At 49.9% G+C, this 70562-nt stretch overlaps 1 protein-coding gene across 3 annotated transcripts; it reads left to right on the top strand.

Moving 5' to 3' along the window:
- Positions 1–16793: 16793 nt before the first annotated feature.
- On the top strand, positions 16794–64728 carry B3GNT2 (UDP-GlcNAc:betaGal beta-1,3-N-acetylglucosaminyltransferase 2). 3 transcript variants are annotated; one of them, XM_070069073.1, is made up of 2 exons: positions 16794–17663; positions 62205–64728. In XM_070069073.1, exon 2 carries the CDS (start codon positions 62214–62216, stop codon positions 63405–63407), a length of 1194 nt encoding a protein of 397 aa, XP_069925174.1. In that variant the 5' UTR covers positions 16794–17663; positions 62205–62213; the 3' UTR covers positions 63408–64728. The 3 variants fall into 3 exon arrangements, with proteins under 3 accessions (XP_069925174.1, XP_002709896.1, XP_051694130.1); XM_002709850.5 differs by lacking the exon at positions 16794–17663 and adding an exon at positions 34249–34388; XM_051838170.2 differs by lacking the exon at positions 16794–17663 and adding an exon at positions 46980–47107.
- The last annotated feature ends 5834 nt before the right edge of the window (positions 64729–70562 follow it).

Here is a 70562-nt window from a genome sequence, read left to right as displayed (position 1 = left end):
TGTTATACATGTCCAAAATGATGTCTGCCCTCTCTTGGCTAGTTATAGGATGCCGGTGCTGGGTGGTCAGGAAGAGAGAAATGTGCCCCCTTTTTGTCCCCTCTAGGTTGCCAGGTACAGTGTCCCCTACAGGGCTCCCAGCCAGGCCTGCACCAGGCTCTTCCTATAGCTTTATCACCAATGGCCTAGGCTACTGCAGTCTGGTCTTGCCTCAATCCACAGCTGGCGCTGAGGCTCTTGGCTGCTGGGGTCCTGAGCTGTGCGAGCCCATACCCTCCATGTAGATTCACAGTGTCCCCCCAGTTTGCATGGGATTTCCTCTGGAGTTTTCTCCCTAACCCTTTCCTGAGATTGCACTTTATCCACTTTTATTTTAACTATCCTCCACTAGACTAGAGCAGTAAGCTCCCTCCCTATTCTACCACCTTGAAAAACTCTCTCTGGCCGGCGCCGTGGCTCAATAGGCTAATCCTCCACCTTGAGACGCTGGCACACCGGGTTCTAGTCCCGGTCGGGGCGCTGGATTCTGTCCCGGTTGCCCCTCTTCCAGGCCAGCTCTCTGCTATGGCCCGGGAGGGCAGTGGAGGATGGCCCAAGTGCTTGGGCCCTGCACTCGCATGGGAGACCAGGATAAGCACCTGGCTCCTGGCTTCGGATCAGCGCGATGAGCAGGCTGCAGCGCGCTGGCCGTGGCGGCCATTGGAGGGTGAACCAACGGTAAAGGAAGACCTTTCTCTCTCTCTCTCTCTCTCTCTCTCACTGTCCATTCTGCCTGTCCCCCCCCCCCCAAAAAAAAAAAACCCTCTCTCTCTGGAAACTTATTTTTTGAAAAGCTTTTATAGTCTCTGGGAGTTATCCTAAGAGCATACAGCAAATGAAGAAACATTCATTCAAGTAAATCTACAACTGAAAAACAAACTCCTTTACAGTTTTCCCCAGCTTCATATTCTAGAAGTCACGCCTCAGGCATTGTACTCCATGCAAGCACAGCTCAGAAGACAGGGGCTCTCTACCCCAGAGCTCACAGGCTATAGTCACAGTTTGTGCCCAGGATGGAAGGCTGCCATGTTTCTCACCCACCCCCAACCCCTTGTTCTAGAGACGCTGTGACAGGACAGTGCCTCAGAAAGAACCAGGTCTCCCTTCCCGCTCTGCCTCTTGTGCAGCAGGAAGCCGGATCTCTCAGACATCCTTGGAGGGAATGTGAAGTGGCACACCCACGCCGGAAATCAGTTTGGCAAGCTCTTTAAAAACTAAATATACAACTTCCATACAACCCAGCAATTTCAATACCAGGCATTTATCCCAGAGAAATGAAGACATATGTTCAAACCAAACCTGTACACGTATGTTTACAGAAACGTTACTTGTAATAGCCTGAAACAGGAAACAACCCAGATGTCCCTCGACAGGTAAATGACTAAACAAACTGGTGTAGCCCTAGGATGGACTGCTACTCAGCAATAAAAAGAAATAAACTACCACTGAACAGCCTGGGTGAATCGCCAGAGAATGGAGGGGAAAAAACCAAAGTGCCATACTGTATTATTTCACTTCTATATCGTTCTTGAAATAACAAAAGTATAGAAATGAAGAACAGCTTAGTTGTTGCCAGGAGTAAGGAGAGGGAGTGGAAGGGAGCGGATATGGCTGTAAAAGGGCAGCGTGAAGGATGCCTGTGGTGGTGAAACTCCTTTGTCTTGACTGCATCAGTCCATGTTTTGGGTATGACACTGGAGTACAGTTTTACAAGATGTTACTGTGGACAAAGCCAAGTAGAGGATCCTCAAATCCTCTCTGTATTATTTCTTGGAGCTGTATGTGAATCTGTTATTACCTTAAAATTAATAGCTTAATTTCTTAAGAAAGGATTTGCAGAGATTTTTTTCCAAAGGAGATACACAGATGGCCCATAGTATATGAAAAATGCTAAACATCATTAGTCATTAGGGAAATGCAAATCAAAGCCATGATGAGATATGATGCTTGTAATAAAAAAGCCAGATAATAGGCAACATTGAGCAGGATGCAGAGAAATTGGAACCCTTGTACACACTGATGATGGGAATATAAATGGTGTGACTGCTTTCGTAAGCAGTTTGCTCAGAATCATAAGAATCATCAACAATTACCATGTGACCCTACAGTTCCTACATATACCCAAGAGAAATGAAAACACACATCCAACCAAAGCTATTTTTCAGCAATAAAGGAATAAAATACTGGTATGGCGCAATATGGATGAATACCAGAAACATTCTGAGTAGTAGGAGAAAGCCCAGGCATTGGGCATAGTGGATAGGATGCAGCTTGGGACACACCCATCCCATATTGGAGTGTCTGGGTTTGAATCCCAGCTCCATTCCTGATTCCAAGTTCCTGCTAATGTGCATCCTGGGAGAAAGCAGATGATGGCTCAAGTACATGGGTCCCTGCCACCCATGTGGGAGTCTCAAATTGAATTCCAGGCTCCTGGCTTCAGTTTGCCCCAGCCTTGGCTGTTTTGAACATTTGAATGGTCAACCTTTGGGTGGGAGTTCTCTTTCTTGTGTGAATATCTGTATTTCAAATAAAGAAAGAAAGAGGGGTAATGTTTCACTTTAAAAAATACATTGGTCATAACACATATTGTATAATTGCATTTATATGTCCAGATTGGCAAATTGAAGAAACAAAATAGATTAGCAGTTGCTTGGGGGAGATTTGTGTGACTGCTAATGGGTCTGAAAATTCTTTTGGGGGGAATAAATGTCTAAAATTAGATTGTGGTGATGTTTGCACAACACTGTGAATTTACTAAAAAACATTGACTGTAAATAAAATGTTAGAATTGATTTTATTTTTAAGTGTTTATTTATTTTCATCTACTTGAAAGGCAAGCAAGAGAGACAAAGATAGCAATCATCTATCAACTAGTTCACTCCCCCAAATGTCTGCAACAACCAGGGCTGGGCCAGGCCAAAAACCAGGAGCCTGGGCCACCATCCAGGTCTCCCCCCATGGGTAGCAGGAACCCAAACGCTCAGGCCCTCCCCTGCTGCCTCCCAGAACACAGGAAACTGGATCAGAAGCAGAGTAGCGAGGACTCCAGCCAGCAGTGATACAGGATACAGGTGGCCAGAGTGGCAGCCTATACTGATGTGCCAAAACACTGACCCCTAAAATTGACTAAAAAAGAATGAATAACTTTAAATTAAATTTATCTTTTGATAGGTGAATAATTTGGTATGTGAGTTAGATCTCAATAAAGCTGTTTTTTTAAAGGAGGTGGAGAAGCAAGCTTAAATCCAAGCTATGTCTTTTTCTTTGTTTAAAATGTTTCATTTTGAAACAATTTCAAGGTTATAGGAAGTTGCATCAGTTATTAACATTTTGGCTGTTGAGGACAAATTCTATCAGCTTTTGGCTGATATATTCATTGACCTTTTTTGTGGGCCTGGATTTCAGTTATGTAGCTTATTCTACCTCACTGATTCTCAGGCTATCTGGCACTGCTGGGAGACATTCTGGGTTGGGGGTTGTTGCTCCTGGAGCCAGGGGTGCAGCTAAACATCCCTGCAAGAAAATATATGCACCAAAAAGCAAATAGTACTAAGGTTGAGAGCCCAGCTCTACTCATTGTATTTATTAAAACAAGAAATATCATAGTCTGATGTAATAGAGGATTTTACTCTCAGGAGTTTGAAGCATGGGAAGTGTGTATCTCATATATTTTTATTATTATTATTATTTGGTCTTCCTGTTGGTTCTTCCATCCTAAACATTTGTCCGTTGCTGGACTTAAAGTACTGTAACAGGGGCAGGTATTGTGGCACAACGTGTTAAGGCACTGCTTGGGATGCCTGCATCGCATATCAAAGTGCCTGGGATTGAGTCCTGCCTCCACTTCGACTCCAGCTTCCTGCTAATATGCACTCTGGGAGGCAGCAGGCAATGGCTCAGATGTTTGGGTCCCTGCTGCTCCATGCGATTCCTGGATGGAGTTCCAGGATCCTGGCTGCAGCATGGCCCAGCCTTGGCTGTTGTGGGTATCTGGGGGGTGAGCCAATGGATAAAAAATCAATCTCTCTCTCTCTTCTCCCCCCCTCTCTTCTTCTCCCTCTTCCTTCCTCTCGTCACTCTGCCTTTCAAATAAATAAAAATAAACTTTTTTAAAAAGTGCTTTAATAATCTGTGTACCACCCTAAACTAGTGATCACATACGTATTTGGAAAAGATAAAGCAGCAGCTGGGAAGTCAGGTGGCAGCATGAACATTGCCCAGGACATCGGTGAGGACTTGAGTTGGGGAGATCTGGTCCCAGTTTGAGGCAGCCTTGTCTTGGCACTGGGCTACAATCACAGGATTTAAAGTGTCCAAAGGGTCATTTCGTATGTGACTTTTTTGTACTGGATTTCCTTTGAAACTGGTAGCCTGTGGTCATTTCTCGAGGCTGAACAGCAGAAAGGGTTACTGTGTGCTAGGATATGTCTACTCATAACTAGTCGAGGCATTTCAAAGCTGCTTCAGCCAGAGTCTGCCCCTGCTAGTTCTATGTGATGGGCGTGGGCCAGGTTTCTATAGCCCTTAAGGAAGATTCCCATGGTGGTGGTGGGGGCTCTTGATTCTTCTGAAAGGCCTTAGCAGAGTGAGTCAAAACTCCCACCCACTGTTAGGTGTATGTGGCATGATGGCCCTTAAGTAGGCCAGGAGTGTGGGGCTCTTCGGCCCCTGATTCCTGTATTTCTACATAGTCCCTAAAGAATACGCTTAGCTTCTAATATCCAAATGCAGCAGCACTCTTTTAGAAAGCCATCATTTGTCTTTTCCCATATGATGTCTTCAAAATTCAATTTATGCTCCCATATTTTCCATTTTGCTATCTTGTTTCTCAATTACTGAGCTCTTAGTGGCTAATCACTTACATCTTAAAAAGGACTTTGCAGTCCTTCTTTGGCAGTATGCTGGTCAGGGAAGGCTCTCAACTCTCAGTAAATATTTGAGTCTCCACCGTGACCCAGGCATCATGTGAGGACACAGCAGTGGACAAGAGAGAAGACTCCTGCCCTCCGAGGTTAACATACTTTTTTTTGTCAGAAAGACTTTCTTTTCTTTTCTTTTTTTTTTTTTTTTTTAGATTTTATTTATTTGAAAGACAGAGTTACAGAGAGGTAGAGCCAGAGAGAGAGAGAGAGGTCTTCCATCCACTGGTTCACCCCCCAGATGACCGCAACAGCCAGGGCTACGCCAATCCGAAGCCAAGAGCCAGGAGCTTCTTCCAGGTCTCCTACATGGGTGCAGGGGCCAAAGATTTGGGCCAGCTTCTACTGCTTTCCCAAGCCATAACAGAAAGCTGGATTGGAAGAGGAGCAGACAGGACTCAAACAGGCACCCATATGGGATGCTGGTGCTTCAGGCCAGGACTTTAACCCACTGGCCACAGTGCATGCCCCTGATGTTACATACTTTTAAAAATTATTTATTTATTTCAAAGGCAGATGAGAGAGAGAGAGAGAGAGATCTTCTATCCACTGGTTCACTCCCCAAATGGCCACAACAGCCAGAACTGGACCATTCAAAGCCAGGAGCCGCAAAAACTTCTTCTGGGTCTCCCACATGGGTGCAGGGGCCCAAGGACTTGGGCCATCCTCTACTGCTTTCCAAGGCCAGCAGGGAGCTGGATCAGAAGTATGGCAGCCAGGACTCGAACCAGTGCCCATATGGAATGCCAGCACTGCAGGCAGTGGCTTTACCTACTATGCTACAGTGCTGGTCCCACCATATATATATATATATATATATTTCTTTTTAAAGATCTATTTATTTATTTATTTGAAAGAGTCACAAAGAGAGAGGAAGAGACAGAGTTCTTCCATCTGCTGGCTCACTCTCATAATGGCTGCAACTGCTAAGGCTGGGCTGGGCCAGGCCAAAGCTAGCAGCCCAGAACTCCATCCTGGTTTCCTACATGAGTGGCAGTGGCCCAAACTCGGGCCATCTTTCACTACCTTCCCAGGCACATTAGCAGGGAGCTGGATCGGAAGTGGTGCAGCCAGGTCATGAACTGATGTCCATATGGGATGTTTGGTGTTGTAGGTGATGGCTTTACTCACTATGCCATGGTGCCAGCCCTGGTAGCGTTCATTAACAGGAGCATCTCAATATGTGTTTATTCATCAGGTGATCTGGCTGTCTTATTTAGTTTGGGCTGCTGTAACAAAATACCACAGATTAAGTGGTTTAAACACTTACTTCTCACGTTCAGATCCTAGGAAGTCCTAGACCAAAGTGCTGGCTGATTTGGTTCCAGGTAAAGACCCTCTCCCTAGCTCCCAGACAGTGGCCTTCTCCCTGTGTCAGATGGCAGAGAGAGAGAGAGAGAGAGAGAGAGAGAGAGAGAGAGAGAGCTCTTGTCTTAGTCCTACCCTGAGGCCCTTACCTTGTAGACTGCTGAAGAACCCCATCTGCAGCCATCCTCACATTGAGGGTTAATACTCCAACATACAGATTTCGAGTGAGGGTTGAGGGACACAGCTCAGTTTAGGGCACCGACCTGGTCAGATCTCTGCAAGTTTTCAACAGGAGGCTTTGGAGATGAATCTTGTGTGTCCAAAGAAGCCATCTGTGTTGTTTTCTAGAAGGGATAATGGTCATCAGCTGGAGTCTTGGTCCACTGGGAAGTCCTTTTTAAGATGTTTATGTAAGTGATAAGCCACAAAGAGGTCAGTAATTGAGAAACAAAATAGTGAAATGGAAAATATGGAAGTATAAATTGAACTTTGAAGGCATTGTATGGGAAAAGACAAATGATGGCGTTCTATGATTATTGTTGCATTTGAATATTAGAAGCTAAGAATATTCATTCAAGCAAAGTATTATTGTGGATGTTAAATGTAATTGTGGCCATATCTATTTTTCTGCTTCTTTCAATTCATTTTTGTTTTGTTTTAATCCTCCCCTTTTTTATTTGAAAGTCAGACTTACAGAGAGATAAGGGGGAGGTGTGAGAGAGGGAGAGAGCGAACAAGAGTGAGCTTCTATCTATTGGTTCACTCTCCAAATGGCCACAACAACCAGGGCTGGGCCAGACTGAAGCCAGGAGCCAGGAACCCAGCGCCCCCTCCAGGTCTCCGAATTGGGCAGCACTTAGGCCATCTGCTGCTGTTCCCAGGCCATCAGCAGGGAGCTGAATCTGAAGTGTAGCAGCCGGGCCACAAATCAGGGCCTTTATGGGATGCCGGGGTCATAGGCTGTGGCTTTACCTACTGCACCACAATGCCTGCCCCTGTTTTCCATTTTGTTATCCTATTTTATAGCAGAAAACAGTTTAGTGTTAAATTTCTTCAAAGAAATTGGAGTACAGCATAGTATAGATAAATATGTTTTCAAAACTCAGTCTGGAATGTGGACAATGGATGTCTCCTGGAGTGGAGGGCAGGAAGAGCAGGTGTGGAGGAGGGAATGCTGGGAAGAACAGAAAGTTCCCAGAGAGCATTACTGCTGTCTAAGGTCCTGAGCACAGTGTTCTGTGTCATTCCAGACAAAACCGACCTTTGTCTCAAGAGTTGTTTTTTTAAAAGCCAAGTATTTTTGATACATGCAGGCCCTCTGCTCTTTAGATAGCTGAGGTCCATTAATTGTAAGTAATGTGGTTTTACCCACAACTGTCAGTAAATGGAACTTACTGTCCAGGGCTTCATTCAGCAGACAGGAGTTGAGGAAAATGAGTTAGAGTTGGATGTGGGTGGTGACCTGGGAGTCTTCTCGGCAGGATCCAGTGGGGAGGGATGCAGTGTTCTCAGGTTGAAAATCCATCCCATTTGGCCATAGGTGAGCAGGAGCTTTTGTTAGCTTTGTCCTCTTTCTTTGCAAAACACAGAAAGAAGCTGAACCCCTTTTTGAAGATCAGAAAAGCATCTTCTTTGAATGCCATTTCTCTCCCCTAGATCTTCAAGGTGCTGATGTTGAGGCTGGGCTGGACCCAGACCGTGATTCCTGCTTTCCTCCTTCTGTAGAGTTGTTTTCCCCCCTGAGCCAGGTGGTCCACAGAGAGGCTGTGCTGGACGCAGGTTCCTCTCCGGTGCAAGGTTCATCATCCAACACACATCACTGCTGCTGAGTTCTGTGAGCCCATGGGGCTGGGAGAGCTGACTTCAGAGAAAGTAGCTTCCTTTTGCGCTCTAGTCTTGCCTCTCTGTTTCTTCACATGCAGAAGCTGGCTCTTTGCCACACGCAGAAAGAACCTAACTCTTAGCCAGGCATAGAGGAAATGCAAACTAGTTAGTATTGGCTCAGTTGCTTTAAGATCTGTGCTCAGCTTTATTAAAAAAAAAAAGTATGCACACATCTACCAGAACGACTACAACACAGTTAGTGATAATACCAAATTCTAGCAAGGATACAGAAACATAATCACTCATACACTGCTGGTAAGCATGGAAAGCAGCTCACATTTCCTTACAAACCTAAACATATACTGAGCATATGACCCAGCAATTAGTACTCCTGAGAAATAAAACCCTATGCTCACACAAAAACCTGTTCATAAATGTTTTTAGGAACTTTTTTTCATAATAGCCAAGATGTGGAAATAATTCAAATGTCCTTCAACAGGTGAATAGTAAAACAAACCAGCACTTATATATCATAGGATACTATACTGCAATAAAAAGGATTGAATTACTGATACATGAAACAATTGAGATGGATTCAAGGAGTCGAAGAAAGCCTATCCAAAATGATACATACCATATGATTCAGTTATATTCTTGAAACAGAATTACAGCAGTGGAGAAGAGTTGGTGGTTGCCAAGGATTAGGGATGCGGAGTGAGGAGATGGGTATGGCTGTAAAAGGCAACCAGAGATCCTTGTGGTTATGAAACGGTTAGGTTTCTTGACTGTGGTGGTGGATGTACAAATTGGTACATCCATACAATGGAATGTTATAAAGCAATAACATGAAATGAGCTGTTCAAGATGGAGCTGACTCTTCAATGCAAACACTAAGTGAAAGAAGCCAGTCTGAAGAAAGCAGCACACTGGATGAGTCCAGTTATATCACATTCTGGAAAAGACGCAACTGTAAAACTGGTGAAAGCTCAGTGGCTGCCAGCAGTGTAGGGCAGGGAATGCTTGCCTGGGCGAAGCACAGGGGATATTGTTTAGGGTGCTAAAGCTACTCTGCGTGATACTGAATGGTGAATACAAGGCAGTAAACATTGTTCAAAATCCACAGAACTTAGTATTGTATTGCAAAGAGTAAATTTTAATGTATCCAAATTTGGAGACTGGTGTTGTGGGACAGTGTGTTAAGCCACCACCTGGGAAGATATGGGCACCAATTTGAGTCCTGGCTGCCTTTATTTATTTATTTTTTCTAGTTTGGTTACGGATTTTATTTGACACACCAATATTTTTTAAAAATTTATTTTACTTTAAAAATATTTATTTGTTTATTTGAAAGGCAGGGTTACAGAGGTAGAGGCAGAGAGAGAGAGAGAGAGAGAGAGAGAGAGAGCAAGCGATCTTCCATCCACTGGTTCTCTCCCCAAATGATCACAATGGCTGGAGCTGAACTGATCCAAAGCCAGAAGCCTGGAGCTTCTTCCATGTTTCCCACATGGATGCTGGGCCCAAGGACTTGGACTACCCTCCACTGCTTTCCCAGGTCATAGCAGAGAGCTGGATCAGAAGTGGAGCAGCTGGGACTCGAACCAGTGCCCATATGGGATGCTGGCACTGCAGGTGGCAGCTTTTCTCACTACGCTACAGCAATGGCCCCAAGATTTATTTATTTATTTGAAAGTCAGAGTTAGAGAGAGAGATGAGAGATCTTCCATCTGAGCGAATCACAAGTAGAGCAGCTGGGACTTGAACCAGTGCCTATATGGGGATGCCGGCATCTCAGTGACTTTACCTGCTACACCACAACATCAGCCGCTGGCTGCTCCACTTCCAATCCAGCTCCCTGCCAATGCATCTGGGAAAGCAGCAGCAGATGGACCAAGTGCTTGACCTCTGCACCCACATGGGAAATCCAGATGGAGTTCTGGGCTCCTGGCTTTGGCTTGGACCAACTTAAGACATTGTGGCCATTTGGGGAGTGAACCATCAGATGGAAGATCTTTCTATCTGTCTTTCCCTCTCTCTTTGCAATTCTTCCTTTCAAATAAATAAGTAAATCTTTTTGTAAAATGTACACAGATTAAAAAAAATTATTTAGGAGATCGGAGGGATCCCAAGATAGAGTGCAGATCCCAAGGCTATTTTTTGTAACTTAATATAAATCTATGATTATGTCAAGATAAAAACTTAAGAACGAAGCATGTAGCAGAGGAGCTATGTATAGTGGTGACTCAGCCATTGTAGCTACCCTGAGGAGGTTTAATCTAGTGGAGAAGAATAGAGAGTGATAAGGAAGATGCGAGTATGTGCAGGTGGCTGCCTGCTGCGGAGATGAGAGGAACATGGGAGCCAGGGAGGCACCATCAAGGGCTCACTTGAATTGAAGAGCCAGGCTTTCATCATGGGAGTTCCACACTCAGAGGCCACCCCTGGGGAGGCCCTCATTTATTTCTTCTCAGATCTCTAGGTACTGCAGCTGAAGCCGTGTAGGACAGGGATGGAAGCACACTCTGATTAAGGCTAACGCTCCTTGCTGAGGCTTTTTCTCTGTAGCACAAGATGTTCAAAGACACCTCCGTCTCTGACCGAATCACTCAAAGAGTTCAAAATGTGCAGACTGACTTCCTTTACAAAGGACTCCAGGAGTGGTGTTTAAACAGCAAGGGAAAACAGGGTTGTGAATGCTGAAAACATGTTTTAAAAAGATTTATTTACTTATTTGAAAGGCAACGTTACAGAGAGAGGAGGAGAGACAGAGAGAGAAAGCTTCCCTCCTCTGCTTCACTCTGCAAATGGGGTTGGGCCAGGCCAAAGCTAGGAGTTTCTTCCGCATCTCTCACATAGGTGGCAGGGATCCAAGCACTTGGCCTGTCTTCTGGTGCTTTTCTCAGGCCATTAGCAGGGAGCTAGATCAGAAGTGGAGCAGCCAGGACTCGAACTGTTGCTCATATGGGTTGCCAGCACTGTAGGTGGTAGTTTAACCTACTATACCACAGCACTGGCCCCTGAAAACATTTCCTTTAACTTTTAATTTTGAGACAATTCCAGACTCACAGGTGCATTGGTGTATTTCCTTATGCAAACATAAACAAAATATTTTAACGCCCCCTCTCTCCACACACATAGAAAAGCTAGCAGCCTATGTGTACTGTTCTGGACTTGGCGTTATTTAACAATGTAGCTTAGAAATATTTCCAAACTAGAACACAGGAATGCCTGTCTTGAGTTTTGAGGCCTTTGATACTGACCTCCGCCCAGTCCCGCTGCTCTTCACCGTCACCTCCAACATTGTTTATGCTCAGATCCCCAGTTCTCCAAGCATAGTTCATTAGTTCATTCTCTGTGCTGACAAGCCCAGGGCTTCTACGGACTCCAGGCCGCATGACTGCAGCAAAGCCACTGACATGCTGTGCTATCAGAAGCTCAGGGCACATTCAGAAGCAACAGTAGGAGGGTGATGATTGCCTCAGTCTGAGCAACACCCCGAAGAGATCACTCTGGGCCAAGGAGAAGAGATGGTGTGGAACAAGGCCCTGTTGCCAGGCAACCCCAGAGGGGATGAAATTAACGCAGTCTGTTTTTCATGTAACTGCATCTCAAATGAAAGCTGAGGCCAGAGTTGATCCCATGCAAAATTAATAATTACCATATGATTCTTTCTCTTAAAGGGCTATTGCCAGAAGACTTCGAACTAAAGAAAACAGTGTATCCTGTGCCCTTTTTTTAAAACGGATGAGAGAAAGGGAAGAAGAGAAAACAAATAAATTCTGATCTTGTGTTTTTCCATTTGCGTCTGAAGTAGGAGCTCAGACATTTCTCTCCTAGATTCCTGTTGAACCTGCCTGGTGGGAAATGTGCTTTAAAAGCACATCTTAGGCAGACAAGATAATATGTACCAAAGAGCTGGGAAAAGATAATTTTTTAGCAATAAGAGAAAGCTTAGGATAATTGGAGACCTTTTTAATGTCCTTTTCAGAATATCTAAAATGTGCTTTTCTCCATTAGCTTGTTCAGGGAAAGCAAATTGTGGTAAAAATGAAAGTAACCCTCCTGCTCCTGGCCCCTCTCTCTAACCCTGTACTTAGGCTGAAAGGGCACAGCTTGAGATGGCTAGCCCCCCTTGCTTTCTTAGAGCTTATCAATATTAAAAAGGCAAAAATGGGATAGAAAAGAACATTGCACCCCCATCCTGCCTCTGTGGCATTGATTTGGGTCAGTTAACTGTATGATTGCAGCAGAGCAACGGCCCCTCATGGAGAGAATTTTCTGCTTCTGTAGTTGTGCAATAAAATGTAACTCAAAATAAGGCCCAATTTTGATCTAAGAAGGAAAGCTTTCTTGCATGGCAGGAGGTTGGACCCAGACTTCATTCTCGGGCATGGTAGCCACTGAGTCAAGTGTCCACCTCACTTTGTGTGGGCGCCTGAGGGGCAGCTCCTCGCTGCCCTCCTGCCCGCCACCACCCTCACCTCCCACTGGGCCAGTTTGAGCAAACGTCCTCCCAGCCCCCTTGCCCCTGGGAGGCTGGGCTGGAGTGGGTACAGCTAAGCAGAATGTACCAGCACTCAGAGCACCAGATAGCAACAAGTGCAAGCTTGAGTTCTGGAGCTTCTATCAGTCAGGGTCTCAGCAGGAAAGGGATGACACGCTCATTGTGGGTGGTTTGAGCAGTGTTTAATAAAGGGATTGATTGTTTATGAAGGTTGGTGGGGACACCACAGAAGACGGGGGTAACTCTGGGCTGGCAGCATTGGCCTGGAGTCAGTACCGTGTCCGGGCCTGAGAACGGGGAGGCAGGGGAGAGGGCTGTTTCACAGGAGTGTGATGCCACGCACCTTCCCTCTGACTCTGGCCAGGGTCCTCATCTGCCTGAACCCCACTGGAAGTCAGAGGACAGGGAAGCCCTTAAAGGGAGTGCCCACAGGGCAGCCTCGCTGTGTGACGCAGCCGGGAGAGATCAGGACCCACAGGCCACAGCCAGCACTAAGCTTCAGTAGTCTTTCTGGCTCACAGTCTCTCCAGTCACTCATTCAGCCAGCAGTTAATGATCACCCGCTCCGTGCCAGCCCAGCCCTGAGCAAGGAGAGCAGCAGTAAACATCACAGCCCTTGTGCAGCTCGCAGTCCCCGTGGTCTGGCAGGCCTGACAAGCTTCAGATGGCGTCCAGACGGGTGTCACATGGCACAGTCCTGCAGCCTGCACCAGGGCTGTCCTGTGACTTGCCCTGTCCTCTTCCCTCCTATTGGAGGGGAGAGTCTCTGGTTCCCATAGCAGTGGCAGTAACAGGGCGTGGCCATGTTGCTCTGCATTAAGGTATGGGTATCGAATGAGTGCTTGCTTATACAGAAGAACCCAGAAAAAGGAATCAGGGTCTTTGAGCTTCAGGAAAGGCAAGACTGCTGGAAAGCCAAGTTTCAGGAGCCTCAGTGCAGCCCATGGCTGTTGATGTGACCCAGGTCCTGCCTATGCTCTGACCCTGTGCCTCCTCCACATGCGCCCAGATTGTAGCTCCCACTCCCGTAGTTTTGGCCCAGCTCATCTTTCCATGCCAGCAACTCCCAAGGTCACTTCCTACCATAAGGTGGGGTGAGGGGGTGGCCCTTGGGCTCACCCCTGGTCCTGGCCCAGTAAACATCCATTCCTGGGCATAACACAGCTTGGTGTCATCTCTGAGCAGGGGCTATAGGTTGGGCCCATTCCCTCTCTATAGAGGACATTTGGTTTGGCAGAGCCCATAGCTGACATCCCAGGGCTTCTAAAAAGATGATGAATTCCTTGAGGTCGGGGACCTGGGTCTTAACATTAGTTTTCCAGTAGTGTGTGGCATTCTTTTGTGTAAGACAGCCACTAAGTTGCTATTTACTGAATTAGAATGGGTGAGATTGCCTTTCATTACAGTGGGATACCTCAAGCACATGGGTGCATAGAGATCTTTTAAAGCTCAAAGACATTTGTCGAGAAAGACACTGCTGATCCACAGATAGGGAAGGCAGCCTGTGTTGTGCTGATGAGGGGCAGGCTGGCGAGGGGTGCATCCTGCTGCAGGCAATGGTCCCCTCTCTCCTGAAATGCCTCCTAGGTGTGCAGATAGAGTTAGACTGAGAGAGAGACAGAGAGAAAGGTCTTCCTTTCATTGGTTCACCCCTCAAATGGCCACTACGGCCAGAACTATGCTGATCTAAAGCCAGGAGCCAGGTGCTTCTTCCTGGTCTCCCATGCAGATGCAGGGCCCAAGGATTTGGGCCATCCTCCAATGCCCTCCCGGGCCACAGCAGAGAGCAGGACAGAAGAGGAGCAACCAGGACTAGAACCTGGCGTCCATATGGGATGCTGGTGCCACAGGCGGAGGATTAACCAAGTGAGCCACAGCGCCGGCCCCCCCCTCTCTGTATTTCTGACTTTCAAATAAATAAACAAATCTTAGAAAGGAAGAGAAGAGGAAATCTCCGACAGTAGCAGGAGAGTAGGTGAAATGTCTCTTCATGCGTGATGATCCTCTCGTTCTGTTACCGTGATACAAGAGCTTACTGTGGGACACGGATGCCACCCATTCTTCCCTGGGCAAAACTAGTCTTTCTGATGGCCTTCCCCTACTCTGTACCAGAAAGATGCTTTCTCCCTGGGTGAATCTGGGGGATGGACTTCCCTTGGCTGAAAATGAGATCTGTGCAGCGAAAGCTGCTAGTGGAAAAGCCTCAGGACCTTCCTCCATGTCTGGTTCAGAACCTCCAAGGGAGAGAACACCTGTTTCTCTTGTAGGGACAGCGGGAATTTTCTACATGGCACAGTTTCCAAATCAAGTTCGCAGGTCCTTGGAAAACTCATTCACTTGGAAACTCACAGGATAGGAATCAGAAGGCTGTGCTCAGGAAAGAGGAGGCGGTAAAGAACTCCATCTGAGAAACGCCCAAGGACTTTTCAGCTGCTTTAGAATGCTCTGTTCCAAGTTGCTGCAGTGCCGAGGTCATAGCTTCCTCTTTCTGGGACCCAAAAGTGACTTCTGGAAGCAAAATGAGAACAGCTTTTGGCCCCCTACCCTGTAGCATATCAGCCAGGCTTGGGTCTTGCCACTAAACCGGGAAGAAGCAGTCTCTGGTGTCTCTTGGCCGGAGGGGCACGTTTGACCTCAGGCATGCGGCTCGGCAGTCTTGCAGCAGACTGCAAGTTTGGCTGTTGACCCTCTGCTAGGGTCTGCGTCTTCTCCCGGCGCTGGGGATTTGATGGGCAGCCACGTATGGAAAGGCCAGCACTGCTGTGCTGAACACCAGGAGTGGGAGGATGATGGCCCTTCATTACCGTGAGGCCTGACAGAGGGCACTCGTCGGCACTAACGGATCTAAATGCGGAGGAAAAGGGTGTATGGATTTTTTCTGGTGGAAATGCGGTGCTGCATCTTTTCAAACCTGGACATCCCATTCTTCCATCCAGGGAAGAGTAACTGAGCCCCTTCTGTCTGGCAAGCACCTGGCTTGGTGTTGGGGGATAGAGCAGTAAATCAGAGTCACACATTATAAGGACGAGGACCATGCTCCATCCTTCTTTGTTTTGCTCATAGCAGGTATTCAGGTGATATGTCGCTGAGATTAAATCGTCCCCACAGTCACCTGGCTTCCCCAGTGGGCGTCTTCAGCCTGCTCCCTCCTCTGACTGATCTCCCATCTCACCGAGTGAGACAAATGCAGTCTTCCCTGTGCAAGCTGCTGCCTTGCACAGAATCTCACCCTTCAATCAAACCAAAAGAAAACCAAAGGGGAGGGGAAGTAGAAGTGGTTTCCCTCTGAGCCCCACCTAGTTTCCATCCAGCATGTCCTGATTCTAAGTAGCTGCTGGTCACATAGGCAAAAAGCATTTCTCCTTAACCCTTCCTCCCCAAATTCCCATTCTATCATAAAAAAAAAAATTGACATTTCCTGACAATAAAAACAAATAAAACATTGTGCTTGGAAAAGAAAGCACAATGTCCCCATCCCCACTACAGGTGAAAAATGACTTTCTGGGAGAATTTCTGAAGCCATGGTTGGCCCTTCCCTCTCAGGGGTTTCCTGAAGAGATAGGCAAGTAAACTCCTTCATCTCTCTAATTTATGAATTTTTTTTATTTATCTGCACTCCTTTTGAACAGCTGGGAGACAGACAGAAATCTTTCATCCACTGGTTTACTCCTCAAATACCCGCAACATCAAGGACTGGTTCAAGCCAAAACCAGAAACCTGAAACTCAATCCAGGTCTCCCAGACAGGTGGCAGGGACCCAAGTACTTGGGCCATCTGCTGCCTCCCAGGGTGCACATTTTCAAGAAGCTGGGTCAGAAGCAGGAGAGCTGGGACTGGAAATAGACAATCTGATGGGAGATGCCGCTGCACTGAGCAACAGCTCAACTGCACCTCCCACCCTATCTCAGATCCTCAACTCCCTCATGATACCTGGTGCCCAGCGAGAAGCCCAGTGCCTGTGATTTCATGCAGATAATCACAGCTGCCCAGATGTTCATTTTAACCACATTTCACTCTTCAGAGTAAAGGAGAGTCAACCTACCAATCTGCAAGTGGCCACCATGGAGGCCTAAGAGCAGGCCCAAAGGGGCCCCTGAAGCTGAAAGGCATTGCAGAACCAAGTAGAGGGGCTGGTGCTGTGGTGTTGTGGCATACCAGGTAAAGCTGCCACCTGCAGTGCTGGTATCCCGTATGGGTGCTGGTTCGAGTCCCGGCTGCTCCACTTCCGAGCCAGCTCTCTGCTATGGCCTGGGAAAGCAGTAGAAGATGGCTCAAATCCTTGGGTTCCTGCACCCACATGGGAGACCTGGAAGAAGCTCCTGGCTCCTGGGTTCAGATCAGCACAGCTCTGGCCATTGCGGCCATCTGGAGAGTGAACCAGCAGATGGAAGACCTCTCTCTCTCTTTCTCTCTCTCTCTCTCTGCCTCTGCCTTTCAAACAAACAAATCTTTAAAAAAAAAAAAAAAAGTGGTAGAAGAAAAGGAAGGCTAAACTCCTGAAAGCAATGGAAACAAGTGGAAAAAAAATAAATGGGCAGAAGTGGCAGCACTGTCTGGAGACATGGACCCCAGCCTTGGGAAGCCTTCAAGAAAATGGCAAGAGGCAGGTGCTTTGGCACAGCGTGTTGAGCTGCTGCTTGGGTCACCCACATTCCATGTCTGAGTGCTGGGTTTAAGTCCCTGCTACTCTGCTTCAGATCCAGCTTCCTGCTAATGTGTATCCTGGGAAACAGCAGATAATGGCCCAAGTACTTGGGTTCGTGCCATCCACGTGGCAGACCTGAATGGAGTTCCTGGCTCCTGGCTTCAGCCTGGCCCAGCCCTGACTGCTCTGGGCATTTGGGAAGTCAACCAGTGGATGGAACATCTCTGTCTCTGTGTGTGTCTGCCTTTGAACTAAAAAATAAATAACATAAAAAAAAAAAAAAAGACAAGTGGAAAAGGTTGTGGAGAAAGCGTCCAGGAAGCTTTCTCTGGATCCCACCAGGAGCGTCCCAGCGCCCCCGAGGTCAGCAGGATGCCCTGCCCCAGCACAGCTATGGAGAGGAGTGCCGGGAGACAGAAAGGTAAGTCAGGCCTCCGCCCCCTTGTATTTTCTGGAAACATTCTGTTAGGTATGAACTTGAATCTTCTGCCCAGATGTTTCTTTTTGGAGCTGTGTGCTCTCATTCCGGAACTTGATTAAAGTTGACCTTTAGACAAATAAAAAGTGAAGGGGCCCAGTAGTGATATCTTTTTATAATGGGTGTAGCAGCGAGGGCTGACCCATCAGTTTGAGTCTGGCTTTGCCAGTAGCCAGCCGCTACCCTGAGCAGCCCCCTCAGGCTGCGAGCTGCTCACTTACCAGCTAATGCTGTTGATCCAATCCCCTCGAAGACCCAGAAGCTGCCGTGATAACAGCGTTTAGGAAGCAAACGTGTCTTTGGTTAATCTACTGCCTCCCCTACTGTGGCTCTTTGACCTCCACAGCCGCCATCCTGCCCAGCTCTCGGTAGCCAGAGCGGCACCGCAGCCGTTGGGTGAGGACTGGGGCGCCCTGCTTTCCAGCTGTTTGCGCCGTCTTCTGGCCCCATCGTTTTCAGCCTCTGCCTCTGTGAGCCTTCTGTTGTTTTCCCAGTCTTTTATCCCAAAGGAGGCCTCCCACCGGCAGGTTTGCCTCTCTGGTCTGTGGCTTTGTGGGCATGTTAAGCAAATAAGCAGTAACCACCTGGCCGGAGCCAGGAATCCATCCAGCAATCTAATATGGGATGCCAGCGTTGCAGGTGATGGCAATACTCACTGTGCTACAACAGCCTCCCCTTTGGTGCCACTTTTTGAAGAGCTGGGACTCGAACTAGCACCCATATGGGATGCCAGCAGTGCAGATGGAGGCACAGCATCATTCTATGCCATTGTGCGGGCCCCTGCTCCACATCTGATCCAGCTACCTGCTAATGGCCTGGGAAAGTAGCAGAAAATGGTCCAAGTGCTTGGGCCACTGCACTCAGGTGGGAGACCTGGAAGAAAATCCTGGTTTTGGCCTGGCCTGGCCCTGGCCGTTGCAGCCATCTGGGAAGTGAACCAGTGGATGGAAGACCTCTCTCTCTTTGTCTCTTTGTAACTCTTTCAAATAAATAAGTAAATATTTTAAAAAGAACAACAACAACAACAACAACAAAAAAGAATTACAGCAAAGACTATAGGCCTACATGAGAAGGAATGGCTTTTATCAGACCAGAGAGGGGAAAGCAAAAGCTACATTTATTTGAAGAATACACAATGTACACGTATATTGAAACATAACCTGCTACTCTGGGAATAGGTACATTGTTAACAGATCAGTTAAAAATTCAGAAGTTTCAAAAAAGGAAAAAGAAAGTAATTGTTCATTCTCCTTTCCCCAAGACAGTGAATAGCCACTGGCCTTATGTCTACAGAACCAAAGCAACCAATGGTTCCCTCCCAGGACATGTACGCGGCTTTCCTGCTAGAAGGAGGACACTTTGTTGTTCAAAAGATGATCATAATAAAGAAGGACTACCCGGGGCTCCCTGGGCTGGTGGCAGCCGCAGTGTGAGATTTGTGCATCTCACTCTGCCGTTCGGGTGGCTAACCTGTTTGAGGTTTGGTGCCTGATGGTACTACAGTCTCAGACACATGCTCGTGTAGATGGCTTTAATTTGTAGGTGTTTAACTAGACCCCAACAACGAACAAAGTCATTCTCCAGCCCCTTTCGGTGACCACTGTTTTCACACGCTTCTAGGAGCTGGCACTACGGCCAGATTAGCAACAGAGCCAGGGAATGTTCTGGGGGGTGAGGGGGCGGAAGCAGCAGGGCAGCAAGGAGAGCTGAATAAAATGTTAGTTTAGGATTTCTGTGGGGAGCAATCCGGACTAGACTAAGTTACTCGAATTAAGACTTATTCTATGCATCTGCTCTCCCACAATATGGCGCTGGGAGAGAAGTAAACAGCTTCCGCACAGCTGCCTCCAGTTCAACCAATTAACTGTAGGACTTGCTCCTGATTGGAGGGCAGCGTGCTCGGCGTGTGGGCAGCCGAGTTGGGATTGGCGGAGGAGGACTATAAAGGAGGAGAGAGACGGCATGCACCAGGAACATCTATGGGGAACATCTAAGGGAACCCGTGCAGCCCCCGAGAGAGCCGGCCGGCGGTGTGCCGCTCCCCTGCGGAAGTGGGGAATGTGGCCAGGGGGAACTGCCCTTCCACGGAGGTGGAAGGGATAGTAGCCAACCCGGGAAGAACCAGCAGCAAACCCGGGGAGGGCCGGGCAGACGAAAAGAACAGCGCAGGGTCCTGTGTTGCTCCTCCACGAAGAGGGGGAGCAAAATAATGGTGCCGTGACTCGGATAGGAAACCTAGCTCGGATAGGAAACCTAGGAGGGAAAGACCGGGAGGAAATGGGAAAATATCGGAGAGAGAAACTAGCAAAGAGCCTAGGGAAATTACCGGAGAAAGAGACTAGTAAACAGCCTAGGGAAAAGCCGGACGAAAAAGGGTGCCGGAAGAAGCTATTGAAAGCCTAGGCATAGACTCGGATACGGACTACGGGGGGAAGCTGGGAGAAATCTCTAAGGTCGAAAGCGAAAGTGAAAGCTAGAACAAACAGACTCGGATGCGGACTGTGGGGAGAGGCCAGGAGAAATGAGGGAGGAATATTGTTGGAAGAAAACTTAGGGAAACATACCGGGTAGAGAAAAATGTTAGGGAAATTGAAGCCGCGGGGGGCAGGCCAAGGCGGAAACGAAAGCCACTTTGGGATTCTCAAGTTAGCCCGGGAATAGGGGGCGAAAAGTTGAAACCAGAAGCTGAGACGCAAGCCAGGTTGGGATCCGTCTGATTAGCCCGGGGAGCAAAGGACGGGAAGCCAAACCGTGGGGCGGAGACGTACGCTGGGTTGAATTCGCCAGGCTAGCCCGGGGAACTTGGATTGAATGCTAGTGGTGGAGACGCAAGCTACGCTGTGTTACTCGCGGAAGCCGCCGCGTGCAGAGAGAGCACGGGGCGTGAATAGATAGGGAACGCTGGCGTAGGCCGTGGTTCAGACGCGAAAGGGTTAAGCGTGGAGACCGCGGAGCGCGCAAAGCCGAGCCGCGCAAAGCCGGGAAGCTGCGCAGATGAGAGAGGCGCGCGGGCTGAAGCGGCGCAGAGCCGGGAACCCGCCGGCGGGGCGAGGTGCCGGGAAGCTGCGGGGATAAGAGAAACAGAAGTTTGGAAGTGAAGTAAAAGAGAAATGGGAATGCTGGAAGATAGAAGTGAAATGGGAGAGGTAGGAATGCCCGGAGATAGAGAAATAGAGAAAAATAAGGCCTCCCCTCAACATGCCAATTAGAAGGCTTGGATTCGGTCTGCCCGATTAGTGAGGCGATGAGCACCTGGGCGGCTAGCCGCAGGTCACCGAAGACAGGCACGAATTAACATCAGTAAAGCTTCCCCACAATACCGCAATTAGGAGGCTTGGATTCGGTCTGCCTGATTTAAGGCGGTAAGCGCCAGCAAAGCTCGACCAGAGTATGAGCTGCAGGTCACCGAAGATAGGCACGAACCAACACTAATAAGTCTCCCCCACAATAAGGCAATGAGAAGGCTTGGATTCGGTTTGCCTGATAGGTCTTGTAAGTCCCCTGCAGGCAGAGCAGAGCATGCGCTGCAGGGCACCGAACACAGGCACGCATCAGCGCCTAAAAACCTCCTCACAACACGGCGAAGAGAGGACCCGGATTCGGTTTTCCTGATTGATAGGACTTGTAAGAGCCTGTGGCAACTCTAGCAAGTAGAGCAGAGTGTGTGCCGCGGGACACCGAAGACAGGCGCGTATCAACGCTAAAAAATAAAAAGAAAGGGGGATCTGTGGGGAGCAATCCGGACTAGACTAAGTTACTCGAATTAAGACTTATTCTATGCATCTGCTCTCCCACAATATGGCGCTGGGAGAGAAGTAAACAGCTTCCGCACAGCTGCCTCCAGTTCAACCAATTAACTGTAGGACTTGCTCCTGATTGGAGGGCAGCGTGCTCGGCGTGTGGGCAGCCGAGTTGGGATTGGCGGAGGAGGACTATAAAGGAGGAGAGAGACGGCATGCACCAGGAACATCTATGGGGAACATCTAAGGGAACCCGTGCAGCCCCCGAGAGAGCCGGCCGGCGGTGTGCCGCTCCCCTGCGGAAGTGGGGAATGTGGCCAGGGGGAACTGCCCTTCCACGGAGGTGGAAGGGATAGTAGCCAACCCGGGAAGAACCAGCAGCAAACCCGGGGAGGGCCGGGCAGACGAAAAGAACAGCGCAGGGTTCAGTGTTGCTCCTCCACGAAGAGGGGGAGCGACAATTTCCAATGAGACAGAAAAAAATTCGCAGAAACATCTTCTCTCCCTCCCTCCCTTTTGTTTTGTAAAGCCTGTCTTTGTCCAAAGCTCAGTTTGGGATTAGACCCTTGTTGACTATGTCTGTTTAAGTCCTAGATAAAGGCTTATTTATTTGACCTGTGTATCCATAATTGCTTGAACTGCTCATTTTGATTTTCCTATTGTGTTGACTGTGTTGGGAAGCTTGGCAAGAGGCGCACTATGGAAATGTGGAACTGAACAGTTTAATTTGTGTGATCTGGGAAGTTCAACAGATGCCAGGGCTCAGCGGGCTCCTGGCTTGTGCAAGACTAATCCTGTGGATTTTCATTCTTGTGGGCATCATGCCCCTTAAGTCTGAGGACTTGGGTTCTGCATAGCTGCCTCCTGTCTGTCCTACTCTTAAAGACCAGGATAGTGGCTGCTGCTTGGACACGCTCTTGTTTGCTCTCTGTCCAGGAAGTAGAGGAGAGAGACAGTGAGGTTCCAGAGATGATCCTGGTCAAAGCTGCCATACGATGTTTTCTCTGGACATGAGTGTGGACAGGGTGGTTTCCAGGAGGCCCTAATAGACCACCCACCCAGTAGCCATCTCCCCTGTAGTGAATGTCATGTTGTGTCACCCAAATGCACCCTCCAAAACTGAAGCCCCTATTCCCCCATCTGCTAGGAGTGTTGATGACAGACCTGCCAGCCGAGTCCCTCTCTGAGACAGGTCCTCTGCTGTAGAGCCACCCTGCCAGAGGTCGCCATCACGTGGACGGTGGGCAGCCCAGGTCTGATGAATGATGGATGTCAAAGGCGTCGTCCTCTCCCCTCAGTTCGGAACAACTCTGAGGCATCCCAGCACCAGAGCCCCCGAGGATGAGCCGAGGCCTTTGTCCTGATAGCATTGGAGGTCATTTTCTTTCCATGTCCATCCTTGCTTTCTTCACTTCCCAAGGCACTGATACTGAGATTACGCCTCAACAAACTTCCAACATGCAAACCTGTGTTACAGAGCTGGGAAACCCTGCCTGTCACACCTTTTCCACTCTACTTGGTCAAGCCCTGACTGTGTGAAGGCCCATAGCCTCTTCATGCGAAGAATCAGGAGTAAATGCTAATTGGTTAAGCTATTCAGGGTGGTGCTGATCACTTTTGCCAAGGATTGGCTAGGGAAGCGTCATGTGTCTCCATCCCAGTCAATGAGGTAAGAAGAGAAATCTGGTAGGGAACTATGGAAAAGGTTTCCTGGGCCATAAAAAGAGACAAGGGGAGAAACAGTCCTTCTGTTGAATGTTGGTTTTGAGATACCTAAAATAGCTGCAGAGAGGAAGAGACATGGGAAGAAGATGGAGACGAGAACAGCAGAGAAGACCAACTGAGGCAAAGCCACAATCCGCTGGGCTGAAGCCTGCCCTGCCTACCCTCTTGTCACATGAGATAAATTCCCTTCGCCATCACAGAAGGGATTTGTCATGGAGGTGCTTAATAATGGCCTTGCATCCACAACTGGCAATTTTTGTTCTAGGTCCAACTGCCCATTCAACCCTACCACATTTTAGGTGACCTTGCTTTTTGAAATGCTTGATTGTCAGGATTCTTTCTATCTGGGATTCTCCTGGTGACCCAAACACTCTTTTTCCTGATTTTTAATGATCATGAATATGTCTTTGGTGGATCAACCGAACCGCTGTTTTTCTCTGTCGAATTATGGACATGACATTTAGAGAGCCGGTGTTATGCAATGATGTGTATGTACTGCCGGGGATGGAAGATGCTGATTCTGGAAAATCATTTCCTGGATCACCTTGGATGAGAAAAGGAGGAAAAGGTCATGAAAATATTTTCAAATCATAGAGGGCCAGAGCTTGAATCCAAATTGTTAACCCAGTCTCGGATATTTTTAGAAAAACACATTCCTAGGGCTGGTGTTACGGCATAGAGGGCAAAGCCACTGCCTACAACGCCCGCATTCCATATCAGCACCGGTTCATGTCGCAGCTGCTCTGCTTCCAATTCAGCTCCCTGCTAATAGCTTGGGAAAAGCAGCAGAAGATGGCCCAAGGGGTTGGCCCCTCCTAGTCATGTGGAAGACATGGGAGAAGCTCCTGGCTCCTGGCTCCACGTGGCCATTGCAGCCATCTGGGGAGTAAACCAGCAGATGGAAGATCTCTCTGTCTCTGTTACTCTGACTTTGAAATAAATCCTCAAAAAATAAAGGAAAGAAAAACGCATCACCCTTCTCCAGTTGATTTTGAAGTGTCAGTTCATACTGGCAGCGGGGCAGTTGCCTGACAGGGGAGCTGCGCTGATGGGTAGGGAACAATCTTCTTCTCCCCTGGCCCATGCTCCCCCCTGCATAAAATCAGTTGCTCCTTTTTTTCCCCTTAATTTAAATATAACAAATACAATGTCCCAATGTCAAGCAGCTAACTTATGAAAAAGATTTATTTTTTTCTGGAAAAAGTGCACAAATCTGAAGTGTATAGTGTGATGAGTTGTGACAGGAATGCTTGCTTATAATCACATATTTTCCATTGAAAACACAGAACATTTCTGGGATAAAAGAAATGTCTCTCATGTCTCTTTCCAGCTAATTTTCTCCTTATCCCAGAAGGAACTACCATTCTGAATTCTACCACCATGGATTAGTTTTCACCTGTTCTTGAACTTCGTATCTGCTATGTGTGCTATGTGTGACTGCCTTCACTCAACATGTTTTAAGATTCATTCATGTTGTGTATATCCCGATTCCCTTTTAAGACTATCCACAGGGTCTCTTGTTCTGTAATTTCCCTGTCTATCTTCATGTTGAAATTTATATAATGTATTTTAGAGACAGAGAGCTCTTCCCCCTGCTAGTTCACTTTCCAAGTGCTGGCAACGGTTGGGGCTGGGCCCGGCTGAAGCTAAGAGCCAGGAACTCAATCTGAGTTCTTATGTGAGTGGCAGGAACTCAACTACTTGAGCCAGCACCTGCTGCCTCACAGGTGAGCATTATCAGGAAGCTGGAATTGGAGCAGAGCCAGGACTCAAACCCAAGGCCTCTAATATGGGATGGAGGCATCCCAAGCAGTCCCTTAACTGCTGTGCCAAACACACATCTCCCTTTCTAAAAACAAAACAAAACACAAATTACTTGAGAGAGAGGGGCTCCCATCTACTGGTTCAGTCCTCAAATGCCTGTAACAGGGGTGTGGGGGGCAAAGGCAGGAGCTGGGAACTCATTTTGGTTCACCCATGCAGGTGGCAGGCCATCACTGGTGCAGTGTAGGGTCCTCATTAGCACAAATCTGGAATCAGGAGCTGAAGCTGGGAATCAAACCCAGGTACTCTGATGTGGGATGAGGGTATCCCAACTGTCAGCTTGACTGCTAGGCCAGACACTTGCCCCATCAGTTGGCGCATTTGAGGAGTAGGCCCTCCCCTTCCAGTGATGGTTTTACTGGAAGACAAACTTGCCAAGTAAGTTTCATAGGTCACAGTCCTGAAGTGGCACCTCCCCAGGATAATCAATTGTTTCCTACATTCTGGGTTGTGGGGAGCAACTGGGAGCAACTCGGACTAGACTAAGTTACTGGAATTAAGACTTATTCTATGCATCTGCTTTCCCACAATATGGCGCTGAGAAGGGAAACAGCTTCTACACAGCTGCCTCCAGTTCAACCAATAAACTGTGGGACCTGCTCCTGATTGGAGGAGAGCAGCGTACTCGGCGTGTGGGTAGCAGAGTTGGGATTGGTGGAAGAGGACTATAAAGGAGGAGAGAGACGGCATGCACCAGGAACATCTGAGGGGAACACCTGTGCAGCCCCCGAGAGAGCTGGCCGGCGGTGTGCCGCTCCCCCGCGGAAGTGGGGAATGTGGCAGGGGGAGCCGCCCTTCCACGGAGGTGGAAGGACCAGCAGCCAACACGGGAAGGACCAGCAGCAAACCCGGGGAGGGCCGAGCAGACAGAAGAACAGCGCAGGGTCCTGTGTCGTTCCTCCACGAAGAGGGGGAGCGACATAATGGTGCCGTGACTCGGATAGGAAACCTATGCAGGGTTTAGTGTCGCTCCTCCACGAAGACGGGGAGCGACATGGGTGATGATGATGATGATGCTGTGATGATATCAGAACCCTCTGGAAGGAAAACAGAGTGGTTCTTCCTTTGAGCAGCCTAGGACAAATGTTGAGAATCTCAAGGATTCTACGCCGAGATACCATCTGTACTTCATTCTGGTAAGGACTTTGTCCCATGGCCAAGGCCAAGGAGGGAAACATTTATTAAGCACCATGAGTCTGCAGGAACTTGGTCATGAGTGACATTTCCTTTTCCTGGAAACTTTGAGACAGGTGTTACTATCCTTATGAGGGTCACACTTGGCTTCTTTCCAGAGTAGGATTTTTTTTTTTTAAGATTTATTTATTTGAAAGGCAGAGTTACAGAGAGGGAGAGAGAGAGAGGTCTTCTAACCACTGGTTCATTTCCCAGATGGCTGCAACAGCTGGAGCTGAGCCTATCCGAAGCTAGGAGCCAGGAGCTTCTTCCGGATCTTCCATGCAGGTGCAGAGGCCCAAGCACTTGGGCCATTTTCTACTGCTTTCCCAGGCCACAGCAAAGAGCTGGATCAGAAGTAGAGCAGCCAGAACTCAAACCTGTGCCCATATGGGATGCTGGCACTGCAGGCAGCGGCTTTACCCAGAGTAGGATCTGAATCTGGATTCGGAGACTCCCCTGCCATGACTTCTCACCAGATGTAGCCAAGTCCTGGACCACGGCGTCCCCCTGAATTGGCTCATGCAGATGTCCAGGTGGTGGTCTGACCTCACATTTAGTTCTGTCCATGACTGGGCTGCTGCGAGTGTCTGTAGGACTCAGAGCCAGACACACTTCCTTTCTCAGCAGCAGCCAGCTTGAGCTGGTGGACAGTCTTCATCTTCCTTTTCCAGAAGTGTTTTCGCCTTAGCCAGATGGCTTTGACCTTTGATAAAGGTCAGCAGATTTTTGTTATATCCCTTGGAAGTCACTGTTTTGCAACAGTTGTGTTTACAACTGAGACGGTTTCTACTCCCCAGGAAGCTTTACACAGGATGATGCCAGCAAAGAGGCATTAAGTTCTCTAATAGGCTTATGTCCAGATAATCATATTAAAGGCATCATCTCACGCTGGATGCTGCAATTATGCGCCTCTCCTCTTGAACATCATGTTGCAGTTTGATGAGCATTAAGAGTATGATGTTTGCATTTCTCTTTAATGAGGGCTCCATTTCCCAGATAGGCCGATGACCCCAATAGAAACAGCTGTTCTTGCTGACCTTACACAGCACTCACAAGGTCAGGCCATATAGGAGCTGGATTTTACCTATCTGGAGGTTTTGAGTTCTCGCTGCATCTGGACTATGGGCAATGGAAGGAGTCCTCTGGGAATCCCAGCCTTTGTTTCTGGTCTCTGCATCTGCTAACAAGGTGCTCTGTTTTTCTGCTGTTGCAAATCCACAGTAACCTTGGGAGGTGAAGTTTGACTTTAGGAACCAGGTGATTTTTAACCTGGAACTTAATTGTGCAACATTCAAGATTTTATCTCTAGCATCAGGTGTTTGGCCTCCAGAAACTGAGTTTTCAAACCTCTTCTTATTTGCCAGTTCCAAGGGATCTGGAGTAGAATTCTAAGAATTCCATACTTGCCATCAATAATGAGTCTCTCGGCCCCTGCCAGAGGTGGTTGTTCCTTTCAAGGTCCCACCTGGGACTGGTTAGCAGACTGACAAAACACTGCTGTCCTTCTGAGGTTCACAGTGAGGTTCATAGTGTGGCTGAGCTTTGGGGACTGCTGTTGCCGATGTGTGCCTGGCCCCTCAGCATGCTGGGACCTTGCTAGGCCTGTGATAAAGGAGGAGGCACCTGTGGGCCGAGGCACAACCATGGGGCTGGCCCCTGGGGAAAGAGGCCTTCATTCTGAACTACATGCAAACATCTGCAGGGGTTGGTTGGTTGGTTCCAACAGAACCAAGGAGTAGAAGGCAGCTCTCAGCTTGTAGATGCTTGAGCTCTGAGCCAGCAGATCTGTGGGGCCTGTACTGAATACTGGTTACAGGACACACCTGGCTAGTGAAACAGAAGCCGTGAAAACCGAAGGAGGCAGGTGTAGCCCAGCAGGTGCCCTGGGCTAGTCAGGTGAGCCGCAGGCATTAAAGGCTAAGAAGTACATCCAGGTCTGCTTGCTCAAAAGCCAGGCAAAACCCAGATGGGTGCTAGCTAAAGGGGACACAGGTAACTTGCTGAAGGTCAGCCTCGGTTTCCTCACCAGAAAAATGGTGACACTGGAAATCCAAACATGAGCAGCCTGGGAAATGCACATAGCATTCTTTGTGTAGTGCAGGCCGCTGTCCACCTAGGAGGAGCACCTGGCAGGACTGAGAGGGGCTGGGGCTACCAGAGTGACAACAGGCTGGGAATCAGGGTGCGAAGAGAAATCCATGACTTGGAAGCTTTTGTAGACTCAAGTCACACAGTCAGATCCGCATGAGGATATTTGCAAAGGTTCTCCTTGGGGGCCTAAGCGAGCAGTCTGGCACCTCCCACCCTACCTGTTCCAGGAAGCCTCCGGACTTTCCCAATCCTGGCTAATTTTCTCTTTTCTGATCTCAGAGATCTTATTGTCTGTGCTTCACAATTTAGCACTTAAACAGACACAGCTCCGCCTTCCTCGCCAGTTGTTCTGAGCGTGTTTGCCTTGCATCTTCCTCCGGGAGCAGAGATTCAGTCTTCTCGGAGGGCTCCTGAGAGAAACCCAGGGCTGTATTTGGGGGTGCGCGGGGACTGTGACCCAGGGGAGTCACTCACAGTCACACAGGGCTTTCCAGTGTGCAAAGTGCTTGTCCTGAAGTTCCCTCCTGCTCCTTATGGCAGTCCTGCCAGATAGTTGTGCCTTACCACCTCCATTTTACAGATGACAAGACTGAGGCCCAGAGCCCAACAACCTGTTCAAGGAAGAGAGAAGGAGTCGAGGTAGGCTCAGTCCTGGGTTCTCTCGAATCATGACTGTACAGCACCCACAGAGGCTCAAGGCCCCGAGGGAGGACCACCAGGAGAGCACAGGGTGGGGTGGGAGCCTCAGCTTGCCTTTCCTTGCTGGGAGTCAGGGAAGGAAACGAAAGTGGGGGGCATCGGACCCTGACCGGCGACCGGAGGAGAAATCCGCGTGCCACTCCCTCCGCCATCATTCCCTCACACGTCCTCTGCCCTCTGGCATTACACAATGCCCTGCTCTTCCTGGCACCGCCGGCCCTTCTACTAATCCCCCCAAACCCTTTCACGTGATCCTCTGCAACTGCTGATTTCAACCAGCAAACTGAGTTGAACTTCCTCCTTCCATGCCTCCACCCATCCGCCTCTGCTCGGCATTAGGTTCCCCCCTTCCTGACCTTCCCTGAAGCGCTGGGAGATGAGGCTGCTTTCACCCTGTGCCCCGGAGCGCAGAGCTGGGCTGGGCCCTCTACCTGGTCCTCTCCACCACCCTGCACCTCGTGCACGCGCCTGTTCCTCTGGGCAGAAGCCGCTCAGACATCTTCCTCTCTCCTTCCTCTCCTCTTCCTCCCACCTTCTGACTTCCTAGTCACTCCCTCACCACCCGCGCCTAAACTTTAGCTCCTGGCTCCTTGACTTTCACACCATAGCCCCAATTCCTTCTCAGATCTGGGGGTGGGGGAGGGGCTTCACTGTCCTCAACACCCCAGCTGCTCCCCAGCACGTCCTCGTTTTGCCACGGCCTTAGACTGCATTCAGACCTTGGGCCCCACAGACACCTCTCACAGCCGAGTCCTGACCCTTTGATTCTCTATTGCTTGGACTGCTGTCCTTTCTCTCTGACGACGCATCGTGGTAACCTCTCCTTTGCTAAGGCTTGCGATTCCTTGCTATCTTGCGCCAGCAGACCTGGACCTGCACAAGAGGAGGCAGCTGAGCTGCTGGAGGAAACCACACAGGAGGGCCTGAGGGCACGGTCAAAGTTCACAGCCATCCACCTCCGTGGGCTGCCTCACTCTTTCTCTGCGCATCGCAGCCCTTGCAGTCTTGCGCAATGGCTATTGTGGAACTTCTGCCGTTCTCTCAGATATCCCGTCTCTCCTTGACCCATCCCTGCCTCCTCCATGCTACAGAGAAGAAGAGACCAAGTGGGAAGATTCAGCTACCTACAGCCCCTCTCCCCTGCTCCCTCCTCTTCCATCAGCCTCCTCCCGGTCCTGTCTTCCCAGGCATCCTGTGGCTCCGCCCTTCGTGGGCACATGCACCTTTAGGGTCCATTGACCTCTGTCTGCATACCTCATTTTCCTGTCTTTGGGATTCCCTGCTCTGCATTTACGCTCTGCATTTAAACCCACCAAATCCCTGCATCCTACATAATAGTGGCACACATACACAAACTAAGAGAAACCCACTGCCGACCTCTTCCTTGCCAGCCATTTCCAGGTGCAGATGCCTCACGGTCAAGCCTTTTCAGAGTCGTCTGCACTCCGTGGCTTTCTTCATCTCCTCTCTCCTTCACCCCTCGGTCCACCCTGTCCCTCACCAGTGTCTGCTCTGGAAAAGACCTGGTGACACTGAGGTTACCAAATCCAGCGGGCAGACTGCATTTCTTGGCTCTCACAGCCATTTTGATAGCCCCCTACTTACAGACTGTGTTCCCACTCCCCCTCGTTCTTCCTGCCTCTCTGGCTGCTCTGCCACCTCCTCCTCTGCCCAGAGAGTTTGCATCTGTCCAGCCCGTGGATAAGGGCTCCCCCAGGCTTCATCCCAGCTCCTTTTCTGGTCTAAGTTGTATTCTCCCTGACCGCCTCACTCCTGTGGCTTCTTTACCCCAGCCCAGCCTCCCCTTGGAGCACCAGACTGCACCAGCCACCTGCAGCACATCCCCACTTGGACATCTCACAGGTACGGCAATGCTGACCTAGGACCTCGGGAGGTTGTTCAACCCTCTTCTCCCCAGGTCAGTTCGAAATGGCAACACAGTGTACTACCTCCTTAAGGAAGCAGAGGTCTGGGAGCCTTCATTCCTCCCCTTTTCTTCCTCTGTTCTGCTCAGTCTGGACATTTACTTCCACTCTGCCCCTCCCCCATTCCTTTTCACAGTCAGAATGATCTTACCAAAATGCAAATTTCACTTCTTTCTCTTTTCAAATAAGGAGACCATGGGGACCCACCTCCAGAGCTGTGACTCCCTGAGCATGGGACGAAAAGCATGCAAGAGATGAAGTTCTTTCTTTAAAAAAAATTTACTTGAAAGGCAGAGAGAAAGATACGGGTATCTTCTGTCTGCTGGTTCACTCCCCAAATGTTCCCAACAGCCGGAGGTGGGCCTGGTCAAAGCCAGGAGATCAGAACTCAATTCAGGTCTCCCATAGAGGTGGAAAGGGCTCAAGTACTTGAGCCATTACCTGCTGGAACCAGGAGCAGAACGGAGACTTGAACCCAGGCACTCTGATATGGAATGCAGGTATTCAAGTGTCTTCTAAACTTCTGCACCAAATACCCACCCATCAGATGTCTCCTAGGATATAGACTAAGCTCTGTAACATGGCATGCTAACCCCTGCATCCCTTGCCAACTTTCGTCTCAACCACCTCTCCCTTTGCAGCCTGAATCAAGTAGCAACTTTTCTTGCACTCCCATTGACCCATATCATGATTTTAATTCTATAATTTAATGATATAATTCTATAATTCATTTAATAGGTAGGCCTCTCTTTAGGCTAGATTGAGAGCTCCAAGAGGGAAGTGTGTCTACCATGGGCATCCCCTCCCTTGCCTAGCCCCTAGTAGGTGGTCAGCATATATGAGATTATGTGTTGAATAAAGGAATACTGTATCCACCTCTGCTGCTGCTGAACCCTGGTTCCAGTCTCAGAGAAGGCACTAAAGCCAGGTGGGCGTGGACTCCAGCACTGAATGATTCCCCAGAAGACAGTGTAAATGCTGCAGCTACACTCCCAGCTGCATTAGTTAATGGCACCACCGAGAGAATGCCCTTAGTTTTTTTAAGTTTCAGGGCCTGGGCAGCCTTTGGCAGCTGTGAAGGACACAAACTTAATTTCCTTCTTGGTTGCCAGCTGACATTGGAGCAATTCCTTGACTAAAAACTCCTTGGCTGGCAGCCTGCAAGCGTGTCTCCAGCGTGCTCCGAGTACATTTCAAAGGAAGAAGACAGGCACGGTAACAATATATCCATGTGATGGCGCTGAACCTCTTCAGGTGTCTGCCTTGCCCCATCACAGCAATTTAAGGATCCCAACAGTAGCCTAGAGACATCTTTTTTTTTCTTTAGATTTTTATTTATTTATTTGACAGGTAGAATTACAGACAGTGAGAGGGAGAGACAGAGAGAGAGGTCTTCCTTCCACTGGTTCACTCCCCAAATGGCCTCCACGGCCGGCGCTGCGCTGATCCGAAGCCAGGAGCCAGGTGCTTTCTCCTGGTCTCTCATGCGGGTGCAGGGCCCAAGCACTTGGGCCATCCTCCACTGCCTTCCCGGGCCACAGCAGAGAGCTGGACTGGAAGAGGGGCAACCGGGACAGAACCCGGCGCCCCTATGTGATGCAGGCGGAGGATTAACCAAGTGAGCCAGGGCGCCGGCCCCTAGGCATCTTTCTGTAAAGTAAGGAGCAGGACTCAAGATTAATTTGGCACAGAAATTCACCTCCTTTATCTGCTATACTTTCTGTAGAGTTCATAGATAACTTCCAGTTTTTAGCTCTTTCAAAATGTTTTATTAGCATTCTACATCATAAAAGTAAGCAAAACCGGAAAAATACAAAATCCACAGTAGGTAAGTCTACAGTTGACCTCATCTCCTTGCTGGGCCCCAGCCGCACGGCCGCTCGGCCGGCGTGTGTCCGTCCAGGCGTTTTTTCTGTGACTATACAAAAACCCAGCTTGTGTCTTGGACTTCCACGGCGCAGTCTTCAGAGACTCTCGTGAGCAACGTAAAAGCAAACAGGTCTGCAGGCTGCACAACCGCACATTTCCAGGTCTCTGCCCGGGAATTCCGTTCCTGGAGGACAGCACTCAGGGGCTGTGCACATCCAGCAACAAGGTGCTCTTCCTTCGCGGTTCCGAAGAGGGAGGACCCACACGGAGCGGGCTGAGCTGGCAGGGGTCTGGAATGCCTACCTTGGGAATTCCCTCTCTCTGGCTAATTTCGCCTCTGAGAACTTCCTGGTGAAAAAAAAAAAAGCAAACCGTTGGGAATGCAGTGTCCTTAATTCCTCAGTCCCATTATCTAGAGGGGATCCTTCGTGGCCTGGGAAGGGGCGGTGTCTGCCTCCCCGCGCGGCCGCGCAGACCAGGGCCACTTCCCTATCCGGTCGCGCGGGCCTCACCAGGGGCGCCGAAGCGGCGTCCACAGCGGGTTCGGACTCACCTCGGGACGCAGTGCTCTGGAGAGCCGCCAGGGGCGCCGCGTAGCGGGGCGCGGCGAGGGGTCCGGGGCTCTGGCCGGTGGGCGTGGTCGGCTTCCCGCGGCGCCGCGAGCTGCTCGGCCGCGGTCCAGCCGCTGGGGCCGCGCCCGGGCGTCTGCCCTGCCCTTTGGGCCGCGGCGCGGGTTCGCGGCCGGGGCCGTGTACTTTGTTTCTTTGCTTGGCATCACGGGGAGAACCGCGGCACGGCCTCCTCCCCCCGGGTCTCCGACGACTTCGTAAAACTGTCAGTGTCAAGGCCTTGGGCACCCTAGGAGGTGGCTGCAGGTGCTGGGCTGGCAGGGTGAGAGGGTTGGGGCCCCCTTTCGCCCGGGCGTCCCTGTCCCCCTTCCTCGGTGGGACCTTTCCTCACGGGCCCCAGCACGTGCGGAGAGGCGGGCATCCGATCTGGGCCCAGCTGCAAACTGGCTCTGGGCAGCAAAGGTCCTTAGTGTTCAGGCGAAATGCCTGGCGCCCACTCCGGACAACTCGAGGCAGGACAGTGTTTTGGAGTTCAGGCTGCTCTGCTTTTCTGGGGGAGGGGTCTACTTCTAGGGGGCCCCCTCCTCTCCCAGCTTAGCACCTGGCTTTCCAGGTGTGGGCGTGGGGGCTGGCGGGTCCCCGGAAGCCGCAGGCGGCACGAGCCTGGGCGGGTCCCGGGAGCCCGGCCTGCCCAAAACTTGGGGCGCCGGGCGGTGCCGGGCAGTGACGCGAGGGGCGGCGCTGGGCCCGATTGGCGCTCCCCGCGGGGGCGGGGCTGGGCTGGACGCCCGGAGGCGGCGGCGGCGGCGGCGCCGGGAGCCGGAGCCGGAGCCGGGAGTGAGGCGCAGCGGCGGCGGCGGCGGCAACAAGTGCCGGAGGCGAGCCGAGCCGGAACCGGAGCCGACGCTGTCGGGCCGCCCGTCCCGGGCCCCGCGCATGGAGCGTGAGCGGCGGCGGTCGCCGGGCTGAGCCGCGCCGAGCGGCCGGGACGTGCATGCGGCCGCGATCTCCCGCCCCCGCCCTGCCGAGCTGGAGCCGCTCCTGGACAAGGTAGGGCCTGGGCGGGTGGGCGCCGCCGCCGCCTGGCTCCCTTCCTACTCTGCGCCGCCGCCTCCGTGGGGCCACGCGGCCCGATCCCCCTCCCTAACCCCAGCCTCCCCGGTCCTGGCCGGTTCCGGCTCAGTCCTTGCGCGCCGGCGGTGGACACCGTCCCTAGGTGGCTCCTGCCGCATCTTAGCCGCCTCCACCTTTCCCGACCCCGAAGGGAGCCGGTAACAAAACCGCCAGCAGCGTCTTGGGCGCTTCTCGCCCCATCTCACTCCCGCCGCCGAGCCTGGGGACACCCCCTCCCTGCTGCGCCTCGACTTCCGGGGACCCCGTGCCAGGCGATGCGACTTGCGGGAGGGAGGGCGTGGAGCTCGCACTAGCACCCCGCGCCAGCCCTCGCGCGGCGCGGGCCCGGGCGCCGCAGGGGAGATCAGGTGCTCCGCGCCCCGCCCCCACCCGCCGCCGCCTGCGGGTACCCGAAGACGGGTTTCGGCGAAACTTGGGGCGCACATTTAGCTTTGACCTCTAAAGACAGATTCCTCGTCGTCCACCTTGAATGATTAACCAGGCGGCTCCCCTGGGGCCGGAGCGTGGTTCAGGCAGGTGGGCGCGGGGCTGCCCCAAGCGGCGCGGGCCCTCGGAGGGCCGCGCAGCCGACCGCGCGGTGCGCTCCAGGCCCGGCGTTTTGCCCTCGGGGTTGGGGCTCCGCCAGACCCCGGCGCCACCAGGCGGAGACGCGGACGAGAGGCCCCCACGAGTGTCGTGGCGCGGTCATTCCCAAAAGCCGCACGTGTGTCTGTAGCCCTGGGCGGCGACCTCCTGCCCAGCGCGTGGGGGTGCTGGGGCTTCGCTCCCCGCCGGTCGGCCACCTCGAGCTCCCCAACTTCGTAGGGCTGTTTAGAACCGCGGAGCCGCGCCTGCCCTCCCATCCCTCGCTGGAGCCTGGCCTTGGGTTCCCCACTGCGGAGCCGGCTGGCGAAGATGGGCTTCTGCTTGTCGCAACAGATTCTTGCCGTGTAATTACTTGTGGCTGGAGAGGCTCCGGGACGGGTGGCGACGGGGCGCGGGCTGGGAGCCACGGTGGGGACCCCAGCTGCCGTCCTGCCTCTCGCTTCTGTTGCTTTTGAAGAGAGGTTGTGAGGGCCGGTGGGAGCCGGGAGTTTGTGCTCTTCAGCTGGACTCCGTTTTCAGCCCAGAGAAGTGCGGAGCCCTGCTCAAGTCCCCCGAGTCCCCCTTTCGCGCCCTGCCCGGCTGCTCCAGAAGCGGCTGCTGGAGACCAGCTCTTCAGTGGCAACCTTGCTTCTCCCCCTGGACGCTCCCCGTCGCGACTTGCTGTGGGTTTTTTCGGCAGACGGTATCTGTGTGAGGAAAGGCCTTCAGACAGGAGGTTGCCACCCTCACCTTTCGCTTGCCTTGGTTCTGCCGCCTCTGTTCAGCGACCTTGGGCGAGTTACTTGTCCGCAGAGCCTCGTTGTCTGTATCTGCTTAGAGTGTCATAGTGTCTGCTCTTACAGGGTTGCTTCTGAGGACACACAGGACGCCTGCCAACTCCTGGCGCTGCACCATGGGCCTCAGAGCGCCTCATGAGTGGTGGTCATTGCTGTAATTAATATAGAAGTTTCTCCCCCGCAGCTTCCCCTTAGCAAAATGGGAGTCCTGTGGGAGGTGTGCAGATTGGTCGGCTCAGACTGAAAGGTGCCACATTTGGCAGCTGCAGGTTGCAGATTTTTTTTTTTAAAGATTTATTTATTTGAAAGGCAGAGTAGAGAGAGAGAGAGACAGATCTTCATCCACAGATTCACTCCCCAGATGGCCGCAAGAGCTTCCTTTGGGTCTCCCTCGTGGGTGCAGGGGCCCAAATACTTGGGGCATCTTCTGCTGCTTTGCCAGGCGCACTAACAGGGAGCTGCATTGCAAGTGGAGCAGTCTGGACGGGAACCTGCACCCATGTGGGATGCCCGCACTGCAGGCCCCGACAGAACCTGCTCTGCTGCGGCGCCGGCCCCCAGGCTGCAGGTTTTTTAAATCCAAGCAGTTAAGTCATCTTCCGAAGAAAATAAACTTAATTTGCTTGTGGAAAATTATGAATTTTGGGGGGCTTTTTACGAAAGCTTTGTAGTTTTCCTTGTGCTTTAAAAAAAATCAAACCATAACTTAGATTTATTCTAACATATTATGGTTATGCTAAAAATACTAAGGTGGAACTAATAATTCATGGTTGATTCACTTCACTATACTGTGAAATAAATGTGTGTTTTTAGAGTTGTATTAGGAAATGAATGAGCATCCCAAAATTATTATTAATCACCTTACTTTACATGATACGTTGCTGGGTGTAAAGAATTGATAACAGCAAATGGCTGCTTTTATAGACATTGAAATCTTGCAGCCAGGGTGCTCTTTGGTTATGCAAGCTATTGCAGCACACTTGGGGGCGGTGCATAAATTACCAATACTGAGAAAGTCTCCTAATGGTCTTTGGAGCTTATGTGTATATATGCGTGTGAATGCCCAGGGGAAACTAAAGTCATTTCTGTCAACGGTCAGGTATTTTTTGGGTGCTTACAGAGGGTTAAAACATAAATTAGGCTGTGGTCATTTGAAACGGCATAGGTTAAAGCACCTAGCAAGAAAGACAGCAGGTACCGCCCAGCCCAGCCAGCAGGGCCCCAGCTCTCTGCCCCTCTCTCCAGTGGACAGCCGTTACTAGCTGCTTGCCAAAGATGCCTCCCAATTGTAGGATGAACAAATTCCTGTCTCTGGAGAGGCAATTACTGTTTGAATAAGAGGTGTGTGGGGTGAGGCTTTGCAAAAATTGATGTAATGGTTTCATCACCACCCATTGGTGATGAGGCTTTGCCAGTCTGAACAAGGCTTCGGGGAGAATTGTCTGATCGCACGATTGCTGCTGTTGTACCAAGTTTCCTATGTGTCCCACTCTCCCCGTTCTGATTGTTGCACTTAGTGGGTGCCCCTGCCCTGATGAGTTCCATGCCCTTTGCTGCAGCTTTGTCTTCATTATAACAGAATCTGCACATTTGAGCCAGCACCATTGATGAAATTCTAACATGTGTCTTGACATTTTGTGTAGTTTTAGCTGTAGATAATTCCGTGGATAACTCCAGGAACTTCCTTACTATTTCTTTTCTGTGCAAGCATAAACATTGCCTTCTAGCTGAGTTGATTTAAAAAAAAAATCTGTTGCGGCTATAGCAGGGAAATCCCCGGTAGCTAGGAAATCGATACTTTTTCCTCTTTCTGTGGCATTTTAAAACAGGTGTCTTGTTCACATGTCTTCACCCTGTTGTGATAGGTTGTGTGTTGCTTACCAACATGTTTTTAAAAACTGATTATCCAGAGTGATCAGTTCTAGGGTCTGGCTGGGTTCTGTCGGAGCGGGTGTGCGGGGGTTTGGTGATTATGAGCAGGAACTGGGGTGGATCATAGGAGGAGGTTTTTACCTGGAGGTCCAGTGCACTGAGAGTGGGTGTAGACATGTGAACGTGGGTCCACCTCCCAGCTGGAGAAGTGAAGGTTTCCACTACCAGGGCAGGTTCCAGTGGTCCTTTCTGGTCAATAGCCAGAGGAAATAGAGGAAACTGATACTCTTCCTCCAGTCAGCACAGTCACAGATCATCATAGGTGGGTTTGCCTGTCTTGAACTTCTTGTGAATGGAATCACAGAAACCTTGTGTAGCCTTTGTGAAACAGAGCTGGATTTGAATTCTGTTTTTTTATGGCTTGCTGAGTGACACGTAGCTTCGGTCTGAAACTGGTAAGACAAGGCCCTGTGTGATAGACTTGCCAGGGAGATGGTTGTGAATGCCCCAGCGCTGTGCCTGGCGTGCAGTTTCCGCTTCCCCTTTTCGTTCTTTAAAAAGATAAGCAAAGCAACTGTATTTGCTGTGTTGAAATAAGCTATCTCATTACAAAAGTTACGCAAGTCTGTACTGAAAGTTAAGAGGCCAGGTCCATGTAGATTCAACCTCTCTTGGTGTAGCATTCAGCTTGAATGAGTTATTTGTTGATAGCTGGTCCCCTGTTACTGGTGACTGACATTTCCTCTCTAGTGACAGTCACTGAAATGTCCTCTCCCGAGCTGTTTGGTCACCGGTGTGATAAGAGTGCAGGTGCAGAAGGTGTCCAGTGACGAGAGCTGCTTAAGCAGGGCATGGAAGAGTTTAGTTTACACGGGAGTCAGCAGTGAGTGCTCAGGATGCTTGGCCACTTACTGCTTCGTGTTTTGTGAAATAATTATTTCAGAAGTGAAAGCACACAGCCGGCCGGTTGTTTCAGTTGCGTGAGTCAGGCCATTTAAAATGTTTTCAGCTTTTGTAATCCGACTTCATAGGTGATGTTGTATGTATTCAGGGGTGTCGTGTCTACATTTTGTGGATGCGTTTGATTTTTATTTTTGAACCCATTCCTTAGATCTTATTTGGGTGGTATTTGGGCATTCTTTCTAAAAGCAATTTTCTTATGCTTCTTTAGAGAGAAATATTCAAGATAAGGTAAAGGGAATTAAAGTGAATCCCAGCATTTCTGAACGCTGTGACAGCCATTAGTGATTTGATTGGGATGCTGCTAGGCCCTCTTCTGCATCATTTATGCCCTGCTAGAGTGACCTTAGGGGAAACACATCCCCGACACTCAGGCAAGTCTCAGACGGGGTACAGGGGCCTGCAGAGGCAGGAAACGGTGAAGGCCTCTGTTCAGATCCTGCATGCTCTACTCCCTACTGCGCTCTCATGTGTCAGGCATGCTGGGTACACAGTGCCCCGAGGCTGCAGCCGGGGCCTCCGGCCTCCAGATTATATGGTACATGAGTGGGGAAACCCCTCTTTGAGTCTGCCTCCCCCATTGGGACCTCAAGATGGTGTCTAGCAGAATGGATGGCTTGCTCACTTAGCCAGCACGTGTTGATGCAGCACTCAGTGTGTGCTTAGCAGTGCTTTGCCCTGTGTGTGTTCACAGATGGGTCAGGCACATTGCTGCCCCATGGAGCTGGCAGCCTGGAAGGCGCTGACCAGGAACTGGCCAAGAGGGCTCCAGTAGAGGTGTGAGCAAAGTGCATGCTGGGGACAGCCAAGAAAGGCTTGCCAAGGAAGCGGCATATGCTTAGTCTTGAAGGATGAATAAGTAACACTTCAGGGGCAGAGAAAGGAAGGCAGAAGTGGCCAAAGGATTGTGGGCTGAGAAAATGCAGGGCGCAACACAAAGGCTCCTGGAGTAATTTCCTGGGGGACACATCAGGTGAGTCTGTGGGTTTGGAGTGCAGGCGGTTGAGGGCTGTAGTGCATATATGTGGCACTTGATGGCTATGATGGCATTGGGGAGCCATTGAAAATTCTTGCAGTGCAGAGAAGGTCATGGTCAAGTGTGACATGTCATGGTCAGGTTTACATTAAGGAAAATGAGCTGGAGCCCGACAGGTGGAGGAAGGGCAGGTCTGACCCCGGGCCAGGGCCGTCTTACAGTCTCTTGAGGGGCTCTCTGCCACCCGTTTGCCACCGTTGGTTTATTCTCAGACACTGGGCTATCATTAAAAACTGAGATGACTGGAGGTGAAGCTTTCTTCTCTAATTCAGAATCTCCCAGTGGCTCCCTGTCTCCCTTAGAGTAAAGCCAGTGTTCTTAGGTCACGTACAAGGACTCTGTCCTCCTCTCCTTCTCCCCTCAACTCATTGTGGCCACGCTGGCCCAAGCTTCCCCACGTCTAGCCTCCGCTGGGATCTGTGAAGAGAGAATTTCTGATCACCCTGCTGCCGCAGCCTTCCCCTTAACCCTCCTTCCATGCTTTCTATTCCATCTAAGGGCCTATCAGCCTTGTAGCTCCCAGCCGTGTGGCTTCATTCTTCATTGTGTGGTTCTAAACACTGCTTGGTTTAAATGGGTGCTTGATACTTGTTGAATTAGGCCACTTTAGTAGTTGGAATGGAGAGAAAACACTGCCCAAACCAGGACAGGGATGACACACATCGAAATGTGTTTGTGCTTTATTTGAGAGAGGTGAGAGATAAAAAGACTCGGGGTGAGTGGGATGGGATTTGGAAAGGAGTTAAGGGAGGTGTGACAGGCAGGCTGTGGCCCCAGGTATGTTGGGGGTGTGTTTTAGCATATGGTGAGTTGGAGTTGCAACATGCCGGAGGACCTGGGGCTCCAGGCGCATGGGGTAAGGTAGCGCCTGGCACTAGACTTTGGCTCCGCACTGTGCAGGGGGCCCCTCCAGGGGCTGAGGCGAGGAGAAAGGCTGCCAGGAAGCAAGGAAGCCAGGAAGAAAATCAAGGGGCTAGACCAAGGCATGGTCCTGAATGGAGAGTGGGGGTAGTGGCGGTGGCAGCAGTGTGGGTGCCCTGGAAAGCCAGGGGAATGAAGGACCATGAAGGGTACAGGGAATTGAAAGGTCAAGGTAGGACAGCGGGCATGACCAGGCGCGGAGGCCTTTGAGGTAGAGGAGTAGGTGGAGATGCAGTTGGCACAAAATCCCAGGGGAGCGAGGTCTGTGGGGGAGCCAGGAATCCGGGGAGGGAGCATTCCCAGGGTGGGCGTGAGAGTGTCTCAGGCTGATGTGAGACCTTTGAGAAGTAGGTTTTGTTCTCCAAACTGACATCAAATATCTTTGTAACCATGGCAACCCACTTCTGTTTCCCACCCCTACAAAATGGAATAAAACCTGCCCAGAATCAACTTGTTTATTGTTCGAATTCACTGAGATCATGACTGTGAAAGCATGAACACTCTAGTAAGGTAGGTCTATGGACCATAAGCTTGCTGCAGCTTATAACTTGTGCTTCAGGCTTTTTTTTTTAATTGTTTGTTTTCTTTGAGAAGCTTTTTTTTTTTTTTTTAACAGGCAGAGTGGACAGTGAGAGAGAGAGACAGAGAGAAAGGTCTTCCTTTTGCCCTTGGTTCACCCTCCAATGGCCGCCGCGGCTGGCGCGCTGCAGCCAGCACACCGCGCCTATCCGAAGGCAGGAGCCAGGTACTTCTCCTCGTCTCCCATGGGGTGCAGGGCCCAAGGACTTGGGCCATCCTCCACTGCACTCCCGGGCCACAGCAGAGAGCTGGCCTGGAAGAGGGGCAACTGGGACAGAATCCGGCGCCCCGACCGGGACTAGAACCCAGGGTGCCGGCGCCGCTAGGTGAGCCGCGGCGCCGGCCCGAGAAGCTCTTAATGTCCAAATGTTTGTCTGAGTCCTGATCAGGGAGTATCACAATTATTGAGCATGCTTTTAAAACAACCCCTTCAGCTCTGGCTCTGGGTTGTTCAATGGGAAGCCTAAAGATGTTTTCAGGATCAAATGGAGTTTGTTATAAGCGCCATTCTTTCTAAACACAGTCCTGCCTCTGGATCTTCAATTTCTACATCCACAGAGTCAACCAATTACAGATGGAAATATTCAGAAAAAATTAAAATGGTACAAATAAAAAATGTTTAATAGCTATTTGCATATCATTTATATCATATTCCATATTGTCAGTAATCTGGAGATGATTTAAATATGTGGGATGGAGCTGGCCTTGTGCAGCAGGTTAGGTTGTTGCTTGTGATGTCTGCTTCTTGTATCAGAGTGCCAGTTTGAGTCCTGGCTGCTCTACTTTTGATCCAACTTCCGATCCAGCTAATGCAGCTGGGAAGGCAGTAGATGATGGCCCAAGTGCTTGGGCGCCTTCCTCCCATGTGGGAGACTCAGAGTTTCTGGCTCCCGGCTGTTGTGGCCTTTTGGGGAGGGAAGCAGCAGATACAAGATCAATTAATCTCTCTCTCCCTTCCTTCCCTCCCTCCCTCCCTCCCTCCCTCCCTCCCTTTCAAGTAAATAAATAAACAAATAAATCCTGGAAGTGTATGGAAAGGGCTATTTGGTACAGCTGTTAAGATGCCACCTGGTGTACCTACGTCCCATATCTGTACGCCTAGGTTCTAGTCCCAGCTCTGCCTCTGATTCCAGTTTCTTATTAATGCACATCCTTGGAGGCAGCAGTGATGGCTCAGGTAATGGGGTCCCTGCCACCTGTGTGGTAGTTGGAATTTGAGTTTCCTGCTCCCAGCTTTGGCCTGGTTGAGCCCTGCCCCTGCTATCTTGGGCATCTGGGGAGTGAACCAGCAGATAGAATATCTATATTTATCCATTTCTCTGTCTCTCTCTCTGCGTTTCAAATAAAAAATTTAAAAATGAGATACTTTTTTTTTTTTTTTTTTTAGGATTTATTTATTTATTCGAAAGGCAGAGAGAGAGAGAGGTCTTCTATCCTCTGGTTCATTCCCCAAATGGCTGCAACTGCCGGTGCTGTGCTGATCCGAAGCCAGGAGCCAGGAGCTTCCTCAGGTCTCCCACGTGGGTACAGGGGCCCAAGGACTTGGGCCATCTTCTACTGCTTTCCCAGGCCATAATAGCAGAGAGCTGTATCTGAACTGGAGCAGCCTGAACTCCAAACGCCCATATGGGATGCGGCACTGCAGGGGGCGGCTTTACCTGCTATGCCACAGCACTGGCTCCAACAAGATACTTCTTAAAAAAATAAAGTACACGGGAAGATAAGTGTAGATTTTGTGCATTTTAGGTAAGAGACTTGAGCATCTATGGGTTTTGGTATCTGAGGAGTCTTGGCACCAGTTCCCTGCCACTGGGGGAGATTGTATGTGACCTTTGGAACTAATGAGATGGCTTTACATGTAGGATTTTATGGCTGAGTGTGAAGCTTGTTTGTAAGAAACTTTTGTTACTTTTATTGTTTAAATGAGATGCAGCCAATTTTTCTTCTCTCCTTTTACCACATAAGGAATTATTTTCTTCAAATGAACCTAAAATATCTCTCATGAATACTCCTATTTTTAACTGAGTGTTTCTCTCTTGTTCCTCAAGGTTCTGATGGATCTTTTTTTTTTAAAGACGCCTTATAATGGAAATGTTTCAAACAAGTGCAGATGCAGAGAGGTGTGGGGGGCCTGGGGTGGAGCCTCACCCTTTCCCGAGAGCTCCACCTCTGCCTGGGGCGCCATGGGCACCTTCCGGGGCGAGGCAGGTCCTCTGGACTGCGGCAGTGGATGCCCTCTCTGTGGGGAGAGCGGAGGCTGGGAGGCAGTGGACGCTCAGGGCTGCCTGGTGGTGGAGGTTGGACGGCTGTGGTTCCCGAGTTCCCACGTCATGATAGCTTCCTGTGCAGGTTGAGCATCCCTGGTCCAAACATCCACAGTGCTCCAAAACCCGAAACTCTCAGCACCGACATTATCCCACGAGTGGAAAATTCCATACCTGACTTCCCCTGGCAGGTTTCAATCAAAATGCAGGCATGCTAGAATTACTGTGTAAAATTTCCACCAGTCTATGCATATCAGCTGTATATAAAACATAAGTGAATTTCATGTTTTGTCTTGGGTCCTATCCCCAAGATATCTCATTATGTATATAAAAATATTCCCAAATCTGAAGAAAAAAATCCCAACTGCGAAACACTTTGGGGCATTTGGAGAAGAGATCCTTAGCCTGCATATGAGGGCAATATTCAGCCATACTTTTGTTTTGTTTTGTTTTGTTTCTCTCTGTAACTCTGCCTTTCTTTAAAATGAAAGATTTTCCACCTGTGAGTTCACTCCCTAAATGGCTTCAATGGCTGGGACTGGGCCAGACCGAAGCCAGGAGCCAGGAGTTTCTTCCGGGACTCCCACATGGGTGTAGGGGCTCAAATATTTGGGCCATCTTCTGCTTTTCCAGACACATTAGCAGGGAACCGGACCAGAAGTGAGCCCATATGGGATGCCGGTGCCACAGGTGGCAGCCTAACCCATTATATCACAACATCAGCCCCATGGATATACTTAAAGCTGGAGTGGTTCAGCTGCTTGGTAGAAGAGGTCCAATTTCTAAGCTGCTCAGTAGTGTGTCCACATAGTGAGCAAACAACATGTTCTCTTTTGCTTTGGAAACACAAAGTTTTCTCTACAGAGAAAGCTATGTTACTGTTTCACCTCTAACTCAAATATGTACACATAACTCTTGGTTGAACGATTGAACCTCCAACCATAGAATATTGGAAGATTCTAAAAGGCTAAAATATCATTGATTTGAGGGTATGTATTTTAGGTCCATACAATTTATTCCATTTATTTTTAAATTTTTAGTTATTTGAAAGGCAGAGAAGACACAGAAAGATCTTCCATCCTCTGGTTCACGCCCCAGATACCTGCAAGAGCTGGGACTGGGCCAGGCCGAAGTTAGGAGCCCAGAACTCCATCTGCGTCTCCCATGTGGATGGCAGGGACCCCAGTACACGAACCATCACCTGCCACCTCCCAGGGTGCACTTTAGCAGGAAGCTGGAATTGGAAGTGGAGCTAGGACTCGAACCGGCTGTGCATATAGACCAAGCAGTGTCTTCACCACTGTGCCTAACAGACACCCTGAATTGTTTTGATAGTCGAAAAACAGTGGCCTAGGTGTCGGCACTGTGGCGTAGAAGATAAAGCCGCTGCCTTTAGAGTTACAGAGAAAAGATCTTCCATCTATCCGCTAATGTCCGCAGTGGAGCTGAGCCAATATGAAGCCAGGATCCAGGAGCCTCTTTTGGGTCTCCCATGTGGTTGCAGGGGCCCAAGCACTTGGGCCATCTTCTGCTGCCTTCCCAGGCCATCAGCAGGGAGCTGGATCAGAAGTGGAAAAGCTGGGACTTGAACCATCACCCATGTGGGATGCCGGCATTGCAAGTGGCAGCTTTACCCACTATGCCACAGTACCAGCCCCATATGCTGAAATCTAGCCAGCATTTGAGAAAGGCAGGAAAGGTCCCCGAGAGACAAGGTCCGGGGAGGAAGGGGAGGTTTTGTTGCTTGTTTGGTGCTCTTCGTTGAAGTTGCCACCCCAGGGCCCCATGTCACAGAAAGGCTGTCTTCTGGGAAGAAGATGGTCTGACTCTGGAGAAGAGAAGAGGTGGTGGCCCGGGGCGGGGGGTGGGGGGGTGGGGCGGCGGCAGCATAATTGGCTTCTCTTGGTGTGAGGACGGGGTGCTGTGCAGCCAGCCCCTTCATGGCAGTTGTGGCACTTGGGGGATGGGGTGCACAGTTCCTTCCTCCCTCAGAGTCAAGAGCTGGACTTGGCTCTTCTGGAACCTTCCTGTCTGGGAGGCATTGCTGGAGCAGGAAGGGGGATTCCAGGTGACTTTGTTACTCCCTCTGACGGACCCCAGGAGGAGAGAAATGCAAGGCACTGGGGCAGCTGAGGCAGGCCTCGTGCCGGAGGAGGCAGGGTTTGAACCTGGCTGTCCGGGATTGGACTGGGACTGGATAGCCGGAGAAGGGGCGTTTCAGGCTGTGAGGTGCCAGCCGGAGCCCAGGCGGGGGTGGGGGGGGCAGCCTTTGGTTAGGGTGCTGCTGCCCAGAAGCCCTCGGGGAAGGATCAGGTTTTTGCGAGAGGGCCTGATGAAGATGAGGCTGGGTTGCCTTTCTCTCCTGCACCGGGAGCATGGCACCCCTACCCCCGCAGCTCCTCCACTCTGCTTGGGTGTGTCATGCAAGTTTCTGACCCTGGCAGCTGGCTTAACTGACCTGTGGAGTGAGGACCTCAGCCGCCACTTTGCAGGGCTGTGTATCCAGCTGGGCCATTGGCACTTGTGCTGGCCCACGGACAAGCCCTGTTGAATGGGTGGAGACCGGCGTGCAGTGGTTAGCTTGTCTCGTTACAAGGAGCGTATGTGACACCTCTATCTCTCTCTTCCCTTTCTTCCATCCCACAGGGTGTCAGACTCTTGAACAGCCTTCCTGTTGGTTCCCTTTCCTCAAATGCATTATTTAAAAATCCCTGCACAGGCCAATTTTGCGGAATTTTCTATGCTTTCCGTGCCCGTTTTCTGAGAGTGGATCAGACGCGCTCTCTGCGAGTCGCCAAGTCCTGGGTGCTTGGACCCCTGGTGCCGGCTTCCCTGGCTGTCAGGGCCAGTTCTCTCTGGAGAAAGCACATCACTGGAGAGCTTCGTCCTAAGGGCCGAGACACTGAGACTTCCCCAGGGAATTTATGAAATGACTTAAAATACACACAGTGAATGTCACTGGTATAAATTTAAATATTTATTGAAGTTACAGAAGAGTGCTATTTTTAATAAGCTGTATGTAATCCCGAGTTGTGGCCTGTTCAAACAATGCTTTCCTGGCCACTGTGTTTATTCTAGAAGGGAAACAAGTGTGAGTATTGGAGGAAAATGACAGAGATGCTCTCGAATTGTGTTTCCTGGGGAACGAGACTTGGCAGATATAATTTAAAGGCCCTGGGAAGGGCAGTGATTATTTTGAAAGAGTATTTTGTAGAGCGCTGACTGAAAATAATATACATAGTCCTTTATGCCAGGGAAATTGGCAGATTGAATTTGGGTGCCCAGCTGCTTAATAATAAAGTGTGATCATGGCATTACCACACCACCTATGAAACTAAGCCGTGGGAATTCAGGTACTTTTGGGAGTCAATCTGAAAGATTTGAGGGGGTTGACTTTTAGTTTTGTTAATTGGTCATCTGTTGAAGTTTTGACGTGTCTTATTACGTAAAACGACGTAATCGCCTTCCAAGTACCTATGTGAAAGTATTCTTAACCGATGTCACCAGCTTTTCTGCGTGTGTCTGCAGACCGAGTAGCCCAGGTGACAGTCACCAGGTCTCCCTCCCATGCCCGTTGCCAGCACACCAAGATTGCCCAGCCAGGGCGCGTGGCCTACTTACTTTCAGAAGCCTTTATGCAAGGTCAGTTGATAACTTAGTTTATGTAATGAGCTTCTGTTTCTAGCTCAGTACTTGTAATTTATGCTTGTGCATTTCCATTAATGTTTAATGGGCTTCTGCCTCCCCTCCCCCCTCCTGGGGGGCCTGTGTGTTTATAGATGGCTCTAATTGTATGTGACTGTTTCCTGGGAAGTGTGTTCAGGTGACTGTTGCCTTGAGATGCCACCAGATAAAGCTGACTGGAGGGGGAGGGGGAGGGGTTGCCGGGAAGCCGGGGTTCTGCACCCTTATGGCGAGGAGGGGTGGGAGAGGGGTGCTCTGTAGGGGCCTGGAACGCAGGGCTTGTGTGTGAACTTGTCCAAGAATGCTGTAAAGACTCCTGCTGGGAAAGATCAAACAATGAAACCTTTCCTTTAGCTGGGTGCTGGCTCCTCCCCACTCCTCCCCTGTGTGTCCTTTCCTGTCCTCACATTTATTCTCTGTTGAGCGGCAGACACTGGAGTCCGCCTCTCTGGGCGTGGGTCCTGTGGGTGCCTGTGACGTGTTATCACTCGGCATGATAAGTCAGATGGGTGGGTGAGGTGTGGAAATCGCAAGGGGAAGTAGTGGTGGCCTGGGATTGAAGCTCTAGACTGAATGAAGCCTTTGTCGCCACTGTCCTCTGTCCCGGGGCCTGTGGGTTGGCCATCCCTTCTCTGCCGGCGACCTCAGGTGGCTCCTGCCACGCTGTGCCTGGGCTGCCACCTCTGGAAGCCCTGTGGTGCTCTGTAAGGCTCTGAAACAGAAGTTCTTGTAGCTTCTTTCTGGTAGCAAAACCGGGACGTGATCTGTGTTTGCAGTATGTGTGCGTGTTGTTCAGAAAACAAGAGTGGAATGGTTCATTTTGTGGCTCACGAAGGTTCTCTGGTCTGGCTGGCTGATGTCTGTGAACAGGGGAGCTGGGGGCTGGGCCTGCTCTTCTGGCCCCTGCAGTTGGAGCCGGTTGCAGGGCTGAGCTGGCTCCCTCACCTCGGGCTGTGGAGCCAAAGGGGAGTGTGAAGGGGAGCTTTCTCCTGTGTCAGCAGCTCTGCCCGAGGTGTTGTGATGAGGCTTGGCTCTGGCTTCCTAGCGTAGGTGAGTGATGAGCAGATCACAAGTGACTCAGGACCCACATCTGCAGGGGATTCTGCCCGTGGTACACACGTGCCCCTGGACACCTTCAATCAGGGAGTGGTGTCCCCTAGCCACTTTGTTGATGCTGCTCCTTTCTCTGGTTAGAATAAACATCTCAATCTCTTTGGCTTTCTTTGGAATTATCTGCATCTTCCTGGGTTTCCACAACTGCCGTGCTTTCCATTCCTTGATTGTTTTTGAGAAGTGCAGCTTTATTGGGAGAGTTGGGAAGTCCTCCTTGAGCTTTGACCAACATTATCACATGGTAAAAGGTTTAAGAGCTAAGGTTGGCATTGTGGCGGAGCAGGTAAAGCTACCGCCTGCAGTGCTGACATCCCATATGGGTGCCAGTTCAAGTCCTGGCTGCTCCACTTCCAATCCAGCTCCCTGCTAATGGCCTCGGAAAAGCAGCCGAGAATGGCCCAAGTGCTTGGGCCCCTGCACTCATGTGGGAGACCCAGAAGAAACTCCTGGCTTTGGTCTGGGATAGCCCTGGCCATTGAAGCCATCTGGGGAGTGACCCAGTGGATGGAAGATCTCTCTCCCTCTCTGTGACTCTTGACATCCAAAAGTGTAAGAGTAGACTGGGTGGGGGAGTTGGGTTCAAAGTCCCAACTCCACCAGGATTAGCTCCTATGACCTCAAACTAATTGCTTCACATTTTTGAACCTGTGAAGATTAAATGAGATGAGAACATCTCGGCATAGAAAAATGGGCAAAGGGCAGAGGGAATGGGAGAATCAAGAAGGAAGCACATGGAGAGAGGGCGTGAAGTAGACACGGGGACGTGCTTCTTTGGGACAAGCTCGTCCACGTGGGAGACTTGGTGCCTCTTGGTTTGGAGGGTAAAGTGGACTGGCCGCTATCTTCAGTGGGACATGGGACTGAGGGAAGAACAGTAACTTTTGATTATGTGCTAAGTGACTTTGAAAGTTCGTGTTCCCTTTCTAGTTTTTCCTTAGGAAATAATCTCATGATGAAAAAAATGTGCAGATTATTCTTCACCTTTTTTTTATTATAGGAAAAATCATAAACAGCTCGTACCCATTCGTTAAAGGTTGATCAGACCAAGTGTGCCTGTTTTTTTTTTCAGAGGTGCATTAGAGACCTGGTGGTAGAAGAGAGACTACCGTGAACTGAATCTGCTTTGCAGAAACTAAATCTCAGAGAACACAAATGCCAAATATATTTGTAGTCAACATGGATATCCAATTTGGAGTGCTTAGTTTTCCCCTTATTTCATATTTCTATAATGTGTAGTCAGGTTTTTTTTTTTTAATTATTTCTTTTTATTTTATTTGAAAGACACAGAGAGAGATAGAAATCTTCCATCTGCTAGTTCACTCTGCAAATGCCCACAACAGCCAGGGCTGGGCCAGGCTGAAGCCAGAAGCCAGGAACTCCATCCGGGTTTCCCATGTGGGTGGCAGGGGCCCAGACACTTGAGCCATTACCCGCTTCCTCCTAGGGTGCACATTAGCAGGAAGCTACGGAGTAGGAAGTGGAGGAGCTGGGATGTGAACCTGGCACTCTGCTGCAGTATGCAGGTGTCCTAAACAGCGACTTAACTGCTGTACCAGGCGCTGCCCCGTGGGGTGTTTTTAAATAGAGGAGATGTGAAAGAAAACACATTGCTTCAACCTGTCCAGTAGCAGCATTTGTCAGGTTAGATGTTGGCCTGGCCCATCTTCTAGCAGAGGCTGCTGCCTGCTCTGTCACCTGAACCGACCGCCCATGTGCCTCACTGCCCTGCTTCCCCCCGCGTTCCTGAAATCGGCCCTGTCATAGGCACCACTCAGGTCTTACGGCTCCCCTGCTGCTAATGTTGTGTGTTTCTTGCCTGTCTGCCAAGGACCCACGTTTTATGCCCTTTTGCTTGGAGATGAGTTTGGGTTGGTGAAACGGAGGTCTAAGCTGGTGCCAGTTTTCAGCGGAGGATGTAGCTGGCCTTACGACACTCACAGCCAGCGTGTTTTCCAAGATAGGTTCGTAGCAACCCTGGGTGGAGCAAGTCTGTCAGCACCCAACACCACCTTCCCAACAGCTCAGCATGGTTGTTTTTTTTTTTTTTTTTTGACAGGCAGAGTTAGATAGTGAGAGAGAGACAGAGAGAAAGGTCTTCCTTCCGTTGGTTCACCCCCAGATGGCTGCTACAGCCGGCGCTGTGCTGATCCGAAGCCAGGAGCCAGGAGCTTCTTCCTGGTCTCCCATGCGGGTGCAGGGCCCAAGCATTTAGGCCATCCTCCACTGCTTTCCCTGGGCCACAGCAGAGAGCCGGACTGGAAGAGGAGCAGCCGGGACAGAATCCGGCACCCTGATCGGGACTAGAACCCAGGATGCCGGCACCGCAGGCGGAGGATTAGCCTAGTGAGCTACGGCGCCGGCTGCTCAGCATGTTTTTTAAACAAAGTATTTTTAAAAAATTTATTTATTTACTTGAAAGAGTTACAGAGAGAGATCGATCTTCATCTGCTGGTTCACTCTCCAGATGGCCACAATAGCTAAGGCCTTGGGTGCAGGGGCCCAAGAACTTGGGTCATCCTCCACTGCTTTCTCAGGTCGTCAGCAGAGAGCTGGATCAGAAGTGGAGCAGCTGGGACTCGAACCAGCACCCTTATGGGATGCTGATGTCACAGGCAGCGGTTTTGCCCACTGCGTCACAAGGGTGGCCACAGAAAGCATATTTTGATGAAGATATGTGTGTTGTTTTTTAGACATAGCACTGTTGTGTACTTAATAGACTGCAGTGTCCTGAAGTATAACTTTTATATGCACTGGGAAACTGAAAATCAAGTGACTCATTTTATTTTGAGATTTGTCTCATCGCGGTGGCTGGAGCCCGGTATGAAGTTGGTCCGAGGCACACATGGTGCCCCTCGAGCCACAGCCACCCTGGGCCGCCTCATCTCCGGAAACGGAGCCGCACCCATGTACTTCCCTTTGTCCTCTGTAAGTGCCACAATCATCTGACAAGGACCTCGGAGGTGGAAGGGGCTTTCCTGGCCACTCCCTGTGTGTGCATGGGACTCTGGGCTCCCACTCCCTGTGTGTCCAGGGACTCTGGGCTCCCACTCCCTGTGTGTGCATGGGACTCTGGGTTCCCACTCCCTGTGTGTGCAGGGACTCTGGGCTCCCACTCCCTGTGCATGCAGGGACTCTGGGCTCCCACTCCCTGTGCGTGCAGGGACTCTGGGCTCCCACTCCCTGTGCGTGCAGGGACTCTGGGCTCCCACTCCCTGTGCGTGCAGGGACTCTGGGCTCCCACTCCCTGTGCGTGCAGGGACTCTGGGCTCCCACTCCCTGTGCGTGCAGGGACTCTGGGCTCCCACTCCCTGTGCGTGCAGGGACTCTGGGCTCCAGAGGCCCTGTTTGCTTTTCCGCAGCTTGGTGCCTGCAGGGCACAGTGTTCTCCAGCATTAGGCTGCTCTGCTCTCTCCCGCCCTGGCAGTAGTGCTGGCACTGGGTGCCTGCGGCAGGCCAGCACGCCCAGCCTGGTCACTGCTGCCTGTGCCCTCTCCCAGGCTCCCATGGGTACACACCCTGAGGCCCATGCTGCTGGCCAAGCAGGGCATCCTGAGCCTGGCCATGAGCTGCTTCTGTCCATGCCCTGCCCTGACGTGGAGAGGCCCTTGGGTTCCTGGTTCCGGCAGCACCCTCAGCACGCCAGTGGGGGGTGTGTGAGCTCCGCCCCTCCACGGCCCTCCATCACTGACCTGCAGCACTGTTTGTGTTCTTACTCCATCTTCACAGGCGCTCAGTTATCATCGTCTCGTAGTAAACTGCCCTTGCTTACGTGACAGCCTGGTTTCCACCTCCGTGGAAACTGTTCCGTGCAGCCCTGCTAAGCCCGCAGCAGGCCCCATCAGAGAAGTCTGCTCACACCCGGGTCCGAGGAGTGTGGAAACATTGACCAAGCCCTCACCACCTCTTACCCAAGGGCTTCCAAAACACGGCCAGCTCCTCAGTAAGAGGCTGCCCGCCTCGCAGCATCGCTCTCCTTCCCTTCTGTTTTTTTAAATGTTTATTTAATTTGAAAGGTAGAGAGAGATCTTCCATCCACTGCCCGTGACAGCTGGGGCTGGGACTGGCAGACGCCAAGAGCCTAGAACTTCATTGTGTCTCCTATGTGGGTGGCAGGAGACCCAACTACTTGTGCCATCACAGCTGCCTCCCAGGGCAGGAAGATGGAATCGGGAGCATTTGGGACTCAAATCCGGGCTCTTGACGTGGGCTGTGGAGCATCCTAGTGGTTAAAATGCCACCCACCTGGGCAGCATTTCTTTCCCAAAGTGGTCACTCCACCTTAGGTCAGCAGGTGGCAAGTCAGGACTAAGGCCCCTCCTTCCTTTAGGCGCACACGCCTAGCCTGCTGCCGTCATGGCCTTGTGGGTAATAATTGCCGGAGATCCGCCCCTCACCTGGAAGCGGGTGGAGGGGCCTCGGTTTCAGAAGAGGATGGAGGGAGAGGTAGCGTGGGTGTGCTGTGTGGGAGGGATGGAGGCCTTACCTGCAAACTCTGCAGTGCCACACACCTGCATCCTGCCTTTGGCGGGTGGGGCTGCCTGGGAAGGGAGGGCCATGGCTGCACTTCCCACCCCAGTTTAACCTGCGCAGAGCTCGCCTCTCTCCCCGCACAGGTCTAAGATGAACTCGCTGCTTCTGCAACTCTCATCTCCCCTAACTCTAGAAAATCCTCTAAATGTTTTCTGTTGCCCTTTAGTACGTAATAAAGTGAGATAGCTTTATAGAAATGAGCATGCGTGTAAATGATTCACCAACACACCCCTAGTGGTTTTCTGGCGTCCTCTCTTCCGGGAGAGGATGAGTATGTTTCATTCATCTCATTTGTGCCGAACATTCACTGTGTTCAATGAACTTGACCAGCTGACCAGAATATCTCTTTGTTCAGCAAATACTGAGGGACTGTCGGGTGTAAGAGTGGTAGAGTGGAGGCCTTGGTCATGGAAAATGCCCTGGGATAGGCCAGCCCGGGCAGGAGAAGGTAGCCAGCTCGTGGGAGGTGAGGCTGGTGTTCAGACTGAGACCTAGCCTAGGGGGAGATCTCACAGGAGGGGCGAGGAGGCCCTGTGAGTGGACTCTGGCAATGGAGAAGCAGCGTTCTAGAAGGCAGCATGAATTCAAGCTCAGGTTTAAGGGATCAGTGGCTTGGTGGTGGTGGTCTGACCAAACTGGGGTGGGTGGGGTGGGGAGCGTGGGCAGGGAGGGTACGTGCCAGGGCCTGAAGACTGGCTGGCTGGGGAGTAGGGTGTAGTTGGAAGCACAGTGGAAAATGAAGCTTTAGGCTGTGCTGTTTGCCAACATCAGCCTGAATGCAATAGAGGAAGGTGAGGAAGAGGTGCAGGAGACGCTATGGAGTTGGGAACAGTGTGAATGCAGGCAGCAGGGAGAAAAAACAATTCCAAGTCGGGCTGGAGTCTTCACCCAGAGGCCTGGGGACTTGCTGCATTGCACACGGGGCACCCAGACGAGGAATCTGGCAGGCATTCAGAAGCTAAGCTCAGGGGTTAGGTGGGTGGGCCTGTGAGCCCTGCCTCTGGGGTGATGTTCGTGGCAGCAGATGGGTGTAATTCTAGAGGGAAAACTTACTGAGGAGAGCGTGAAGGACACGACAGGAGCTGTGCTTGGCGCTCAGTGTGTGGTGCAGGAAGTGGAGCCCCTGAACTCCCCAGTGCCCGTCGTGCGGTAGGCAGCACACGTCACGGCAGGTTCTTACGTCCCCATGTTGCAAAGCAGGAAACCGAGGCTCAGAGAGGTCAAATAAGTTGCCCGAGGTGGCACAGAGTAGGTACCACATGTGGAATTCAGCCCTGGTCCCACTCCGGGTGCCACCCTGGTTTTCATCTCCTCCTCCGGCATCAGCTAGCCTTAAGGACCCAAAACCCTTTTGAGTTTTACTAAAGGCAGGGCGAGGGGGCCCCTGGGAGTGTTGATTTCCTGCCTTGGTTCCTTCCCTCTGTCTGCTCTGAAAGGTCTCTGTGTGTCTGTTTGAAGAGTAAAGTTGGTGGTTAATTTTCCCGTGAATGACCAGTATCGCTCGAGCTCTGGGGGTGTGGCTGTGAACAGGGACCAGACCACGCGCTGCTGCGGACACTTTGATCTGTGGCTTTGCCTGTGGGGTGTGTGGGTGAACAGGGTCATTATAAGTACTTTTTCTCTTTTAATTGTGGACATGAAGGGTGAAACTAATGACTAGGAACCAAACTTCTTGAACTTGGCTGGCAGTTGTTCTGTGACTTACGACCAACATGCAGAAGCAGACACATCTGTTCAGCTTAGTGTCAGCCTCTCGGTGTGGGAGTGGGGGGAGTCCCGGGGCTCCCCTGCGCCAGCCCTGGTGAGAAGCCAGGCCAGGTCTCTCACTGTGGTGGAGGAATGTGCTGGAGGTCTGGCCCTGCTCTGCTTCCTGGGGTGCTGCTGCCCTCACACCCCTCGGACTCGCCTGTGTGCCCTGCGTGCTAGGAGCTGTTCTCTCCCCTAGAACCATTTAGCTGCAAATTGCCTCTGTCTCTGTTGGTCTGAGCAGAGCCTGGGAGGGGTTGGCAAGGAGCAGGCAGCAGATGGGACAGCCCAGGAGGCGAGGATTTAGGTAAGCCGTGCTGGGCAGGCTCCTGGAAGAGCAGGGCTGGACACGATCCTGTACAAGTGCTCCAACCCGCGCCCACGCTGGTGATATCGCACAGGACACTGGCTCCTCCCTTTAGAGGATCTGTGGGTTGTGAGTCAGCAGGGAGCAGGGCCTCCCTGCACTTGGAGGTGGATTGCCAGCCTCCTCATCTCTGCCCGATTGGACGGGGATGACTAGGCGTTTTATATCATCGTTACAGGAAGGCCCTGCCTTTCTCTGATCCTTAACCTTGGCCCAGATTTGAGGTCTGGCTGGGTTGTGTTGCTGGGCATCTGCCTGACTTTCTGAGCCCTCAGTGGGGGAGGTCAGTTTGGGGAGAGAGTCCTGTGGCCCTTGATGGCCACACTGGCCATGCGACACGTCTTGTGGCCAGCACGTGGCTTTAAGCCTTGTAGAACTCTCAGGGGACCTTCTCAGATCAGGCAGTCTGGTGGTTCCTGGTCTGCAGCCGGTGAGTGAAACCTTGGAGTGGCTTCAGTGTTCCTGAACCCTGGAGAAACCAGAGGCGTGCGTGGGCTGAGTGCAGTGGAGGCTGCCCCTGGATGGAGTGCGGCCTCACCGTCTCCCTCGACGGCGGGATGGCGGGACATACGTTCATAGCACACGGAAGAGCAGGAAGGTGCATGTCTTTGAAGCCACGGTTCTGTGTGGAGGGAAAAACAAAACCAATCTCTTACTCAAGAAACTAAGGTCTTGAGAACTTGGCTTCCCAAGGTCAGAGTGACAGTCTGAATGTGCGTCAGTCTGTCCTCCGAGTGTGGTCATCTGTCCGTGTTCCAGTGCACCAGGTAGCAGCCTGGAAACAGATGCCCAGGCCCAAGTCCTGACCTCGTCACTCCCGGGCCAGGAGCCCAGAGCTCCCGGAGCCAAGTTTTCCCTCATTTATGAGAGAGAGAGAGAAACGCAGACTGCACTGTGCCTGGAGCTTTGCCTGTAGAACAATCATTCAGTAAATGTTACTTACCGAACCGTCCTGCCTCCCGTAGCTGGTTTTTGAATCACAGTAATTTTGTGGGTTTACAAATGTATAAGTGTAAAGCCTTTTAAAATAACTGCTTTAAGAAGATTAACCATTGAAAATAAGACCAGCACCCCTGCCACAGCTTCAGTCGTAACCCAGTGCAGCAGCGGTCACTTGGGTTGGGATCCTGGCTCTGCTGTCTGCCAGCTCCGTGACCTTGGGCAAGTTCAGTAACCACCCGCCTCTGCCCTGGGCCTCAGCTTCACTGGGGTGAGTGAGAGCAGGGGTGTGTGGAGTTATCTGTCTATAGGAGTGACTGCTGGTCCCTGGCACGTCTCCATCAGAATAAAGTGAGTGTGTTTGTATTTTATGATTATGTTAAGGAGTCCTTTTAGGATTTTTAAAAAAAGATTTATTTTATTTATTTGAAAGTCAGAGTTACAGAGAGAGGTAGAGATAGAGAAAGAGGTCTTCCATCTGCTGATTCACTCCCCAAATAGCTGCAAAGACCCAAGGATGGCCCATAATGAAGCCAGGAGCCAGGAGCTTCTTCCAAGTCTTACACATTGGTGCAGGGACCTAAGCATTTGAGCCATCTTCTGCTGCTTTCCCAGGAGCATTAGCTGGGAGCTGGATCAGAAGTAGAGCAGCTAGAACTCGAACTGGCACTACATGGGATGCCAGGGCTTTAACCTGCTGCGCCACGGCACTGGCCCTAAGGGTTTTTAAAAAGATATTTTTGTTTGTTTAAAACGCAGAGTGACAGAGAAGAGAGAGGAAGAGAGAGAGAGAGAACTTCCATTTTCTGGTTTGCTCCCTAGCTAGGTCTGGGCCAGGCTGAAACCAGAAGCCAGGAACTCCGTTCTAGTCTCCCACATGAGTAGCAGGGGCCGAAATACTTGAGCCATCTTCTGCTGCTTTCCCAGGTGTATTAGCAGGAAACTGGACCAGAAGGGAGAGCAGTTGGGACTCAAACCAGCACTCCCATATGGGAAGTCGGTACTGCAGGTGGCAGCTTACCCAGTTGTGCCACAGTGCCAGCCCAATGAGTCCTTTCTAATAGATGGTGCCAGCATAATGAAAGATGTGCATGACATAGGGCTGGGAGCTGTGATGATGTGATGCAGGATGGTGGCTGAGGGTGTGAAGCCATGGATGGGCTGGCCGTGTAGGCCACGACAGCCGGGCTTGAAGCTGTGCATCCCCCAGCCCCTGGCACCTGGAAGTTTGCAGAAGGGGGTGCTCAGAGGGAGTGGTGGTGGCAGAAGTTAAGATTGCTCAAACAGCCTGTAATCCTACCACGCATTTTGTCTTGTGTGGTATTTTATCTGGATTTTCACCTAGTTTGCACATAGCAGCTGTGCTGTTTCGTAACCTGTTTTCAGCTGACATTTTTCCTGTTTCTACATATTATCTTTCTAAATATTTTAATCATAAAATAAAGAAGGAAGTTGTTTTTTCCTTAAACAGAATTAACTGAAGTACATTAGAAGTTTTTAAACTGTTGTGTCCTTGTTGGGGACAAGGTAAAAAGCAGAGGTGGCTCTGTGTTTGCAGTTGGGATTTTCTTGATTCTGTTAGGATAAAAACTGTTTCGCAGTGAGGGTTTTTATAATGTTTTCCCCAGCTTTGGGGTAAGTATTCTTACTCAAATTCTTTTTAAGCAACGTAACTTCCTGCTCCAAAAAGGACATGGAATTGGGTTTTATGTCTGCAGTGGGAATATGTGGCAAGATATTTAGAGAGCCTTTTCCCACAGATATTTTTATGGGAGTCAGAGCTTTACCCGGGCTTCCATGGACTTCAGTTTGTTGTAAGAGTCTGCCAAGAGCAGAGTTCTCATGCACGAGACTGTGCCCTGGTCACAAGTGAAAGATGACATCCGCCCTTGGTGGAAATGTACAATGGAGAGTCTTGGCTCTTGCCCCGTCCCGCCCCAGGTTGGTTGGGGAGAAATGCCCTTTAGCAAGGGTTGGGAAGAGTTTCCCCGAAACAGAGCCTTTGGGGATGGGAAAGGCTGGCCCATTTTCTGAAGAGGGGCTGGGAGGGAGCTTCGTGGCAGCTCCTCTTTGTGCCTCCGGGGAGCCTCTTTGTCGTGCTCTAACGTGTGCCGACTCCATACCACGATCTTTTCGGCCATGAGCCAGCCCTGGGGACTTCACCACAGTCCTGGACCAGGTGAGAGAATGTGGTGGTGCCTTACAGATCAGCAGGGGCCCCCGAGAGCCGTGCACTGGGTGGGAGCCGGAGGCTGTGTCATCTCAGCTCTGTTGCTTACCTCTCGGAACCTCCATCGCTCACCCTTCAGAGCGTCCGTAGGCGCCCCTGCCTGGTGAAGCTGCAGAGGAGACACAGGCACGTGGAAGGGGAGGATGCTGTTCCTTAGCCCCAGGCTCTGTCTTGGGTGGAGGTGATCTGGGGTGTGCCGGGCTGGGTCCCCATTGAGGAAATGAAAGCCCAAACTGTAGCAGAAGTTAGAAATCTTGGTCAGGGTCAGCAAGCCCAATCAGCCCTTAAAGAATTCTCAGAAGAAGGGCTGGGGCTGTCCGTGATGGAAACTTCAAGTGGTTATGACTCTCGATACCCACAGCCTCTCGTGTAACCTGGATGCACAACTTGTGATGTTGCCTCAAGTCATTTTTGAACACATTCTTACCCTTATTTTACCATTTTTTTTTTTTTTTTTTTTTGACAGGCAGAGTTAGACAGTGAGAGAGAGAGAGACAGAGAGAAAGGTCTTCCTTTTCTATTGGTTCACCCTCCAAATGGCCGCTATGGCCGGTGTGCTGCGCTGATACGAAGCCAGGAGCCAGGTGCTTCTCTTGGTCTCCCATGGGGTGCAGGGCCCAAGCACTTGGGCCATCCTCCACTGCACTCCCGGGCCATAGCAGAGAGCTGGACTGGAAGAGGAGCAGCCAGTACAGAATCCGGCACCCCAACCGGGACTAGAACCCGGTGTGCCGGCGCCTCAGGCGGATGATTAGCCTAGTGAGCTGCGGCGCTGGCCGTATTTTACTATTTTTTGAAAGACAGCTACGCACGTTTCCATCTACAGCTGGAAGCTGGGGACTCTCTGGTTCTCCCATGTGGGTGACAAGAACCCAGCCACTGGACCCATCGCCCGCTGCCTCCCTGGGTGTGCCTTAGCAAGGAGCTGGAATCAAGGGCAGAGTCAGGGCTCAAACCCAGGCACCCTAGTATAGGGTATGGGCGTCCTAGCTGGCTGTCAATCTCCAGACCGAACGCCCGCCCTTTGGCCTGCTTTTTTAGGAGACTTAGCTCTGGAAGTTCACAAGCTGCTCAGTACTGTACTTCCCTTTATCCTTAAACTGCCTTCTGTTACTCTAGAAATTTCTATAGCCTCTTGGTGTCTAAATTCCTTTACCGAAGCTGCAAATTTCTGCCAGAGACTTAGCTGTTCTTAATGTGTGCTGCTTTTTTTCCCCCCTGATGACCTTTGCAGATCTTTTTCCTGACTAGGTTTGCTCCATTTGTCCTCACACCTGGTTGCTCTTCTTCCAACCTAGGAAGGGCCCATTACTGATTGGCAGGACTGGTCAAGTGCTGTGTTACCTTTAGGTGGGTTGTCCTAATTTAGAGAGAGCTGTTTACTTTTCAGAAGGATTTCGTTTCAAATCTTGGAAGTCAGAAAAGATGCTCAAGTGGATTTATGATTTTCTAAAAAGGTCACTGATTCTTCATCTGCCCCAGGTAGCCACACCAATACCTTCTTAGTGTACTGTATTCTACCTGGCTGCAAGTTAGGCCCCTAGCAAAGAGATTTAGGCCTCCAGAGATGTGCCAGAGTCAGCCCATGTTAGTGAACTCTCAAGATTTGTCCAGAAACTCATTTGAAAGGAGTTGACCTAAGAAGATTGTGGTCCTGAGATGCGGGTGTGGCCATTTTCAGTGACTCAGGCTGTGACTTGGGGTGCTTTCAAACTGTGATTAGGGAATAAATAAGAAATGTCTTGTGGCTGACTTTAGTGGAAGGAAGATTATGAAAAGCCTTGTCGCTGGCTCAGTTGGTGAGCTGCTTGAGGGGTGGAGGGAAGACCTGGGGTGTGAGGGGAGCCTGCTCAGTTGGTGGGTCGAGGGCACCTGCTGCACTTCCCAGTTGGCATGCTTGCCGGATGTGCAGGCTTCCAGGAGAGATAAGGGCTGGTTTCAAAGTGAATATAACCAGAACCTTTACTTACGTGTTCATACTTGAAGCCACTAGATTAAGATCTGCTAGGTGGATTTTAAGACACAGAAGAGCTTGGGAATTCCTATGGGTCTAATCCAGGTTATCCAACATGTGATAGTTTCACAGCATTCTTCTGCCTTAGGACTGTTTGTAAGAACTCACCGAATGGAAATATCTTCTAATGAAAAAACCTGTGAATACTACTCCTGATTTAAATAGTCACACAGGGGCAGGTGTTTAACCTAGCAATTCAGAGATTGGTTAAGATACACTCACTGTCCCAATGCTGTGGTGTAGCAGGTAAAGCCGCTGCTTGCAGTGCCGGCATCCCATATGGGTTTCAGTTCAAGTCCTAGCTGCTCCACTTCCGATCCAGCTCTCTGCTGTGGCCTGGGAAAGAAGTTGAAGATGGGCCCTGAACCCACTTGAGACTCAGAAGAAGCTCTGATTGTTGGGACCATTTGGCTGTTGGGACCATTTGGGGAGTGAACCAACAGAGGGAAGCCGGTCTCTGTCTCTCCTCTCTTTCTCCCTTTCAAATAAATAAATAAATCTTAAAAACAAAACAAACAAAAACTCATTCTATATCGGACTGCCTTGGATTTAATTACTTAATTCCTGGCTCTAGCTCCTGGATTCAGCTTCTGCTAAGGCAGATCTTGGGAGGCAGCAGTTATGGTCCAAGTGGTTGTGTTCCTAACACCCATGTGGGAGACCTGGATTAAAACTCTGGCTCCCAGCTTTGGTCCTGGCCAGGGATCCTTTGCAGGTCTTTGCGGGAATAAATGGATAAGTTCCCAGTTGTAGAATTATAACTTCATAAGGATATTGCCCATTCACTTTTTAGGCTTGTCTTAATGTCTTTCTTATCCAGATGGTTGGTCTTGGGCTGGTCATCCTTGTCAGTCATGTGAGAACCCTGGAGCTATCCCCCCAAAGCATTTATGACTCCTTCTAGGTTATTCTGTGGTCCACAGCTTGACTTTTTTTTTTTATATTTCACTTTAATGTTATTTGCATTTCTCTTTTTCTTTTACTACAAGCAGCAGAAATTTATGTATACAGTTTATGTGTTTTGAGACATGAACACAGCCATGATGCCAGCGCCCAGACCAGGGCAGGTGTAGTAATTCCAGCACCCTGGGGAGTTCGCTCCCGCCCCTCTTCAATCCACCCTGTCTCTGTCACATTCAGATTTTGAGGGCATAGGTTAATTTTGCCTGTTGATGAAATTGAAATAAATGTGGGGCCTGACTTTCACTCACCATGTAATGTTGCTGGTAACAGTTGTTTTCTTTTGTATTTGTTGTCTTGATATACTGAAATTTGATAATTCCATTGTTTGAGTCTACTGAGACTTGGGGAGTTCTCAGTTTTGGGCTACTGTAATGAAAGTATTCAGAGTTTCTTTTTATGTTATCTCTGAATGGGCAGAATAGTTAGTGTCTCCTATAGTTCCTAGCCCTGTAACTCTGGGCAGACATTGTAATCTCTCTGCCTCGGTTTCCTGCGTAAAATGATGGTTTGGGAAATAATTTAGGAATGGGACTAGCATACTGAGGAAAAAAAAAGATATTTCAAGTAAATGGCATGGAACTATATATATAGTGTATACTCTGATTTCTCTTCAGATTGTATAACTCTTCCACCTTTTACTCTATAGTGTAATACAACTTTAAATACAGCTGTGTGTGTGTGTGTGTGTGTGCATGTGTATAATGGATCACAGTATAAAATATGTTTGCTCTGAACTGTAGGCAAATCAGTTTGCTAAGCACTGATTTGTATGTGCCCTTGTAAGCAAGGAAGTTGAACACTAGTGAGGTTATTTGGTAATCTGTATCCAAGGGCTCTGTCCTTGGGATACAAAAACAGCAATGCTAACAGTCATTTCCTTTGTGCTTGCTATGGGGCAGACACTATTTTAAAAACTTTGCATATAAAGTCATATATTCCTCACAACTGTCCTCTGAAGAGGACTGTTAGTCCCATTTTGTAGATGGAGAAGCTAAGACGTCAGTGATATCATGTGTGAAGGTCATAGAATTAGAAAGGAGGTCTAGAGTCTGTGCTCTGAATCACTAAGTCTGGGGGAGACAAGGAGGCAAGTAAAGTGCCGATGCAAATTCCCAATACCTAATTAACGCACTATTCCAATCCTTTATTCCAGATATGAGAAATGAGTGTTGGACGTCGAAGAATAAAGCTGTTGGGTATCCTGATGATGGCAAATGTCTTCATTTATCTGATTGTGGAAGTCTCCAAAAGCAGCAGCCAAGAAAAAAATGGAAAGGGGGAAGTGATCATACCCAAAGAAAAGTTCTGGAAGATCTCTAACCCTCCCCAGGCGTACTGGAACAGGGAACAAGAAAAGCTGAACAGGAGGTACAATCCCATCTTGAACATGTTGGCCAACCAGTCAGGGGAGGCATCCGGGCCTTCAAACATAAGCCATCTGAACTACTGTGAACCTGACCTGAGGGTGCCAGCGGCCGTGACGGATTTTAACAACTTGCCGGACAGGTTTAAAGACTTTCTGCTGTATCTGAGATGTCGAAATTACTCTCTGCTTATCGATCAGCCGGGTAAGTGCGCAAAGAAGCCCTTCTTACTGTTGGCCATCAAGTCCCTCACGCCACACTTCGCCCGGAGGCAGGCGATTCGGGAGTCGTGGGGCCGAGAGACCCACGTGGGCAACCAGAGCGTGGTGCGCGTCTTCCTGCTGGGCCAGACCCCGCCGGAGGACAACCACCCCGACCTTTCCGACATGGTGAAGTTCGAGAGCGAGAAGCACCAAGACATCCTCCTGTGGAACTACAGAGACACCTTCTTCAACTTGTCTCTGAAGGAGGTGCTGTTTCTCCGCTGGGTGAGCACCTCCTGCCCGGACACCGAGTTCGTGTTCAAGGGGGACGACGACGTGTTCGTGAACACCCATCACATCCTCAATTACTTGAACAGCTTAGCCAGGAACAAAGCCAAAGACTTGTTCATCGGCGACGTGATCCACAACGCGGGGCCTCACCGGGATAAGAAACTCAAGTACTACATCCCGGAAGTGGTGTACTCGGGGGTGTACCCGCCGTACGCGGGGGGCGGCGGCTTCCTGTACTCGGGCCGCCTGGCGCTGCGCCTGTACAACGTCACCGACCGCGTGCACCTCTACCCCATCGACGACGTGTACACTGGGATGTGCCTTCAGAAACTCGGCCTCGTTCCTGAGAAGCACAAAGGCTTCAGGACATTCGACATCGAGGAGAAAAACAAGAATAACATTTGTTCCTATGTAGACCTGATGTTAGTGCATAGTAGGAAACCTCAGGAGATGATTGATATCTGGTCTCAGTTGCAGAGCGCTCATTTAAAATGCTAACATAGATGCAAACTAGATTTTGCTGAACTAGTTCCCGTGTGTCCCGCTCCCGTGAGGGCGATTCCCCTGTTAGCCGGCAGAATCGTCTAGAGAAGTAATTTCCCTTTGAAAGCCTCCAAACCCTTCCAGTTGGTACTTCGGTGAAGGGGGAAGCAAAAGACAATGATTTTTGACAGAGAAGGGGGCAGGACACCTGGCTTTGATCCTTTCTGCTGGCAAGTTGGTGGTCACTTTTCTAATTATCCCCCTTCTCGTCAGAAATCATTAAGTTTCTAGAATTTACCGCTTTAAGTTATTTTTGGTTTGTCCTCCTGTGTGGATAACATTACCCTTATAATACTGATTTGTGTACAATCCAGGTATTTGTAAACATATTGGCAACAAAGACTTTGTTATATGTGATTCAGTGGTTTTTGTAAAATGGAATTATGTTTATTTTCATGTAATTTGGTTGAATTTTAAAAATTGTCCAGAAAATTGACTTTTGTCAAAATTTTCTGCCACCCAACAGTATTTTCTTGTGTTAATCTAATTAGTTCATTTTGCAAAAATAAGAATCACTGTGTGACCCTCATCCAGTTTATCTTGTTGTGGTCCTATGGCCGTAACAAGAGACAGAGTGTGTGTAAGTTTAATTTCTTCTTGTATTTGGTTTGCTGGGTGGTATCGTAATAGTTACCTACTTTTAGTATTTGAAAATGATGAGTATGATTCCAGAATAGCCAACTCAAGATGAGATCGCCCCTAACAGCCATATTGGGTTTGTGAATTTTCAGTGTGGACCAGAAACGCATAGAAGTAACCGTTGAACCCGAAGTGAAAAGATTGAAGTTGCAGACCTTTTTCATCACTGAGTTGTCAGCTTAAGACTCCAGGATTCTATCCTTGCCATATTTTCACAAGTTGCTTATACAGAATCCTTACTCTGAGTAGTGATGGCCTCCCTGTCTCAGTGTAGAAGTGCCTGTGTTTTTATTTATTGCTCAGATCAAAGACCAAAACATTTTCTTAAATATATTTTGTGTAATATTTTATTTGTATACAGTGTTGTTGATGAGATATTTAACTAGAGCATGATATTTTAAATGTTAAGGTGTAAAATATGTTAAATAAAGCTAACTGTTATTTTTGGATTTTAAGATTGTTTTTTGGGGGTGTGAACTATTAGAGTTGATAAAATTCTGCCAAACTATTGCTTATATGTACTATCTTGTAACATGCTTTCTTGAACTATTTTTGTGTTTATAGAGATGAGGGTCTTATCAGATGCGAGAGTGGGGACTGTACAAAAGTGGAAATAAAGTTGATGTATTTTTAATTAGCATGTGTAATGTGTAGTCATCTCTGACCCCTTTTTGTTTCTGATTACGTTTTCCCTGAAGAGGCTGTTCCCACCTCCGAAATACAGTTATATTGATTATATAATTATATTGAATTATACCTTCTTCTTTGTCTTGGAGGGAGTCATAATTCTTTTCATTTTAAATCTCAAAGATGCTTTTCTACTTGGAGTCTTGAAAGGGAAACGTGTTTATTTCTGCTTCCATGTTCCGTGAGTATAAGGAATTTCGTTAGAGAACGGGGCAGCGGCGTTCCCGCGCTCTCCCAGAGCCCTTTCCGGTTGGGGTTGAAGCCACAGTAATGAAATATAGAGGCAGCCTTGACCACTTGAGTCACTGTCACAGCCTCCTGTCCAGAAGCAATGGCTTGTGTTCAGTTAAAAACATGTAGACTTTGAAGCTCAGAAGACAGAAGAATGAGTGTTAGAAGACTCAGTGGCTGGCCGACACCGCGGCTCACTAGGCTAATCCTCCACCTGCGGCGCCGGCACACCAGGTTCTAGTCCCAGTCAGGGCGCTGGATTCTGTCCTGGTTGCCCCTCTTCCAGGCCAGCTCTCTGCTGTGGCCAGGGAGTGCAGTGGAGGATGGCCCAAGTGCTTAGGCCCTGCACCCCATGGGAGACCAGGAGAAGCACCTGGCTCTTGGCTTCAGATTGGCGTGGCGGCCATTTGGAGGGTGAACCAAGGGAAGGAAGACCTCTCTCTCTCTCTCTCTCCCTCACTGTCTAACTCTGCCTGTCAAAAAAGAGTCAGTGGTGTGGAGGACATTTGTGGGCAAGGGTGAGGACACGGGCCTGGCGCGGCGGCCTGGCTTTCTCGGGGCTCCCGGGGCGTGCTCCAGGGGTAGTAACCACTGCGTTAAGAGCCGGAAAAGGATGCCCTCGGAACATTCACAGGTAATTGCTTCACAGTCAGCGTGTGTCCATTTAAAGGGCACTTAAAAAATGTGTGTGGAAAAATGAAATTAAAAGTTTAGTTTGGTTTGAAACCATGTGGGAACCCGTGGCTAGTTTGTTCCTCATTCATGTTTTCTGGGAGTTCCTGGACCATGTGTCCTCAGGCAGGAAGTTTCTCCTCTGAGGGAAAAAATTGTCGCTCCCCCTCTTCGTGGAGGAGCAACACAGGACCCTGCGCTGTTCTTTCGTCTGCTTGGCCCTCCCCGGGTTTGCTGCTGGTTCTTCCCGGGTTGGCTACTGTCCCTTCCACCTCCGTGGAAGGGCAGTTCCCCCTGGCCACATTCCCCACTTCCGCAGGGGAGCGGCACACCGCCAGCCGGCTCTCTGGGGGGCTGCACAGGTGTTCCTTCAGCTAGATGTTCCCCATAGATGTTCCTCGTAGATGTTCCTGGTGCATGCCGTCTCTCTCCTCCTTTATAGTCCTCCTCCGCCAATCCCGACTCGGCTGCCCACACGCCGAGTACGCTGCTCTCCAATCAGGAGCAAGTCCTACAGTTTATTGGTTGAACTGGAGGCAGCTGTGCGGAAGCTGTTTACTTCTCTCCCAACGCCACATTGTGGGAGAGCAGATGCATAGAATAAGTCTTAATTCCAGTAACAGTCTAGTCCGGTTTGCTCCCCACAAAAAATGTCTTTATTTTTTTCTTGTAGAGATTCTTCTCCCCTGAGGAAGCGCTGTAGCAGAGGAAGCAGAGAGGTGGTAGGTTTCCAGCGGGTTTGGCGGCCTGGCGGGGTGGGGGGACGGCAGTGGGCCTCCCTGTGCCCTGCGTGCTGCTGTTTTTGAGGGAGTCCTTGCTGTCGCAGTGGCTGCCCAAGCCCTGGCTGACCTGAGAGGCTGACCTCACGGGTTTTGCAGCAAAGGGAGCCTGGTGCTGGAATTTTACCCCGGCTTGGGTTCAGTTGTAGGACTGACTGAACCTTACCTCCACGCGGCCTTGTCTTGGCTCCGGGCTTATGGGTATAAGGACCACAAGTTGTTCATTTCTCTGACAACTGCTCAACACTGGAGGCACCGTGCAACTGGGTGTTGTGGGCCTTTTTTGTGGCTGTTGCTAAGTCATGTTGATTTTGAGTTGAAGGTCAGAGGGCTCAGTGAGCATTGCTAGGGTTTAAGCTTTTCCTAAATCCAAGCAGGTCTTCCTTAAGAGGAAAAGGAGGAAAGAGACCAGAACAGCTCACTCCCGTCCCTGGGCCTGGTTTTACACCACCTCCTTTCTTGAATTGGTCAAGGGAGACTGGAAAAGAGAGCCAGGAAGTTGGGGGAATGCACTGTTAACAATTGGACGTTGAGTCCCGAGTCCCGAATTAAAAGCTTCCTAAGGGTACCACCTGCTTTTCACTCCGGACTGAATGATGGTGATGTAGGCTTGTCTCAGCCCTCTCAGACACAGAGAGGGAGGGTGGCTTTATTAGGGCAAAGGCTGTCTGATTTTTCACTCCAGGAAAGCTGGAATGGATGAATTTTATTTGGGCTAAAAACAAGCTTCTCTGATTTACCTCCTGATGAAAAACGCCAGGTGAAGTCAAAATTCTTGTTTAGAACCAGAAAATAACACCAGTGCTGGCCTTTTGAGGTTCAGATATCTGCTTAATTTTTCCAAAATGGTAGTTCTGTGTTGGTTTTGGTAGAGGCCAAGAATGAGGCACTTCAGTTCTTAGAATGCTCAAAAATACTGTAAGCTATAATACTATATATATATATGACTTTAAAACACTTCCAATCAATATGATTAATACCAGTTTTATGATGGGGTTAATTTCAGGAAATTGAAATACAGCGTTAGTCTCTATGCAGTATATGTGTTTTGTTTTGATTTTTTAAGGCTTTCTAATGTGTTTGTCATTTGATCTATTGAGCTCTTCATTTCATTTTGATTTCTCTTCACTATAACACTTTCCTGTTCTACTAGTTTCTGAGTTTCATTTTGACTCTTCCTTAAAATTTCGTTTTCACGAGAGAGATTTTCAATCTTGTCCATTAAGGATTTCTGTAGTTCAAGGATTTGCTTTTGAAAACTTCTAAATGTTCTTATCATAAATTTTTTGAAATCCGTATCTTGCATTTCTTCTATCTCATCATCTTCATACTCTTGGCTTGGGGTGTTTTGCTTATTTGGAGGCATCATAGTGTCATCGTTGATCTTGCTCCCTCTATTTCTGTGTTTGTTACTCGGCATAGTTAATTCTTCTTGCGTCACTGTGCGTTTTTTTTTTTCTTTTTTTTTTTTTTTTTATTTATACTGTGTCCGTGTTAAGTGGACTGCCTGCTGTTGGAGGAGACTTGGAGGCTTGAGATGGGTGCGGCCTGAGAGCTCTGCCTAGTTCTTCCAGGTTAAGGGTGTGCAAAGGTGACACCCTCAGGTTATGCGTGGTAAATCTCTCTCTTTTTATTTATTTATTTATTTTATTTATTCAGGGGGTAAGTAACACCGCAGGGCACGGCTGTGCAGAATTGATGGTATTTAGCTTCCAGTCTTTGGCTCCTCTGGACTCCCACTGGGTTGCCTAGGCTACTGAATTGTAGTGACTCAGTTCCTTAGCTCTCCCCCATTGATATGTAAATCCAGAGAGCAGGCCTGCTCTTTGTCTCTTGGGAATTCTAGCCTTGCAGCCTTGTAACCTTTGCAAGGTTAGGGGGAAGAGAAACCCCGAAGCTTTTTTTTTTCCTTCTTTCCGGTAGTGAGTTTGCTGCACTTTCCGGCCCCCCTCTAGATTCTGACGCCCGTTTCCCCACCAATGTCTCGGGTTATTGAGCTCACCTCCCCTTCCAGCGCCGATGTGTGGACTCGGAGCCCTGAGCGTCCCAAGTCTCCCCGCTGTTGTCTGTGTGGCATGCACTCCCCTTGGAGCACTGGGGCTTCTGCGGCTGGGTCCCGCTACTTGGCTTCCGCGCGGTGGGCGACCTTGTTCTCCCAGTAGGTCCTCCGATTCACGATTCCCGTGCAATTTTTTCCTGGTTCTTTTTTCTGCGGCTACCGTAACTCCCCTTTTATTAAACTAAATTTTCCCGGACTATCGGTGCGCGCCCTCACTATTCCGCCATCTTGGCTCCGCCCTTGTTTTGATTTTTTAAAAAATATTTATTTGAAAGGCACAGTTACAGAGATAGGGATCTTCCATCTGCTGGTTCATTCTCCAGATGACCACAATGGCTAGGGCTGTGCCATACTGAAGCCAGGAGCCAGGAACTTCTTCCAAATCTTATGAGTGCAGGGGCCCAAATACTTGGGCCATCTTCCACTGCTTTCCCAGGTGCATTAGCAGGGAACTGGACTGCAAGTGGAGCAGCCGGTACTCAAACTAGTACCCATATGGGATGCTGGCATTGCAGGAGGCAGCTTTACCTGCCATGCCAAAATGCTGGCTCCTTTATTTTGATTTTTAAAAACTATTTATGTGAGAGAGAAGAGAAGGTATCCCCCAAGTATCTGCAACAGCTGGGATGGGGCTGAAGCTGGGAACCAAGAACTGAACTCTGCAATGTGGGTGGCAAGAATCCAATTACTTCAGCCTTCACCACTGCCTCCCAGGGTGTGTGTTAGCAGGAAGCTGGAGTCAGGAGCCAGAGCCTGGGATTGAACTCAGGTACTCTGATGTGGGGTGCAGGCATCCTGACCCCATGTCTCAACTGCAAGGTCAGACATCCACCCAGTGTATTCTAAAAACACCTTAGACGGAAAAATGGCGTTCTGCTTAGGTGTGCTCCCTGCTTTTCTGTCACTTTGATCTATGTTCAGGAATTTTCATCCCAAGCCTTTGAACCTTGGCAGCAACTTTCTTCCTGACCTGGTGTGCGTTGTGAAAGGGGATGTATTGATTGCTTGGAAGCAGCAAAAGCAGAGTTTTTAATTTGATTGTAATCCAACAGTTTATTTCTAAGTCAGGGGCCTGGCTGTTGAAGAGTTGCTTCCAGAGTGCTCTTTCATGTCCCGGCGCAGTAGGTCACGTGGAGAACCCGCATCCTCAGTGTTAGCCAAGGGCTCCTCACTGCCCTGGAAACTTTCCATCCTGTGGCTCGCCCTTGCCCAGCCTGCCTTCAATCAATGTTCTCTGTTCCTGCTCATCACCCAGCCTTGCCTGAAATTGGCTTCCCTAACCATCCTACTGATAGATCGTCAATGATCCTGACCTTGGCGTCAGCATCAGCCACTTCTTAAAAAAAAAAAAAAAAAAAAAAAAAGGCAAGAAGAATACCAAATGGAAATACTATCCAACCCTTGATTTGGGTTCTTCTGGAAACATGAGTACTCTGGCATCAGTGGTGGTTTGGGAAGTGCAGGTGTAGGTGGGGAAGTGAATTGGGAGGGAAAGGCAGCCAAGTTGTGTTAAACCAGCACTGCCCTCAGGAACCTGGAGACCAGTGTAAAATATTCACTCCGATGCTCGAGTCTGAAGCCGGAGGGAGCTGGGCTGTATGTTACAGCAGCTTTTTAGAGGTGTAGTTTTCCTCCTACAACATTAACTTATTTTGTGTGTACAGTGATTTTCAGTAGAGCATAGAATTGTGTGGTGACTATCATCACTACAACCCACTACAAAACCAATTTGGTTTTTGAAGCATAACCAATCCATAACTTAGCTCTCTGTAGAAATCTTTATTTTGGTCATCTTTTTTCTTCTAAAAATTTTTCCAAAATAATGCCTTTCTTTCTGATTTCTCCTTTCTCCATTAGAGCTGATTCTTAACTGATAAAAGGACTTCTAAGAAGATAAATTAGACTTTTATTTGATAATTCTTTAAAATTTTTTTGATTTATTTGAAAGGCTGGTACAGAGATCTTCATCTGCAGGTTCACTTCTCAAATGCCTACAGTGGCTGGGGCTGGGCCAGGCCAAAGCAAGGAGCTAGGAACTCAATC

The sequence above is a fragment of the Oryctolagus cuniculus genome, chromosome 2 (assembly GCF_964237555.1).
Source record: "Oryctolagus cuniculus chromosome 2, mOryCun1.1, whole genome shotgun sequence".
NCBI classification, from domain to species: Eukaryota; Metazoa; Chordata; class Mammalia; order Lagomorpha; family Leporidae; genus Oryctolagus; species Oryctolagus cuniculus.
This window is presented reverse-complemented; position numbering and strand designations above follow the sequence as displayed.

What these genes read in the sequence shown, in the direction of transcription:
- B3GNT2 (XM_070069073.1), top strand. Translation starts at nt 62,214, where the DNA reads ATGAGTGTTGGACGTCGAAGAATAAAGCTGTTGGGTATCCTGATGATG.